Here is a 57,369-nt window from a genome sequence, read left to right as displayed (position 1 = left end):
TCCCCCAGGCAAGATCCCATCTGGGTCGGTCACATTCACAGCAAGATAATGACTTACTGCCTCTGACTGATCTATTCAGACTGCAATTGAATTGATGAAATGTTTGAAAAATGTATTTGGATGACCGTAAGCTTTTTAACTGCCTGGATGCTTCGCAAGTAGCAAAACTTAGGTCAAGTTAAACACGGTATGGTAAACCCAATGAGGTTAACAGTCTGGTTTGGACATGGTTGTGTCTCTTGGCTGGCTCAGGAATTCTGGAAATTGAAGTCCACAAGTCATAGCAATAGCACTTAGACCAGTGGGTCTCAACCTGGGGGCCGGGACCCCTTTGGGGGTTGAACAACATTTTCATAGGGGTCGCCTAAGATCATGGAAAAAGACAAATTTCCCATGGCGTTCAGAAATAAAGATTTTTTTTCTGGTGCCTTGGAACATATTTTTAAAATCCGACCAATCAGGCATTTACAATGGGGGTGTCCCTCTGACCTTCCTGCCAATCATCTTAAAGCTCTTTTGGGAGAATTGGTGCTAGACTTATGGTTGGGGGTCACCACAATATGAGGAACTGTATTAAGGAGTTTCTGCATTAGAAAGGTTGAGAACCACTGACTTAGACTTATATACCTTTCCACAGTGCCTTCACAGCCCTCTCTAAGTGGTTTTACAGAGTCACCTAATGCCCCCAACAATTTTCGTCCTCGTTTTAGCAACCTCGGCAGGATGGAAGGCTGAGTCAACCTGAGCCTGGTGAGATTCAAACTGCCAAATTGCAGGTAGCAGAAATAGCCTGCCATATTGCACTCTAACCACTATGTAATTGTGACTCCCCAATAAAGGACAATTGTTCCCAACAATTTTAGAAGTTGAAGGAATCATAATGGCCATGAACTTCCGGGTAAACCACAAGTGCCTCTGGAGCCTCATTCTTGCTGCTTCTCCACTGTCCATCCTCTCGGGCTTTTGGTTGTGTGGAGCCAGGGGAGGGACTTTTGAAACATTGGAAAAATATTACGGGCACAGCCCCCCCAAATTCAGACACACTCCTTTCAAAGAAAGGCATTGATAACTGACAAGATTCCTAAGAATCTTAATACGTGTGAATGAAAATGTGATCTCTTTTGCACCACACCTTAGCAATACACTGAATTCTTTCCCATCTTTTCTCTTTAAATTCAGCTTCTAGATCAGTGATAGTGAACCTTTTTTTTTGCCTGGGTGCTAAAATGGTGCGCAGACCTGCACCCATAATGCAATATCCCCCTCTCTCCGCATGCCACACCCCACACTGCCTCCCTAGCGCATGTGATCAGACCTCACGGAAACCTCCAGACTTCCAGTAGGCCTGTTGTACCATTTTCACCCTCCCCAGACTTCAGGAAAGCCTCTGTAACCTGTGGATGGCAAAAAAATGGGCCTACCGGAAGTTCATTTCCAAACTTCCGGTAGGTCATTTGGGTGTAGTTTTTACCATCCACAGGCTTTCCTGAAACCTGGGGAGGACGAAAACAGCCTCCTCCTGCCCTCTGGAAGGCTGAAAATCAGCTCGCCAACAAACTCAGACAAGACGGAGTGGCTGTGGGTCTTGCCTCCCAAGGACAATTCCATCTGTCCGTCCATTACCCTGGGGGGGAAACTACTGACCCCCTCAGAGAGGGTGTGCAACTTGGGCGTCCTCCTCGATCCACAGCTGACATTGGAACAACATATTTCAGCTGTGCTGAGGAGGGCGTTTGTCCAGGTTCGCCTGGTGCACCAGTTGCGGCCCCATTTGGACAGGGAGTCATTGCTCACAGTCACTCATGCCCTTATCACCTCGAGGTTCGACTACTGCAATGCTCTCTACATGGGGCTACCTCTGAAAAGTGTTCAGAAACTTCAGATCGTGCAGAACGCAGGCGCGAGAGCCATCGTGGGGCTTCCAAGATTCACCCACGTTTCCTCAACACTCCGTGGCTTGCATTGGCTGCTGATCAGTTTCCTTTCACAATTCAAACTGTTGGTCATGACATTTAAAGCCCTACATGGCATTGGACCAGATTACCTCCGGAACCGCCTGCTACCGCACGAATCCCAGCGACTGATAAGGTCCCACAGAGTTGGCCTTCTCTGGTTCCCATCGACTAAATAATGTTGTTTGGCGGGCCCCAGGGGAAGAGCCTTCTCTGTGGCGGCCCCGGCCCTCTGGAACCAACTCCCCTCGGAGATTAGAATTTCCCCCACCCTCCCTGTCTTTCATAAACTACTCAAGACTCGTTTATACCGCCAGGCATGGGGGAGTTGAGATATTCCTTCCCCCTAGGCCATTACAAGTTATGCATGGTATGTTTGTGTGTATGTTTGGCTTTATAATAAGGGTTTTTAGTTGTTTTATTATTGGATTGTCACATGCTGTTTTTATCATTGTTGTTAGCCGCCCCGAGTCTACGAAGAGGGGCGGCATACAAATCCAATAAATAATAATAATAATAATAATAATAATAATAATAATAATACACATACGTGCTGTAACTGACATGCCTTGGGTGCCCTGAGATATGGCTCTTTGCCACAGGCTCGTCATCACGCTTCTAGATCATCCTCACCTCCCCAAATGCCAGATTATTATTGATTGCTTCTGCATTCTCTCCCACCCAACCCGGTTGGCCCAACCCCAGTTCCTCCTTGCTGCTCTCCATCCCTTTAGATGGTAGCACTATTAGTTATTAAATGTGAGTAACGCCAAGGTACTCTAGTACAGATAGCCTTCGACTTACGACCACAGTGTCACATTTGTCTCGAAGAATTTTGCACTCTATAATGTAATTACACAATTGTATAATTTTGCCTTCACAAGTATATGTAGAATTATAACGTGACATATTTTATTTAGTTGTTTTTGTCCCAGCTTTTTCTATTTACATTTTTTCCCTTTCTTCAACCATATATGCACCCCTGTTGCTGCTGTTTTTGTGTTTTGTTGTTTATTTTGTACAAATAAAAAGTGCACACTATCAACCTACTGTAGTATATCAATGTCATAGTGGATTCTTCTCAGAGCTGCCCCCTTTCAAAATGTGTTCCCCGATTAGGAAAACCTGCTGCCCAACAGATTGATTGTGGAAATAAAATGAAGAAATTTGTGTTTTGGGGTTTTTTAAAATATATTTTATTGGTTTTTGCACATACATAACACAATACAAACAACATACAACAGTGCTCTGTGCATGTGTCCCATCACCCGACTAAACATACATTCCCCACCACCCCAATTGGGGGGGGTTCAATTATTTACGAGTATATATTCTGTTATTTCCTCAGCTCTGGTTTGCATTTATTTACAATTCAAAGAGTGATTTGAGTTTATTTTTCACCTTTTCGTCGCAAATTTTACTTAACATATAATCTTTCACCTTGTCCCATCGTTCCATCAGTTTCTCCAATTTGTTTTCATTAAAGTTGTTTAATCTTATTTCCATGATTTCAAAGTGAATGTGATCCACCATGTACCAGTACCAATTCTGTAGTGTCCATTTTATAGACTCTTTCCAACCCAATACCACTACTGCTTGAGCGCTTTCCAGTGCTGCAGTTTTTATTTCTTTAAAATCTCTCTGTTCTCTTTGTTTAACTAACACCGCTATTTCTTTTGTAATTATCCACTTAATGTTTAACCTCTTGTTTATTTCATTCTGCACTTCCTTCCAGAATTTCTGAACTTCAGCACACTCCCAGAACATATGTCATTAAATACAAATGGAATGGTGTCGCACAAAAAACGTTATAGCATTATGAAGCTGGCAAAGGATAGCAGGGTTGATTTCCTGTTTTTAACAGAAACACATAAAGGGAGGAAAAGATCAGATAAATTAGTTAACAATAGCGATTGGAAATGGATATATGAGTCTCGGGGGAACAGAATGAAAATCTTAACATAAATGGTATTATACACCATCACAACTTGCACACTTCCAAAAGAAAGGGAAAGGTAATTGTTGGCATGGGTGTCAAAGGAAAGGAGTTTTCATGCATATGTTCAAGAAATTTGTGTTTTAAGAAAAAAAGGCCCACATAACCTGTCTTGGCTCCCTCCCAAGCCTTATCACTATCATGGGTGATTTCTCATAGGTCCTGGGGCTGCAGCTTTGTGAGCCATTAATGGCACTGTAGAATAGAATGGGATGGAATTGTAATTAGAATAGAAGTAGTTATATAAAAGTGTCAAATACATTTGTCTCAAATGATTTGGCACTCTAGAACATAATTATGAAATTATATATTTTTGCTTTTGCAAGTACTGTATACAGTATGTGGAATTATAACATGATGAATTTTATTTAGTTGTATTTGTACTGCCTTCTTTATTTACATTTTTTCCTTTTTTCAACCATATATGCACCACGCAGTCTTGGTTCCCTCCCAAGCCTTATCAGTGTCACAAGTGATTTTTCATAGGTACCAGGGGTGGCTGCTTTGTGTGACATTGATGGCACTGTAGAATAGAATGGAATGGAATTGAAATTAGAATAGAATAGAATATATATGGAGGACATACTATATGGAAGTCTATCTATTAAAGTAAATCAATTATTCTATTAATTGGCCTAGAAATGTTTTTTTTTATTGTATCTTTTTATCAAAATGTTGTAAGCTACCCCGAGCCCATGGAGAGGGGCGGCATATAAGTCCAATTAATAAATAATCAATAAATCTATTCACCACAAGGATATATATGGTGCTCCCCAACCAACCTGGTCAGATGGAAAAAGCTACTTGGATACGCAACAAACATTTCTAACCAATGGAAAAAGAAAGATGACCAGTTGTCTAAATCAGTGTTTCCCAACCTTGGCAACTTGAAGATATAATTCCCCAACCAGCAAATGCTGGCTGGGGAATTCTGGTCAGACGGAAAAAGCTACTTGGATACGCAACAAACATTTCTAACCAATGGAAAAAGAAAGATGACCAGTTGTCTAGATCAGTGTTTCCCAACCTTGGCAACTTGAAGATATTTGGACTTCAACTCCCAGAATTCCCCAGCCAGCAAATTTATTATTATTTATTTATTATTTAGATTTGTATGCCGCCCCTCTCCGCAGACTCGGGGCGGCTCACAACAAAATGGAACAATTCAAACAAATCTAAATTATAGTTTAAAATATTTTAAAAACCCATTTACTAAACAAGCATACATACAAACATACCATTCATAAATTGTATATGGTGGCTGGAGAATTCTGGGAGTTGAAGTCCAAATATCTTCAAGTTGCCAAGGTTGGGAAACACTGGTCTAGATTGAACATCCCTACGACTCTAGCTGGGTGACAGAGAATCTTCACCAACATAGCCTGAAACTGTTGTAACAGAATTGGAAAGGAGCTTGAAGGTGTTGAAATAGCCACCTCTGTATGTCTGGCTTTGGGAAAAGGTGTTATGTCTGTTTAAATGGTTGCCTCCTCTAGGTAAATACCTCTCACCTGTGATTACTGTATTTAAGTTCAGTTTCCTGTCTTCACTGTTCTTTGACCTCTTTTTTCTTTCTTACTGTACACACATGATGGCACATTAGATACTAACTTGTTTAGAATGTTTTTATTGCTAGGAAAAGGATTTATTTCTTTGCCTATTTACTTTGGTGTTGAACCAAAAGGTAATGTGTATTTTATGGGTTTGCCTATGATTAAAGGTTGTCAATTTTTTTTTACTTTTGCATTGAGAGCTTGAATTGCTAACATTCTAGTCCAACCCCCTGCTTAGGCAGGAAACCCTACACCACTTCAGACAAATGGTTATCTTATGTATATCTGATATCTTAGAAACTTCCAGTGTTGGAATATTCACAACTTCTGGAGGCAAGTTGTTCCATTGATTAATTGGGGGATGATCTCTGGCTGGCCTGGGACAGGGGTCATTCCTCTATCCTGGTTTTTCTTGATCTCTCAGCAGCTTTTAGTACTATCAACCATGGTATCCTTCTGTGCCGACTGGAGCTTGGGTCAGTCATCGTTGGTTTTGGCAGGAGGTCAGAGGTCGGCTCCTATGTCCCTCCCTTGTGGGGTTCCTCAGCGGACGGTCCTCTCCACCCAATGTTTAATATCTACATGAAACCGCTAGATGAAATCATCCGACAACACGGGGTGAGTTACTTATTTTGAAAATTTTTATTAATTTAAAATATATATACATACACACATTTACAAAAAGTAACAATGAAAAAAGAAAAAAGAAAAACAAAACAAAACATATACAAACATAAGTAATAATAATAATAATAATAATAATAGTTGATTAATTATTTAAATACAATAAACGATATTAACCATGACAATAAACAAACAACATAATATATATCATCTGCATTCTCTTGTGAGGAGGAAAAAATAAACAGTCTTTTCTGATATCAAATTATTTTCTGGTGAAAGATACAATCGGTATATGCTGATGATAATCTCCACCCCGTATCAACTCAGTGAAGCAGTGGAAGTGATGTACCACTGTCTGGATGTTGTTAGGGTCTGGATGGGTGTTAACAGTCTCAAGCTCAACCCTGACAAGATGGAGTGACTGTGGCTTTTGCCTCCCAAGGACAACCCCAAGGAAAACTCCCAAGGACAACCCTGAGAGGGTCCGCAACTTGGGCAACCTCCTTGATCCACAGCTGAGCTTAGAACACCACCTCTCAGCTGTAGCGGTTGGTACGTTTGCACTGGTGCTCCTGGTATATCAGTTGCGACCCTATTTGGATTGGGAGTCACTTCCCACAGTCACTCACACACTCATCAACTCAAGGCTCAAGCCATGCCTTCCGTTGAGGACCTGTATACTGCACGAGTCAAATTGAGGGCTGTGAAACCTCATACCCTGGACACAAATTGTATCCACTGCTACCCTCAAAACAAAGCAAAGAGCACTGCTCTGCACACTAGAACAACTAAACACAAGGACAGGTTTTTTCCCTCTGCTAAACAAATAATTCCTTCAATACTGTCAAACTATTTACTAAGTCTGCACTACTATTAATCTCATTGTTCCCATCACCCATCTCCTCCCACTAGTGACTATATGACTACAACCTCATTGCTTGTATCCTTACTATTTATATTGACTGGTTCCTTATAGGATTTGATTGCTTATTTGTGCCCAGACTATCATTAAGTGTTGTAACTTATGATTCGTGATGAACTTTTCCTTTATGTACACTGAGAGTGTATACCAAGACAAATTCCTTGTGTGTCCAATTACACTTGGCCAATAAAGAATTCAATTGAATTCTACCCTTTCCTATTTATTTATTTATTTATTTATTTATTTATTTATTTATTTATTTATTTATTTACTTACTTACTTACTTACTTACCGTATATACTCGAGTATAAGTCGCTCCGACTATAAGTCGAGGCGCCTACTTTTGCCACAAAAACTGGGAAAATTTATAAACCCCTGTATAAGTCGAGGGTGGAAATTGCAGCGGCTACTGGTAACTTATAAAAATGGAAACCAATAAAATTACATCAATTGAGGCATCAGTAGATTAAATATTTTAGAATATTTATTTCAAAGAAAGCCAGTAAACTAGCTCTGTAAGTTTAAAAGAGGGTAAACAGGTATATATCCCCCAAGGCAGGTATAGGCAAAAAAATTGCAAGTACCTAGGTACTTACCTTAATCCCCTGCTCCTGCTGGTTTGGGTTAGGGTTAGGATACTTGACCTCTCCTTGCCTCAAAGAGATACAATTTCCCTCTATATTTACAATTACTGAACATCCAAAATATACTTAATTCTATGTATATATGCCATATGTGTAAATAAATATTACACACAGGCACACAAAAATATACTGTACATTATCTACTATATAAACTGTATGTGTATATACAGAGAGAGAAAGAGAGAGAGCTCTTGTAAAATTATATATGGTACATTCAACCTCACTGTAATAGGAAAACAAACCCAGAGTCCACTTTCTGCCACACAGTTAACCATAACTAGAACATTACACATGTCTTCAGATGTACCGGTACTTCCCTAGCTTGCACATCACTGTTAGAGCTAGGAAATGTCATGGATTGAGTAAAATGTGGTGATTTTCACTTAACAATGCTTTTGCTTAACAACAAATTTTGAGCTCAATTGTGGTCATAGGTCTCTATCTGTCTGTCTGTCTGTCTGTCTGTCTGTCTGTCTGTCTGTCTTCCTTTCCTGTCTGTCTGCGCCCCCCTCCTGTCCCCTCCCCGGGTAAATTACAGAGTCAATACTGTATTGTTTTTTTATTTAAGGTTACAAAGCAAATGAAGAATCATTTTGAGTATTCTTTAAAATTTCTTCAGTGAGATCCATAGCTAATCTGGCAAAAAAAAATTCACCTGGCAAAAAATTTTATTGTTGACATTAGGCACAGCCAGAGAGATGTCTTAAAAGGCAAACAAACTGTCAAAAAAGTATGTTTTTTAAAAATATAATATTTTGGTTGTTGAATTTAATTCTGCCTTGGCGCGGAGCAGCCCCCGCAGATGGGTGGCTGGCAAGGACCACGCATTCCCATCTTTGTGTCCGCTGGGGTTAAAGGAAAGTTTAGGGACCCCCGCCCCTTGGAGAAATGCCTCGTTGGTGACATTCTGAGCGTTTTTGCCTCCCCACTCCGAAAACCCCACTTCTCGGCAGCTTGCCGAGGCTGAGAGGAGAGTGATTTTAAAAGACACTCTCAGCTTGGGGTTTTCTCCCCGCTGAAATGTTGCTCGCCCGCCGCCCTCAACACCCGCTTTGTCCTCGACCCGGCAGAAGAAAACCGCGTCCTTTCCTGTTTCTCTCTTCCCGAGAGGTGGGGTGAGGGGGTGTTGAGAAGACAAGCAAGAATCCACCCCCCCCACACACACACCTCATCGGCTTTTTCCCCCTCTAGCGCGGCATTGGAGTGTTTGGCTGGCTCCTTTTCTTGCGGGGAGAGGGGGGAAAAGCTGGGGGGGGTGGATTCTTGCTTCTATCTTCTCGCCACCCCCCCCTACACCTCACCGGCTTAGGAATGTCGTTGCCTCCCACAGCCACTTCCCCACGCGCTTCGGATGTGCCTGCCTTTCCTACAGCGAAGACAGGCGGCACCTTCCCGAAGGGCTCAGCTAAGCGGGTGGGGGAAGGGCTGGCCATTTGCCGCCTCTCTCCGCTGTAGGAGGGGCAGGCGCAAGCAAAGCGATGTCCCAAAGCGGTCTCCGGGAAGGGACCGAGGGAAAGGCAATCGTCTGCCTTTCCTTCAGCTCAAAAGAGAAGGCAAATGCCCCGCCTTCCCCCAGCCAGTTAACCGAGCGCTTCAAGTTAACCGGCTGGGGGAAGGCGGGGCATTTGCCTCCTCTTTCGGGCTGAAGGAAAGGCAGACGATTGCCTTTCCCTCGGTCGCTTCCCGCAGACCGCTTTGGGACATCGCTTTGGGATGTCCCATCCTCCCGGTTTAAGAAGCAAGAATTCCCCCCCCCCCCAGCGAAACGGCTTTTTTCTTGTTTAGCGTGGCGTTCGAGTGGTTGGCAGGTTCCTTTGTTTGCACGCAAGAGCCAACCACTCGAACGACGCGCTAAACAAGAAAAAAGCCGTTTCGCTGGGGGGGGGGGGAATTCTTGCTTCTTAAACCGGGAGCAGTTGCCCCCTCTCCCAGAGCGATATCTTTAGCGGTCTCCAGGAAGCGGCTTAGGGAAAGACAGCCGTCTGCCTTTGCTTCAGCTCCAAAGAAGTTCTGGGAGAGGGGGCAACTGCCCGGTTAAGAAGCAAGAATCTACCCCCTAGCCAAACGGCTTTTTTCTTGTTTAGCGTGGCGTTCGAGTGGTTGGCTCTTGCGTGCAAGCAAAGGAACCTGCCAACCACTTGAACGCCGCGCTAAACAAGAAAAAAGCCGTTTGGCTAGGTGGATTCTTGCTTCTTGACCGGGCAGTTGCCGCTTCTTTCTAGCTGAAGCAAAGGCAGACGGCTGTCTTTCCCTCAGCCGCTTGCGCCCTCTTGTGGTGACATGTCAGTCACCCGAGTATAAGTCGAGGTCGGGTTTTTCAGCCCATTTTTGGGCTAAAAAAACCCGACTTATACTCGAGTATATACGGTACTTACTTACTTACTTACTTACTTACTTACTTACTTACTTACTTACTTACTTATTTATTTATTTATTTATATGGTTTTATTTATTTATTTATTTATTTATTTATTTATTTTGTCCAATACACAATGAGAGTTTTAGTGGGTGTATATATACACACACACACATACACATACATACACATAGTAAAATACATGATGAAGGTTATAGAGGAGATCATAGAAACATAGAATCTAGTCTGCCCTTATACTATTTCCTGTATTTTATCTTACAATGGATATATGTTTATCCCAGGCATGTTTAAATTCAGTTACTGTGGATTTACCAACCACGTCTGCTGGAAGTTTGTTCCAAGGATCTACTACTATTTCAGTAAAATAATATTTTCTTATGTTGCTTTTGATCTTTCCCCCAACTAACTTCAGATTGTGCCCCCTTGTTCTTGTGTTCACTTTCCTATTAAAAACACTTCCCTTCTGAACTCTTTAACATATTTAAATGTTTCGATCATGTCCCCCCTTTTCCTTCTGTCCTCCAGACTATACAGATTGAGTTCATTAAGTCTTTCCTGATAGGTTTTATGCTTAAGACCTTCCACCATTCTTGTAGCCCATCTTTGGACCCGTTCAATTTTGTCAATATCTTTTTGTAGGTGAGGTCTCCAGAACTGAACACAGTATTCCAAATATGGTCTCACCAGCACCCTATATAGCGGGATCATAATCTCCCTCTTCCTGCTTGTTATACCTCTAGCTATGCAGCCAAGCATCCTACTTGCTTTTCCTACCGCCCGACCACACTGCTCACCCATTTTCACTACCAATACTCCTAGTAAAATTTATCTATGAAAGAATAGAAAAGAAGATATAGTAATAGAACATATCAATGAAAGAATAGAAGAAGAGATATAGGAATAGAAGAAAGGTATAGGAGATATATCCTAACCCCTCCCATCCCATCCCATCTCTTTTTCCTCTGGTTAAAAAGCTCCAATAAACAAATATAGAGAAGAGGCAATTGTTGGTTTTTCTGTTTTGCAGATTCATGGACAATTTGGAAGAAGGCAGCCCTGATCCCTTCAGCCTCTTTAAAAAGCATCAATGTTCCTAGCTGTCACTTTAAGATTATAATTACATACAAGGAAGTTGGGGGAAAAGCCAACCCAGCGCCACCACTTACAGCAGTGTTTCCCAACCTTGGCAACTTGAAGATATTTGGACTTCAACTCCCAGAATTCCCCAGCCATCATTTGCTTTCAGAGAATCGGGAAATGAAAAAAGAAGAAATGCCTCCCTTTAGACACCAGGGGGCTCTGCTTTTGCTTTTTTTTTGGAAGTTGAAGCCTGCAGCTCCTAAACAGTTTAAAAGATTGGGATGGGATCTTGTAGGTCATCTAGTCGAACCCCCCCCCCCCCCATCCACCCAAGCAGGACATCCTGTACCATTTCTGACAAATGGCAGCCCAATATCTTCCAGAAAAGTACTACAAAATTAATTCTATTTATTTTATTTTATTTTTTATTTTATTTTTATTTATTTATTTATTTATTTTATTTATTTATTTATTTAGTCCAATACATAATACACATTGAAGAGAATAGATATGTAGTAATATAACTAAAGAAACAAAAAGAAGAAAAGATATAAAAGTATAGGTGAACAAATTTGAAAGGAAGAAAAGATAAATGAGATAACGAGAGACAATTGGACAGGGGTCGGAAGGCACACTGGTGCACTTATGCACGCCCCTTACTGACCTCTAAGGAACCTGGAGAGGTCTATGGGGAAAATGTTGGGGGTTAGGGGTTGACACTATTGCTGCAAAAGGGGCCCAAACCAAGTACTGAGTACATATGCATGCCTATATTTTTCAGAGGTCCAACATTGTTCTACATACAATCCTTGTTTTGATTGCATGTAATATTCTAATTTGCTGAGATGGTGGATTTGGGGCTTTCATGAGCTGCTACCCCATAATCATCACAATTATGACAAATCACAGCTTGAACTGTCTTGCCTTGCATGAAATGAGTCTCTTTTATATATATTACATTTCACCTTTTGTTCTGTCTGGGTGCCCCCAGACTTCAACACCAACTGGAAAAAACAGCCAGACACGCTGGTAAAAGCAAAGGCACTTTATAGTTTGAAAAATAAACACAGAGAAAAACCTGTTCTTCCCAACAGGCAGGCTATGAGGCTTCACAGCAGAGTCCTGACGGCCAGACAATACAGCAGACTTCTTGCTGGCACACACACCACTGTAGAGAATAAGACCCACGCCTTTCTCCCCAAGGTTTCAGCCTTCAAGGCCACAAGCCAGAATCAGAGACGCCAAAGATCACAGCCAGGTCCCAGGACTCCCAAAGATAATACTCCACAATACAGGAACGGTGGGTCTGCCTTTTCAGCCTTTCTGGGGAGAACCACACCCAAACCCAGCTGTTGCCTATTTAGGGCTGGAAATACCTGGCTAATTGTCCCCTTCGTTGTGCTGCTCTTCTCTGCCTGAGATCGATGATGGCTTGTGCATTTTCATCTAAGGACTCCAGGCTGCTTGCTGGGGAGAGCTCCACCCCCGGGGACTCAGGCTGTTCTCCCTCTCCCTCGGCCTGATATTCCTCCTCCCCGTCTGCCTGGGCCTCCTCCTCCTCCTCCTGTTCCTCATCCTCCCCCTCTGAGCATGGAGCCGGCAGAGGGTCAGCCGTTCCCTGAGGAGCCTCAGACGGAATCACAACACCTTTTAAGCTGCATTACTGAAATAAATGAACTTTTGCGCGATATACTTTTTCGAGTTACACCTGTATGTTTTCACCTAGCTTCTTTTACCAAAAAATAAAAATTAATTGCGTCTTTACAATGAGATGAGAAGCGAAACAAAGTCCAGCAACCCCTTGAAAAAGCACCTTTGGGACAACCTGGATGACTGAGAATCCCTACAGACAGCGTCCTTATTTTCTTGCAGATGTTTCATTATATAAATTAGGTAACAGCATCAGTGCTAGGAGGGAATGCAATTTGCTGTCAGTTTATATTCTGATGGGTTTGCCCTACAAGTGTTGATGGGGGGGGGTCTTAAGAAATTCTTTTGTTGACATCTTTGGCAGTTTCTAGATTGGGCTGCTGTTGATTTTTTAAACTTTAATCTTGTAGAAAATCAGCACCCACCCATCTCCTAGAAGAATGAAATATTCTAGGAAATAATAAAAAGGCAGAATATTATATTTTCCTGGTTGAGAAAAGGAGAAATGTGTTTTTAAAGCTTCCTGCAGCCTGCCCCCCTTTCAGCTCCAGGATGATGGGATTAAGACATGGCCCTCAGGACCTGAGAGAATTAGCCTTCTATCCATCTCACCACATGGTACCTGGGAAGAATATATCACCCAGTAAGATTCAACCAAGTCTTGGGACTCAAGACAACCTACAAATTTAGCTTTAATACAAGCTCAAATTCAAAGAACAACAGAGGCCATAAAACTCTCTTCTTGTTTGTTTGTTTGTTTATTAGATTTGTATGCCACCCTCTCCGTAGACTCAGGGTGGCTAACAACAGTAAAAAGACAATATGAACAAATCTAATATTAAAAGTAATGTAAAAAACCCCAATTTAAGAAACCAATCATACATACAGGCATACCATGCATAAATTTTATGAGCCTAGGGGGGAGGGAATATCTTAATTCCCCCATGCCTGACGACAGAGGTGGGTTTTAAGGAGCTTACGAAAGGCAAGGAGGGTGGGGGCAACTCTGATATCTGGGGGGAGTTGGTTCCAGAGGGTCGGGGCCGCCACAGAGAAGGCTCTTCCACTGGGTCCCGCCAAACGACATTGTTTAGTCGACGGGACCCAGAGAAGGCCAACTCTGTGGGACCTAACTGGTCACTGGGATTTTTGCGGCAGAAGATGGTCCCGGAGGTATTTTGATCCGGTGCCATGAAGGGCTTTATAGGTCATAACCAACACTTTGAATTGTGACCGGAAACCGATCAGCCACCAATGTAGACTGCGGAGTGTTGGTATGACATGGGCATATTTAGGGAAGCCCATGATAGCTCTCGCAGCTGCATTCTGCACAATCTGAAGTTTCCGAACACTTTTCAGAGGTAGCCCCATGTAGAGAGCGTTACAGTAGTCGAGCCTCGAGGTGATGAGGGCATGAGTGAGCTCTTTTTTGCCCAGGACCACATGTAAAAATAATTTTTATGCAATTTTGGGAAGGATAACCTCACTCTTCTTTGTAACTATCAGCTGTGACAAGTTCTTTGGCAATACGGTTTTATCCCCTTTTTACGAAAGGACCTGGCTACCGAGCAGCACATAGATTACCTTGATCCACCTAAGAGAACAAGTGTCAAGCAGGATAGGAGGCCAACAGGGAAAATCGCAATGAAGTCTAAACTGAAATATTTAAAACACTCAGAAAAAGGAAAGCTAATTCTGTATGCTGCTCCTTGAGTAAGCATGATTCATAAGAAAGATTCCAGACATTTTCTGTTCCTTATTCACGATTGTGTCAGCGCCCCAAATAGCATCTGTGAAATATATCAAGTTCCAGTCCAATTCTCTCACTCAAGGTTTGATTTATTAATAGAGCCATGTTGGTCATGCCATCACAATTCCAATACTAACATCTTCCCATTACCCCACCCAGGTTAAGGTTCATCCTACCCACAAGTTCATCACGAGAACCAATCCGAGTGCAGGGATTTCACCAACTTCCTCTTTTCTTCAGTTGATGCAGAACAAAAGATGACTTTGGCTTGAAGAAAGGAATTTGTTGTGGCTAGTAACTTTCCCTCTCACCCACTATCCCTCCCAATTCCCCTAATGCTGTACAGTGTTCCCTCGATTTTCGCGGATTCGAACTTCGCGAAATCTATACCATGGTTTTAAAAAAAATTAATTAAAAAATACTTTGTGGTTTTTTCCCCATACCACGTTTTTTCCCACCCGATGACGTCATATGTCATTGCCAAACTTTCGTCCATCCTTAATAAATATTTTTTAAAATAAACTTTAATAAACAAATGTGGTGAGTAATAATCCAAATGGTTGCTAAGGGAATGGGAAATTGCAATTTAGGGGTTTAAAGTGTTAAGGGAAGGCTTGTGCTACTGTTCATAGCCAAAAATAGTGTATTTATTTCCGCATCTCTACTTCGCAGAAATTCAACTTTTGCGGGCAGTCTCGGAATGCATCCCTGCGAAAATTGAGGGAACACTGTATTATTGTGGCAGACCAAAGTCCCTAACTCCACATGATGGCTTCGTCCTGACAGGCAGCCCCCCTTCGCAAAGCATCACCTCCTGAAACAATAGAATAAAACATACAGGGGTTAGTACCACTTTTAAACCCTCCCCACCCAGGGGGATACTTTGGTTTGATCGGGTAATTTTAATGGAACTGCTTAATTAAAATTTATCAGCCTCGACATCCGGACTCTTAACCCAGGTAGCCTCCGACAGAGGGTACCCCTTAAAATGAATCAGGTACTGAAATTTACCCCGGAAAATGCAGGAATCCAAAATCTTTTTCACTTATTTATTTTTATGTAATTATTTATTTAGTCCAATACATAATACACATTGAAGAGAATAGATATGTAGTAATATAACTAACGAAACGAATAGAAGAAAAGATATAAAAGTATAGATGGACAAATTTGAAAGGAAGAAAAGATAAATGAGATAAGGAGAGACAATTGGACAGGGGACGGAAGGCACACTGGTGCGCTTATGCACGCCCCTTACTGACCTCTAAGGAACATGGAGAGGTCAATCGTGGATAGTCTAAGGGAAAAATATTGGGGGTTAGGGGTTGACACTACTGAGTCAGGTAATGAGTTCCATGCTTCGACAACTCGGTTGTTCAAGTCATATTTTTTGCAGTCAAGTTTGGAGCGGTTAATATTAAGTTTGAATCTGTTGCATGCTCTTGTGTTGTTGCGATTGAAGCTGAAGTAGTCATTGACAGGTAGAACATTGCAGCATATGATCTTGTGGGCAATACTTAGATCGTGTTTTAGGCAACATAGTTCTAAGCTTTCTAGACCTAGGATTGATAGTCTGCTTTCGTAGGGTATTCTGTTTCGAGTGGAGGAGTGAAGGGCTCTTCTGGTGAAGAAGAGAAGAAGCTACGCAATATTAGATTGACAACTCTTAGTGCCTTTGCGGCAACGTTGTTACAGGTAGGTAAATAAAAAATAATAAAAATAAAGATAAAAATCTTGAAAAGACTTGGGCCCCAGCCAGACCTTCAGATACCCCACCGCATAACTTCCTCCACGTAGACTGTGCACTCAGTACAGGGGTTCAATCAGGTGCAACTCCATCCGGCAAACGGACTATTCATACAGCCGGTAAACAGCTGAAAGGAAAAGGAAACCACACAAAAAACGATGCATCGAGTACAGTATTTGGCACATTGTGCAGCCCACCTGTGGCGGGCTAGGATTCAGAAGAGAAGGATTTAGGGGTAGTGATTTCTGACAGTCTCAAAATGGGTGAGCAGTGTGGTCGGGCGGTAGGAAAAGCAAGTAGGATGCTTGGCTGCATAGCTAGAGGTATAACAAGCAGGAAGAGGGAGATTGTGATCCCCTTATATAGAGCGCTGGTGAGACCACATTTGGAGTACTGTGTTCAGTCCTGGAGACCTCACCTACAAAAAGATATTGACAAAATTGAACAGGTCCAAAGATGGGCTACAAGAATGGTGGAAGGTCTGAAGCATAAAACGTATCAGGAAAGACTTAATGAACTCAATCTGTATAGTCTGGAGGACAGAAGGAAAAGGGGGGACATGATCGAAACATTTAAATATGTCAAAGGGTTAAATAAGGTCTAGGAGGGAAGTGTTTTTAATAGGAAAGTGAACACAAGAACAAGGGGACACAATCTGAAGTTAGTTGGGAGAAAGATCAAAAGCAACTTGAGAAAATATTATTTCACTGAAAGAGTAGTAGATTCTTGGAACAAACTTCCAGCAGATGTGGTTGGTAAATCCACAGTAACTGAATTTAAACATGCCTGGGATAAACATATATCCATTGTAAGATAAAATACAGGAAATAGTATAAGGGCAGACTAGATGGACCATGAGGTCTTTTTCTGCCGTCAGTCTTCTATGTTTCTATGTTTCTATCTGTTTCCAGGGTGATTGAGGTTGGGTAGAGTTGGGATTTTAATCTAACAATTTTTTGTGGAGGGTGGATGGGAACCAATTTAATCCTTTAAAATTTAACTTGACATTTTTCAAATGGTTTTTTATTGCAAAGCAACCAAGAACTTTGGAGCTTTGATAAAAAAGAACACTATTATTATTATTATTATTATTATTATTATTATTATTATTATTATTATTATTATTATTATTAATTTATCTTTATTATTATTAATTTATTTATTATTATTATTATTATTATTATTATTATTATTAATTAATTAATTAATTAAATTTGTATGCCGCCCTTCTCCGTAGACTCTTTTAATCTAGAAATGGGGTTCTCCAACCTTGGCAACTGGCTGGCTGAGGAATTCTGGGAGTTGAAGTCCACAAGTCTTAAAGCTGCCAAGATTGGAGACCCCTGATCTAGAATACAGAAGTTCATTTGGTGACTGTTCAAAGTTGCAAGAGACTTAGGACCATTTTTCAGAGTAATGGCCTTTGCTGCGTCGCCATGGTCATGTATTCAAAATTCAAGATACCGGTTCCTATTCATGATGGTTGCAGTGTGACAAGCCAACTCAATGGGGAAAGCCAGATTCACTTAACAACCGGGTTACTAACTTATCAACTGCTTCACTTAACATTGACTTAACAACTGTGGCAAGAACCCTGGGCTTCAGGGAGGCGTGCTAGGCCCAAAACGGGGCACAGTTTCATAGAAGATTGACAGCAGAAAAAGACATCATTGTCCATCTAGTCTCCACTTATACTACTTCCTGTACTTTATCTTAGGATGGATATATGTTTACCCCAGGCATGTTTAAATTCAGTTACTCTGGATTTACCAACCACGTCTGCTGGAAGTTTGTTCCAAGCATCTACTACTCTTTCAGTAAAATAATTTTTTCTCACGTTGCTTCTGATCTTTCCCCCAACTAACTTCAGATTGTGTCCCCTTGTTCTTGTGTTCACTTTCCTATTAAAAACACTTCCCTCCTGAACTTTATTTAACCCTTTAACATATTTAAATGTTTTGATCATGTCCCGCCTTTCCCTTCTGTCCTCCAGACTATACAGATTGAGTTCGTTAAGTCAATTCATTGTGTACACGCTGTTCTGCTTGACTGGGCTCAGGCAATGCATAGCAGTCCAAGGAAAAGAAATCAAACACACACATGCTCTGCTAATCAGCAAACTTGTATTAGATAAACAAAAAAGGGTTACTCAAAAACAGTTCTTAGTGTGCGAAAACAATGAGAGTGCAAGGCTTAATTCAGCCGCATACAAAAACACAGGAAAAAACAAACAAAGACAACCTGGAATGAGCAAAGATGTTTCTGGAGTCCTTCTGAATCTTTGGAGCAAACACCAAGTCCCAGAGTTTTCACCTCCCACTTGTCTGAAAAAGCTGGGTTGAAAACTCCAACGCCACGGAACAGAAACTTCAGAGCAGGAACCACAAAATAACACAGATAAACAGTCACAGTTTGCCTTGGTCCGTTGTTCCCTTTTATACCTTTAGTCCTCATTAAGGGAACCACACCCAGCCCTCAGTATAAGAACCACACCCAGCCCAGGTGCTCCTATAATGACTTGTAATACTCCTTAAAGCGATCCCTTCATTGCATAGCTCTTTGGCCACGCAGATCAATATATTGATCTGCAGAAGAACCCAGGGACGAAAGACTGTCTGAGGGACTGCATCCAAATCCCCTGGGCTGTCTGCTGAATCCTGCGTCCCAGTGGCCTTGTCCTACTGGCTGTCTGCCACGTCTTCCTGGCTGTCTGCCACATCTTCCTGGCTGTCTGCCACATCTTCCTGGCTGTCAGCCAGGCTTTCACATTCACTTTGTGCCGTGTCTCTCCCATCTGTGGGAGCAACGGCTGGCCCAGGCCCAAACACAACACACGCCTGGGGATGCAGGAGGGTGAGGCGCATAGGGGGCATTAAATTATGGGTGCGGGCACACACGCATGCACACCAGAGATGAAATTCAGCAGGTCTGGAGAACCAGTAGTGGAAATTTCGAGTAGTTCAGAGAACCATCAAATACCAACTCTCACTGGCTCCAGAGTGGGTTAGGAATGGAGACTTTGCAGTATCCTTCCTCTGCCATGCCCATCAAGCCACGGCCACAGAACTGATAGGGACAAATTTTGAATGTCACCTCCGGTGCGTACGCATGCTTTCAGCACCCGAGGGGGCAGAAGGTTTCATCATCATTGTCCTACACCATCCTTCCAAGCAGTCTCCATGTTTCCAGTGTCTTTCTCCCTCTTAGAATGGAATGCAGGTGGACATTTCTTCCAACACTGATTGCAAGCCTGATTGCTTATCTGTACCCTATGACAATCCTGGGCTTTCAGAGGGCGCTTGGGGTTTTACCAGATTCAGTCGTCCACGGCTCGGCAGAGTCTCTTCCCGTGGCCTGGAATAGGGCTGCGATGGAGGCTCTTGACCGAATTGTGCCATTGTGACCTCTCTGTGGCACTAGACCCTGGAGAGCCCCTTGGTGTTCTGTCTAGGTCACTCCGGAAGCTATGACCAACCCAAAAAGATAAGCCAGACACACCGGTGCAATGCAAATGCAGTTTATAAAGTTCAAGAGAAACAAAACTAACAGAAAATGTTCTTACAAAGCAGGAAAACACTGGAACTCCAAATATATCCACGAAGGCAATAGTCCATGCAGCAATACAGGATTTTTGCTGCCAAGACGAGGCTGTAGGTAGTAGACCTACACCTCCCACGGGTCTTCCAAACTGCTGGGCCACAAGCCAGGAACAGAGACGCCAAGAAACAAGACAGGATAACGCAACTCCAAACTGATAACACTCCACATGGCTTCAAGGGCTGGCCTGCCTTATATACCCTTTCCCTGCTAAGGAGGACCACACCCAAGCCCAGCTGTTCCTAATTCACTGCTGATAGTATTTCTTCAATTGCTCCTTTCTTTGATCTGAACGTCTCTGTTGCATGTCAATGACAGCTTGAGCTTTGTTCCCTAGTGACTCCAAGCTACTGGCTGGGGAGAGCCCCTCCCAAGGGCCCTCATGCTGTTCTTCCTCGTCACCTTCCTGACTATACTCTCCCCCGTCCGACTGCTCAGCCCCCTCCTCTTCACTTTCATCCTCATCCGGGCATGGTGCCAGCAAAGACGCAGCTGGACCCTGATCGGCCTCAGGCTGAACCATAACACTTGGTTTACCAAAGAACTCGGGAGTTGAAAGCCCTTCATGGCATCGGACCAGAATACCTCCGGAACCATCTTCTGCCACACAAATCCCAGTGGCCGATAAGGTCACATAGAGTTGGCCTTCTCCAGATCCCGTCGACTAAACAATGTCATCTGGCAGGCCCCAGGGGAAGAGCCTTCTCTGTGGCGGCCCCAGCCCTCTGGAATCAACTTCCCCCAGAGATTAGAACTGCCCCCACCCTCCTTGTCTTTCACAAATTACTTAAGACCCACCTCTGCCGCCAGGCATGGGGAAACTGAGACATCTCCCCCGGGCCTATACAGTTTATGCATGGTATGTTTGTGTGTATGTTTTGTTTTTTAATAAGGGGTTTTTAGTGACTTTTAATTATTAGATTTGTTATACATTGTTTTATTATTGTTGTGAGCTGCCCCGAGCCTACGGAAAGCGGCAGCATACAAATCTAATTAATAATAATAATAACAATAACAACAACAACAATAATAGTAGTAGTAGTAGTAGTAATAATAATAATAATAATAATAATAATAATAATAATAGTTTTATGTATGGCATGTTTGTGTTGTATGGTTTTTAAATGATGGGTTTTTAGATGCTTTTTTTAAATATTAGATTTGTTACATTGTTATATTGTTATTATTATTGTTGTGAGCCGCACCGAGTCTCCGGAACGGGGCGGCATACAAATCTAATAAATTATTATTATTATTATTAAATTAAGTGTTGTACCTCACGATTCTTGACAAATGTTTCTTTTCTTTTATGTACACTGAGAGCATGTGCACCAAAGACAAATTCCTCGTGTGTCCAATCATACTTGGCCAATAAAGAATTATTTTCTATTCCATTTCATTTCATTTCATTCCAGTCTATTCTAGTCTATTTCTATTCAATTCAAGTCTAGTCTAGTCTAGTCATCTAACAACAACAACAACAGAGTTGGAAGGGTTCTTGGAGGTCTTCTAATCCAATTCCCTGCTTAGGCAGGAAACCCTACACTACTTCAGACAGATCGTTATCCAACATCTGCTTAAAAATTTCCAGTGTTGGGGCATTCACAACTTCTGGAGGCAAGCTGTTCCACTGATCAGCCATTCTGACTGTCAGGAAATTTCTCCTTAGTTTTAAGTTACTTCTCTCTTTGTTTAGTTTCTGTTGTGGTTCAGCCTGGGACCCCTCCGGGAATGGCTGATTTGCTGTCGGTGTCCAGCTCAGAGGCTGAGGACCAGGAGGGGGAGACTGATGAAGAAGCTGAATCCCAGGCTGAAGATGAAGGACAGCCAGAGTTCCACCAGGGGGAGCTCTCCCCAGCAAGCAGCCTGGATTCCCTGGGGGAAGATGCTAGTGACTTCATAGATATGCGACAGAGGAGAGCTAACGAGAGAAGAACGCAATTGGCTAGATATTTCCAGCATTAGAGGTCACAGCTGGGTTTGGGTGTGGTGCTCTTGGGAAAGGATAAAAGGCGGCCCCACCCTTCCTGGCTTGTGGAGTTTTATCTTGGAGATTCGTGAGACCTGTCTGTGAACTTTGGTGGCTACAATCCTGGTTTGTGCCTTGGACTCTTGAAACCTTGGGGGGGTGTGCCAGCAAGAAGCTTTTGGAATTGACTGGACATCAGGACCCTGTTGTAAAGTATTGTAACCTGTCTGCTGTGAAGACAGGTTTTCCTTTGTGCTTATTTTTTCCTGCTATAAATTACTTTTGGATTTTACCAGAGTGTCTGGCTGTTTTTTCAGTGGGTGTGGAGGTCTGGGAAAACCCAGACAGAACAGTTTCCACCCATTGCTTCTTGTTCTACCCTCAAGTGCTAGTTTTAAGTTACTTCTCTCTTTGTTTAGTTTCCACCCATTGCTTCTTGTTCTACCCTCAAGTGCTAGTTTTAAGTTACTACTCTCTTTGTTTAGTTTCCACCTATTGCTTCTTGTTCTACCCTCAAGTGCTAGTTTTAAGTTACTTCTCTCTTTCTTTAGTTTCCACCCATTGCTTCTTGTTCTACCCTCAAGTGCTAGTTTTAAGTTACTTCTCTCTTTGTTTAGTTTCCACCCATTGCTTCTTGTTCTACCCTCAAGTGTTAGTTTTAAGTTACTTCTCTCTTTGTTTAGTTTCCACCCATTGCTTCTTGTTCTACCCTCAAGTGCTTTGGAGAATAGGTTGACTCCTTCCTTGTGGTAACCCCTGAGATATTGGAACACTGCTATCATGTCTCCCCTGGTCCTTCTTTTCATTAAATTAGCCATGCCCAGTTCCTGCAACTGTTCTTCATATGTTTTAACCTCCACCCCCCTAATCATCTTTGGGCTCTTCTCTGCACCTATTGTATTGTATTGTACTGTATTGTACTGTATTCTATTCTATTCTATTCTATTCTACACTAGTCTACTCTATTGTACTCTAAACACATTGGCGACTGCCTGGACTAGCCCCTAGAACAGCATTTCAGAAGTTGGTTTGCCATTGCCTCCTTCTTAGGGCTGAGAAAAAGGGCTGGCGGGGGGGGGGCTCTGTGCCAGGTGTTACAGACTCTGAGATGTCTGTCTGTCTGTCTGTCTCTCTCTATCTATCTATCTATCTATTTTGTCCAATACACAATAATATACAATGAAGCTTATAGAGATACAGTATAGTAGAGAAGATATAGGAGATATAGGAGAGACTATAGGACAGGGGACGGAAGGCACTCTAGTGCGCTTATGCACGCCCCTTACTGACCTCTTAGGAATCTGGAGAGGTCAACCGTGGATAGTCTAAGGGTAAAGTGTTGGGGGTTAGGGGATGATACTACAGAGTCCGGTAATGAGTTCCACGCTTCAACAACTCGATTACTAAAGTCGTATTTTTTACAGTCAAGTTTGGAGCGGCTAATATTAAGCTTGAATCTGTTGTGTGCTCTTGTGTTGTTGTGGTTGAAGATGAAGTAGTCTTTGATAGACAGGACATTGCAGCATATGATCTTGTGGGCAATACTTAGATCATGTTTAAGGCGTCGTAGTTCTAAGCTTTCAAGACCTAGGATTGTAAATCTAGTTTCATAGGGAATTCTGTTTCGGGTAGAGGAGTGAAGGGCTCTTCTGGTGAAGTATTTAGACATTTGGACATTTTCGAGAGTATTAACGTCAGAAATGTGGTATGGGTTCCAATTCCAAACAGATGAGCTGTATTCGAGGATGGGTCTGGCGAAAGTTTTGTAAACTCTGGTAAGTAAGTATGTAAGTAAGTAAGTAAGTAAACAAACAAACAAACAAAGTAGTGTGAGATTTCCAAAGCAGACGCTACGTAGGATTAGATTAACAACTCTAATGTCGCGGGTTTTTTTAGCGCCCCCTCCATTTTCCACTTCGAAAGCAGGGGTTTCCCCTTCTCCTCCCCCATTTCTTTTTTTGCAAGCCCTGCGGAATTTTTCTTTCTCGTATTTCCCTCCCTCCTACTACAACCGTTCTAGCTTTCGTTCCTGTTTATAGAAAGTTTGGAATCCTCCCCCAGTGAATGTCCACGGGGCGGAACAGCTTACGTTTCAAACACCACACACCACACTTAGTCTCTCTCTCGCCGGAGTCCTGCGAGCAGAAGGAGAAATCCACGTGCGGGAACGCGATGAGGCTTTTCGGGGCGCCCCTGGAGTTCCTGCTGTTGCTCCTGCTGAGAGGCTCCTCCGGTAAGCGCTTTCTGGGCTGTGTGGGGTTTGCAGACCTTTGTTTGGCTGGCCGGAATTTATTCAGGAATTCTCCCTTCCCCTCCCCGCAGTATTATTGAGCGACCGTGTGAATGCAGGTAAAGAAACTCTGCCTTGAATAGACTCCTTAAAGGAGAATCGCTTGTGATTGTCGTCCTTGGATTCGAGCCTACCGTTCATATATATATGTCTACGGAGAGGGGGCGGCATACAAATTTAATAATTAGTGAACTCAATCTGTATAGTCTGGAGGACAGAAGGAAAATAGGGGGCATGATCGAAACATTTAAATATGTCAAAGGATTAAATAAGGTTCAGGAGGGAAGTGTTTTTAATAGGAAAGTGAACAGGAGAACAAGGGGGCACAATCTGAAGCTAGTTGGGGGAAAGATCAAAAGCAACGTGAGAAAATATTATTTTACTGAAAGAGTAGTAGATCCTTGGAACAAACTTCCAGCAGACGTGGTGGATAAATCCACAGTAACTGAATTTAAACATGCCTGGGATAAACATATAGCCATCCTAAGATAAAATACAGAAAATAGTACAATAAGACCTCACCTATCACTGGTGTTACGTTCCAGACCTGGCCGCGATAGGTGAAATCCGCGATGGGGAATTTATCGACTGATAGTACTTATTTAAGTATTTATATTGTAATTGTTTGGTAGGTTTTCATTGTTTTAAGTGTTTATAAACCCTTCCCACACAGTATTTATTTTAGATACAGTATGTAAATACAGTATTTACAATTTTAGATTTTTTTTTTTTGAAAAACCTGCCAATCGAGTTCCACGGGCTGTTTAAATCTGCGGATCGACTTCCTCAGAAACCCGCGAACCACCGAAGATCCGCGAATGATTTTTCTCATTAATATTTCTTGAAAACCCGCGATGAAGTGAAGCCGCAGTAGGTGAAGCGCGATATAGCGAGGGACTACTGTATAAGGGCAGACTAGATGGATCATGAGGTCTTTTTCTGTCAGTGCTCTATGTTTCTATGTTTCTATATGTCACATGTTTTTTTGCTGAATTTGAAAATTAAGGGACACTAGGATAGATCTATTTCGGCCTTATTTTGGCCTCATCAGGTAGCCATACCCACTGGGACTTGAACCTGCAACCTTTGCCTTGTAAGGCAGAGAATTACCCCCTAGGCTACAGTATCCAATCCCTTCAGCTCTGCACCAGAGAAGGGTTACAATTTTTGTGTCGAATCACCCTGGTGTATTGAAGGAACATCACAGCTCCTTATTTGCCTCTCGGCCCAACCCAGGGCCATTTCCAAGGCAGTTAATTTTATTCATAGCCCACAATTCTATCTGTATGTGTCATATGTTTTTTTTTTTTGCTGAATTTGAAAATTAAGGGAGACTAGGATAGATCTATTTCGGCCTTATTTTGGCCTCATCAGCTAGCCTTACCCACTGGGACTTGAATCTGGAGGCAAGTTGTTAATTGCTCTGAGTCTCAGGAAAATTCTCTTTAGTTCTAGGTGGCTTCTCTCCTTGATTATTTTCTGTCTGTTGCTACTTGGCCTTGGCTTCAAGGCTCATTTATTGGTTGGTTGATTTTCTGTAATTTAATATATTGTGGACTCTTAGCAACCACATCTCCATGACAGCCAAGGATGAGGCAGGGAATGTAGCCTCTAGCCTTGAAAGGCCAGATTAGATTGAAGAGTTGGAAGGGTCATTGTAGGTCATCTAGTCCAAACTCTGCCCCTCCCAAGCAGGGGACCCTACACAATTTCTGACAAATGGCAGTCCAACCTTTCCTTGAAAGCCTCCAGTGATGAAGCTCCCACAACTTCCAAAGGCAAGCTGTTCCATTGTTTGATTGTTTTCATGTTCAGAAAAATTTATCCTGATTTCTATTTATTTATTTTATTTTATTTATTCATTTGTCCAATACACAAATACATAGGAAGAAAAATAGACATGTGATAATATAAAAGAGGGTGAAAGTGAACTTAGAGGAGAGGATATATGAAAGGAAGAGAATATATAAGAGAGGTGAAAGAAAGGAAAGGCAATTGGACAGGGGACGAAAGGCACACCAGTGCACTTATGTACGCCCCTTACTGGCCTCTTAGGAACCTGGAGAGGTCAATCGTGGAGAGTCTAAGGGAGAAATGTTGGGGGTTAGAATCTCTCCTTGTCGAGTTTTTGTCCATTATTCTTTGTCTGGCTTTCAGTTGCCTTGGAAAATAGGTTGCCCATCACCTCTCTGCGACAGCCCCTCAAATATTGGAAGACTGCTATCATGTCTCCCCTGATCCTTCTCTTCACTAGAATAGCCATGCTCAGCTCCTGCAAACACTTTTTATATGTATATAGTCTCCACTCCCCTAATCCTCCTGGTTGCTCTTCTCTGCACTTTTCCTCTCAACATGGTCAAAGCAATGGAAACTGCAGTTTAATGTTTCCAAATGTAAAATAATGCATTTGGGGAAAAGGAATCCTCAATCTGAGTATTGTATTGGCAGTTCTGTGTTAGCAAAAACTTTTTAATATGTTTGTGAGTGACATAGGGGAAGGTTTGGTAGGGAAGGTTTGCCTATTTGCCGATGACTCTAAAGTGTGCAATAGGGTTGATATTCCTGGAGGGGTCTGTAATATGGTAAATGATTTAGCTTTACTAGATAAATGGTCAAAGCAATGGAAACTGCAGTTTAATGTTTCCAAATGTAAAATAATGCACGTGGTGAAAAGGAATCCTCAATCTGAGTATTGCATTGGCAGTTCTGTGTTAGCAAAAACGTCGGAAGAGAAGGATTTAGGGGTAGTGATTTCTGACAGTCTCAAAATGGTTGAGCAGTGTGGTCGGGCGGTAGGAAAAGCAAGTAGGATGCTTGGCTGCATAGCTAGAGGTATAACAAGCAGGAAGAGGGAGATTGTGATCCCCTTATATAGAGCGCTGGTGAGACCACATTTGGAATACTGTGTTCAGTTCTGGAGACCTCACCTACAAAAAGATATGGACAAAATTGAACGGGTCCAAAGACGGGCTACAAGAATGGTGAAAGGTCTTAAGCATAAAATGTATCAGGAAAGACTTAATGAACTCAATCTGTATAGTCTGGAGGACAGAAGGAAAAGGGGGGACATGATCAAAACATTTAAGTATGTTAAAGGGTTAAATAAGGTTCAGGAGGGAAGTGTTTTTAATAGGAAAGTGAACACAAGAACAAGGGGACACAATCTGAACTTAGTTGGGGGAAAGATCAAAGGCAACATGAGAAAATATTATTTTACTGAAAGAGTAGTAGATCCTTGGAACAAACTTCCAGCAGACGTGGTTGGTAAATCCACAGTAACTGAATTTAACCCTGCTGTTCTGTTTGAAAAAACTCCCTAATGTTATGTTCCCGGGTCTATTTGACCCGGACTGCAAATTGATCATTTTAGGTACTTATATTTGGTCTTTTTGAAAGCTTTTTTCACCTGGAAACAAGTTTGAACATTTCTGCACACAATGGAATGAAAACTGAACTGAAAAAATTAATCCTTATTGGTTTATTTTGCACATAAATGTGCAAAATATTTCGGATTTGAAGCATGCGTAAATATAAAGTGAAAATGTTTTCAAGCAGCCAAGGGGGGGGGGGCTTATTTATGATTGTAAACAACCAATAAGAAATATTTCTTTCAGTTCATTTATATTTTTCTTATACAGTATTCAGAAATGTTCAAACTACCAATCCCACACCAACTTTAGTAAAATTGAACACATTTTGCAAGCAAAACTATCCATAAATTGAAAAATATTTCACAAAAACAGGAGGGGGGCATGCATTCTATCAGAAAAATAAACCAATAAGAATTACTTTTTTCATTTCAATTTTCATATCATTGTGTGCAGAAATGTTCAGACTACTTTCCAAGTGAAAAAAAGTATTCAAATTGACCAAACATAAGCACTTCAAATGAAGAGTTTTCGGTCCGGGTCAGGGTGACCCGGAAACAGAAGAAGTGTGACTTTTTGTTTTTCAGCAAGAAAGAAACCCCCCACCCACCCCAAAAAAAATTCTCATAGAGAGAACCCCTGAAATGATGAAAAGTCATGAAATTTCAAGTTTCAGATATGCAGGGAAAATTTTTTACAGGGACTCAAACTTGGCTTCGGGTCACATACGACCCGAACAGAACAGCTTAAACATGCCTGGGATAAACATATATCCATTGTAAGATAAAATACAGGAAATAGTATAAGGGCAGACTAGATGGACCATGAGGTCTTTTTCTGCCGTCAGTCTTCTATGTTTCTATCCTGATTTCTAGGTTGAATCTCTCCTTGTCGAGTTTTTGTCCATTATTCTTTGTCTGGCTTTCAGGTGCCTTGGAAAATAGGTTGCCCATCTCCTCCTTGTGACAGCCCCTCAAATATTGGAAGACTGCTATCATGTCTCCCCTGGTCCTTCTCTTCACTAGAATAGCCATGCTCAGTTCCTGCAAACACTTTTTATTAGTATATAGTCTCCACTCCCCTAATCCTCCTGGTTGCTCTTCTCTGCACTTTTCCTCTCAACATCTTTTTATAGCATATTGACCAAAACTGGATGCAGTACTCTAGGTGTGGTCTTACTAAGGCTTTGTAGAGTGGTAGTCAATGTTCCCTCTAATTTTTTTTCAGTGTGGGCAGAAAAGTATAGTGTCTGAGCGGCAGTCCCCTTGAGACTGGGCGGCAAATAAATAAACAAACAAACAAACAAATAAATAAATAAATAAATAAGAAAGAAAGAAAGAAAAAAATTCCTTCTTTTTTATTAAAAGAAATTAATAATTTAAAAAAGCCAAAACCCATTACTATTAAAACTAAATCAACCAACAAAACCAAAAACATAACGTATTAATAAAAACAGGTGAGGGGTGGGGTTTTTTTCTCTGTTATTATTTAAGTGCTTTTACCATTTGCTTTAAAACAAGAGTCACTTCTCTCTCTGTTTCTCTCTCTTTACTGTCATTCTCTGCCTCAATCATTTTCTCATTTCTCTTTTTTTCTATCATTTCTCTCTATCTCTTCCTTCCACTCTTCTGTCTCTCTCTTGCTTTCTCTGTCTCTCTCTCTCTCTTGCTTTATTCCTCTCTCTCACTCTCTTCCTTCCTCTCTCATCTCTCTCTTTTTCTCCCTTTCTCTCTCTCTCCCCCTCTTGCTCTCTCTCTCTTTCCCTCTCTTGTTTTCTTTCTCTCTCTCTCTTGCTTTCTCTCTCTCTCTCTTGTTTTCTTTCTCACACTCTTTCTCTCTCTCTTGCTATCTCTTTCTCTCCCCTTCTTTCTCTCTCTCTCTCTTTCTCACTTTCTCTCTATCTTGCTGTCTGTTGCTCTCACACTCTCTCGTTCTCTCTCCGTTCTCTCTCCATTCTTCTCACAGCGGAGGCTGGCGAAGGTGATTTTCAATGTCGGGGGCGCGCGGGTGGTTGCACGCGCTCCCCATCCCCCTGTCAGCCCGCCCGGAATATTCAAAATAAGAAAAGCCTTCGCCGGCGAAGGTTTTTCTTATTTTGAATGTTCCGAGCGGGCTGGCAGGGGGATAAGGAGCGCGCGCAAGAGAGAGGGGGGAAGAGAGGGGGGAAGGAGGGGGAGGGAAAGACATAGAGGGAGGGAAGGAGGGAGAGAGAAAGAGCAAAAAAGAGAGGAAGGAAGGAAGAGAGAAAGGAAGAGGGATGGAGAGAGAGAGGGATTGAAAGATGAAGGAAGGGAGAGAGAAAGGGGGAGGGAGAGATAGAAAGGAGGGAGAAGGGGGTAGTTAGGGAGAGGGAAAAGGAAGGGCTTGGAGAAAGGCAGGGGGAAAGAAAGATAGAAAGAAAAGAGGGAGGGAGAGATAGAAAGGAAAGAGGGAGGGAGAGATAGAAAGGAAAGAGGGAGGGAGAGATAGAAAGGAAAGAGGGAGGGAAAGATAGAAAGAAAAGAGGGAGGGAGAGATAGAAAGGAAAGTGGGAGGGAGGAAAGAGGGAGGAAGACATAGAAAGGATAGAATTATGGATGCAAGAACTTGCTCATGTGTGATAGCGCACGCCCACACTTACTTACTTACTTACTTACTTACTTACTTTATTATTTATTTATTTATTTATTTATTTATTTATTTATACTTATATGCCGCCCAGTGCCAAAGGGATTGCCGCTCAGACACTATACTTTTCCGCTCACCCTGAAAAAAAATTAGAGGGAACACTGCCGTACGGTACATTGATTACGGTACGGTACCTGTCAGTATGGCACACACACACACAAACGATGGCACTTATATGGTACAACAGTATACTCCCGCTATTGCAGCTTCCGGCCACCAGAGGAACTACAGTTTACGCACTGTAGTGGAGACTGTAATGGCTGTACTGGATGGTACAAAGCGATGGAAGGGGCCAGCCGGGGACGCCACATTATTACGGTACCGCTATGAACAGCTTTGAATGGTACCCTATGCTTTTCCACCGTACCGTGTGTAAACTTGACTACGCCTTATTTTCAAGGGGTGCCTTTTATTAGCAAATTCTGCAAAACCTCTGACATGCCTTATTTTCGGGGAAACAGGGTATCCCTCTCTTAATGCAATTTAGGATTGCATTGGTCGTCTGGAGAATTCGGGGAATTAAAGTCCACAAGTTTTAAAGTTGCCAAGTTTGAGGACCCCTGTTATATACTTGGGGAAAAGGAATCCTCAATCTGAGTATTGTATTGGCAGTTCTGTGTTAGCAAATACTTCAGAAGAAAAGGATTTAGGGGTAGTGATTTCTGACAGTCTCAAAATGGGTGAACAGTGCAGTCAGGCGGTAGGGAAAGCAAGTAGGATGCTTGGCTGCATAGCTAGAGGTATAACAAGCAGGAAGAGGGAGATTATGATCCCGCTATATAGAATGCTGGTGAGACCACATTTGTAATACTGTGTTCAGTTCTGGAGACCTCACCTACAAAAAGATATTGACAAAATTGAACGGGTCCAAAGACGGGCTACAAGAATGGTGGAAGGTCTTAAGCATAAAACATATCAGGAAAGACTTAATGAACTCAATCTGTATAGTCTGGAGGACAGAAGGAAAAGGGGGGACATGTTCGAAACATTTAAATATATTAAAGGTTTAAATAAGGTTCAGGAGGGAAGTGTTTTTAATAGGAAAGTGAACACAAGAACAAGGGGACACAATCTGAAGTTAGTTGGGGGAAAGATCAAAAGCAACATGAGAAAATATTATTTTACTGAAAGAGTAGTAGATCCTTGGAACAAACTTCCAGCAGACGTGGTAGATAAATCCACAGTAACTGAATTTAAACATGCCTGGGATAAATATATATCCATCCTAAGATAAAATACAGAAAATAGTACAGTATAAGGGCAGACTAGATGGACCATGAGGTCTTTTTCTGTCGTCAGACTTCTATGTTTCTACATTCATTTCAGAGTATTTTCATGGAATTGTTGATTTGATTCATTGCCTTTTAGACTGCCTTTTAAATTCTTTTAATAATAAGCAATCATAGCTTCTTGATTCCTCCCCCTGCCCCAGAAGGAGCATGAATGAACAATTCATAACTGGATACAGGCAATCCTCAACACACCATAGTTCCATTCAGATTTAGTGACCATATTTAACAAGGGCATTGAAAAAAGTAATTTATGGCCATTTTTTCACACTTAAAAACCATTGCAGCATCCCCATGGTTGCTTGATCAATATTCAAAGGCTTGGCAACTCCTTTGACTCTTAACATAACCATGGTTGCAGTGTCCTGGGATCATGCGATCCCATCAAGTCAAGGCAGTTTTGTTTAAAAACTGCAGTATTCACTTAACAATTGCAGTGATTCACTTAATGACGGTGGCAAGAAAGGTCATAAAATGGGTTTAAACTCACTTAACAAATGTCTCCTTTAGCAACAAATATTTGTAAGCGAAATTATAGCCTGTCAGTAATAGCTTTGATTGTTGGACTTGTCATTTGGAAATGGGATCCAATGATTTTGTGACATATTAAATCTCTATAAATAAAAATGTAAATGTTCATTCAAAATCTTAAATTTCCAAAAGTTCTTCACTGATTGCTTTGATCGGCTGGTGAAAAAGCATAGTTTATATCATAAAGAAACTATTTACCAAATTCCATTGAAATCTGAGATGGTAAGGTGGGGGTGATCTTTAAAATTGGTCCGTTTCACACCGGATGACTCAGCATTCATTCTGGTGCTGCCACCTTGTGGAAGGAAAGAAGATCTCAGTAGTTTTGGTGTCACAGTTAATTGTGTATTGAAAACACAAAATGGGCTGAAACTCCACAGAAAGTCCTCCCACCCCATTTTTTTCAAGGCTCAACTCTTTCTTTCTCCCAAAAGGGACACTGAGGGTTTTTCTTAACATGGTACAGAACAAAGACACAAAGACTGTATTTAATATCTACATGAAACCACTGGGTGAGATCATCCAGGGGCATGGGGTGAGGTATCATCAGTATGCAGATGATACCCAGCTCTACATCTCCATCCCTTGTCCAGTCAGCGAAGCAGTGGAAGTGATGTGCCGGTGCCTGGAGGCTGTTGGGGCCTGGATGGGTGTCAACAGACTCAAACTCAACCCTGATAAGAGGGAGTGGCTGTGAGTTTTGCCTCCCAAGGACAATTCTATCTGTCCGTCCATCACCCTGGGGGGGGAGTCATTGACCCCCTCAGAGAGGGTCCACAACTTGGGCGTCCTCCTCGATCCACAGCTCACATTAGAGAAACATCTTTCAGCTGTGGCGAGGGGGGCGTTTGCCCAGGTTCGCCTGGTGCAGCAGTTGCAGCCCTATTTGGACCGGGAGTCACTGCTCACAGTCACTCATGCTCTCATCACCTCGAGGCTCGACTACTGCAATGCTCTCTACATGGGGCTACCTTTGAAAAGTGTTCGGAAACTTCAGATCGTGCAGAATGCAGCTGCGAGAGCAGTCATGGGTTTCCCCAAATATGCCCATGTTACATCAAAACTCCGCAGTCTGCATTGGTTACCGATCAGTTTTGGGTCACAATTCAAAGTGTTGGTTATGACCTATAAAGCCCTTCATGGCACTGGATCAGATTATCTCAGGGACCGCCTTCTGCTGCACCAATCCCAGCGGCCAATTAGGTCCCACAGAGTGGGCCTTCTCCGGGTCCCATCAACTAAACAATGTTGTTTGGCGGGACCCAGGGGAAGAGGCTTCTCTGTGGCGGCCCCGGCCCTTTGGAACCAATTCCCCCCAGAGATTAGAATTGCTCCCACCCTCCTCGCCTTTCGTAAGCTTCTTAAAACCCACCTCTGCCGTCAGGCATGGGGGAACTGAGATATTCTTTCCCCCTAGGCCTTTACAATTTACGCATGGTATGTCTGTATGTATGTTTGGTTTTTATAATAAGGGTTTTTTTAGTTATTTTAGTATTGGATTGGATTGTTACATGTTGTTTTTATCCTTGTTGTTAGCCGCCCCGAGTCTACAGAGAGGGGCGGCATACAAATCCAATAAATAAATAAATTTGCTTTTCCACACAAAGTTGCTTTATTGTACAACATTGAACTCTTATGATGAATGGTTGTGGGAACTGGGTATCTAGGGCTAACATGATAGATGTTTTGTGACATCTGAGGGACTGTCACAGAGAAGAGGGGGATCAATCTTGTAGAAAGTCAGCATCCACCCACCCTCCTAGAGAATGAAATATTTTGGGGGATATTAAAAGAGGCAGGATATTGTATTTCCTCAAAGGAAAAATTGGAATTTCCTGCATAGTAAAACAGGCTCCAACAGATGCAAGAAGTCTTTAGAAATGGATATTTGTTCCTATTTAAGCTGGGCCAATCTATTCATAAATGAAAGGTCTTCAGCTATAGGGCGATGGGATTAAGAAGGACAGGACAGGACATTTTACGACATAATAAGATTAGCCCACCACCATTTAGGAGAATAGAATGGAATTGGAATTGGAATTGGAATTGGAATTGGAATGGAATGGAATAGAATAGAACAGAACAGGATTTTTTTTATTGGCCAAGTAGACACACAAGGAATTTGTTGCATGTGCTCTCAGTGTACATAAAAGAAAAGATACATTTGTCAAGAATCATGAAGTACAAAAATGGTTGTCATAGGGTACAAATAAGCAATCAGGAAACAATATAATAATAATAATAGATTAGATTAGATTAGATTTATTGGATGTATATGCTGCCCCTCTCCGCAGACTCGGGGCGGCTCACAACAATAGTAAAAAAAAAATACATAGTGACAAATCCAATGCCCACCAATCCAATTACAATTTTAAGTTAAGAAATTCATAAAACAATCCCAATATATAAAAAACAAGCACACAATCAATCAGACAGCAAACAACATGGGCAAGGGGGAGATGTTTTAGTTCCCCCATGCCTGGCGGCAGAGGTGGGTTTTAAGGAGTTTACGAAAGGCAAGGAGGGTGGGGGCAATCCTAATCTCAGGGGAGAGCTGGTTCCAGAGGGTTGGAGCCACCACAGAGAAGGCTCTTCCCCTGGGTCCCGCCAGACGACATTGTTCGACCCGAAGAAGGCCGACTCTGTGGGACCTAACTGGTTACTGGGATTCGTGCGGCAGAAGGCGGCACGAATAATAATGATAATAATAATAATAATAATACAATAATAATGAAGTACAACAATGGTTGTCATAGGGTACAAATAAGCAATCAGGAAACAATATAATAATAATAATAATAATAATAATAATAATAATAACAACAACAACAACAACAACAACAATAATAATAATAATAATAATAATACAATAATAATGAAGTACAACAATGGTTGTCATAGGGTACAAATAAGCAATCAGGAAACAATATAATAATAATAATAACAATAACAATAATAATAACAATAATAATAATAATAACAACAACAACAACAACAATAATAATAATAATAATAATAATTTATTAGACTTGTATGCCGCCCCTCTCATACAAGCAACTAGTTACAGTCCCTTGTCGCCTCTCATGCTGCAATTCCTCTAGAGCAGTGTTTCCCAACCTTGGCAACGTGAAGAGATTTGTATTTGTATTTGTATTTATTGGATTTGTATGCCACCCCTCTCCGCAGACTCGGGGCGGCTAACAGCAGTAATAAAACAGCATATAACAATATAACAGTAATCCAATACTAAAAACAGTTAAAAAACCATTATTATAAAAAACCAATCATACATACAGACATACCATGCATAAAATTGTAAAGGCCTAAGGGGAAAGAGTATCTCAATTCCCACATGCCTGGCGGCAGAGGTGGGTTTTAAGCATCTTCCGAAAGGCAAGGAGGGTGGGGGCAATTCTAATCTCTGGGGGGAGTTGGTTCCAGAGGGCCGGGGCCGCCACAGAGAAGGCTTTTCCCCTGGGCCCCGCCAAGCAACATTGTTTAGTTGATGGGACCCGGAGAAGATCCACTCTGTGGGACCTAATTGGCCGCTGGGATTCGTGCAGCAGAAGGCGGTCCCTGAGGTAATCTGGTCCGGTGCCATGAAGGGCTTTATAGGTCATAACCAACACTTTGAATTGTGACCGGAAACTGATCAGCAACCAATGCAGACTGCGGAGTGTTGGTGTAACATGGGCATATTTGGGAAAGCCCATGATAGCTCTCGCTGCTGCATTCTGCACGATCTGAAGTTTCCGAACACTTTTCAAAGGTAGCCCCAGATCTAGACTTCAACTCCCAGAATTCCCCAACCAGCATTCGCTGGCTGGGGAATTCTGGGAGTTGAAGTCCAGATCTCTTCAAGTTGCCAAGGTTGGGAAACACTGCTCTAGAGTCTCAGTCTGCAACCCGTTTCCAAGCCCCCACCCAACTCCACCCTGTACTCGTTTCTCCCTAGGCTCCTCCCCCCACGTCATGCGCGTCAGCTACTCGTCTGCAACTGAGGATTGTCCGGGGCTGCCATTCTTCTCCGCCGAGGCTTACGGGGACGATCAGCTCATGATTCGCTACGACAGCCACACCGAGAAGATGCATCCTCGGGTAGACTGGATAAATACACTGAAGAAGGAAGATCCTAGATTCTTCCAGAGGTACACCTCGATTTTGCAATATGACCAGAGGGAGTTTCAGAAGGACGTGCACATGCTCCAGAAATTCTATAACCAAAGTGGAGGTGAGTGAGCAGTGAGCGGGAAGTGGATGCTATCCTGCAAAAGGAAGGCAATGGAAGGAAAGGCTCCATTTTTCTTACGGACCTTCCTGCCTTCCTCATTAATTGTCTCAATAAGATGGTTGCCAATGTCCTCCCTCCCTCCCTCTCTCCTTGCTGCCCCTTGCCTCCTCTCTCCCCTTTGCGTTGTAAGAAATAATTCCCTTTGTACAGATCCCAGATTCTGTCTTGACCTCAGCTGGTCTCCAAAATCTCTTCCTGTAATCCCTGTCTATCTTGCTTTCTTGTTTTAGCAGTCACAGAATCTGGAGCCCCTGCAGGGAGTGGCTTTCCCCGATCTATTGATTGATTGATTGATTGATTGATTTTGTCCAATACACAATGAGGATTTTAGTGGGTATACACATAGTAAAATACATAATGAAGGTTATAGAGGATATACTCATAGTAAAATATATCTAAATGTTCTGTCGAGCTCTCTGGTAGAATCCTCCCAAAAATGCACATATACAATTTCAGACACACACACGTTTGAAAATTCAAAACAATGTTCTTTATACCGAAAAATGCAAATAAACGAAGCACTCTTTTTGTATAGCAAAGAGCACTGGTCTCCAAACAAACTGGTAATTTGTACAAGTCCCTTATCAGTTCTGTGATACTTAGCTTGCAGTTGTGAGGCAATTCACAGTCCTACTTCTTTCACAAAGTGAAACACACTTTGCTCTGGTTTACTTGCAAAGCGGGGAAAAATCAGCACACAAAGATCAAAGTCAGCAAAGCAGGCATGAAACACAACGATCAGATAATCCTCCACAACGGCCAAACCCACAGGGTGCTATTTATAGCAGCCTCACTAATTACCAAAGCCCCACCCAACCACAGGTGGCCTCATTTTCTTTGATAATAATCTCTCAGTTGTTGTTGCCTATGCATCGCTCTCCGCATGCGTGGCTGTATCATTAACTCTTGTTCCGAATCCAAGGAGGAGCTAGATAATTGATCTCCTTCTGAGCTGTCTGCCACACTCTCCTCCTCCCCTTCATTCATGTCTTCTTGGTCAGAGGAGCCTTCATCATCAGACTCCACCAGGGGCAAAACAGGCCTGCAGCATGTGGATGTCTCCCCCACATCCACAGTCCTTGAGGCAGGAGTTGGGCCACAGCCAACCACAACACTAAGAAAGAATAGAAAAGAAGATATAGTAATAGAACATATCAATGGAAGAATAGAAGATATAGGAATAGAAGAAAGGTATAGGAGATATAGGAGAGCAATAGGACAGGGGACAGAAGGCACTGTAGTGCACTTGTACTCGCCCCTTACTGACCTCTTAGGAATCTGGATAGGTCAACCATAGATAGTCTAAGGGTAAATTGTTGGGGGTTCGGGGATGACGCTATGGAGTCCGGTAATGAGTTCCACGCTTCGACAACTCGGTTACTGAAGTCATATTTTTTACAGTCAAGTTTGGAGCGGTTAATATTAGGTTTAAATCTGTTGTGTGCTCTTGTGTTGTTGTGTTTGAAGCTCCCAAGAGGGAGCTTTTCCTCCTTAACTCTGGGGATGCTTCTTTCAGGGTATCACATCGTCCAGATGATCGTCACTTGTGAAATATGGGAAGACGGGACCAGGAGTGGACACTGGCAGTATGGCTATGATGGGAGGCATTTCCTCAAGTCCAACATAGGGACCTCCAACTGGTTCGCAGCCGACAAGGAAGCCCTGGGGGTCAAGTGGGAATGGCAGAGTGAAATCGCCATCATGCAGCGCTTCCGGGCCTTCCTGGAGAGCACTTGCCCGGACTGGCTGGAGAAGAACAACCACTATGGATCGACCTCATCCTTGAGGAAAGGTACAGAGAAATGGTGAGGGAAAAAAGCGTGAGGGAGCTGCATCTGCTGGCTGAAGCGTAGACATCAGAGAGTTATTGTTAATGGCGAGTATTCTGAGCAGAGACAGGTTACAAGCGGTGTGCCACAAGGGTCTGTTCTGGGTCCTATTCTTTTTAATATGTTTGTGAGTGACATAGGGGAAGGTTTGGTAGGGAAGGTTTGCCTATTTGCCGATGACTCTAAAGTGTGCAATAGGGTTGATATTCCTGGAGATGTCTGTAATATGGTAAATGATTTAGCTTTACTAGATAAATGGTCAAAGCAATGGAAACTGCAGTTGAATGTTTCCAAATGTAAAATAATGCACTTGGGGAAAAGGAAGCCTCCATCTGAGTATTGTATTCGCAGTTCTGTGTTAGCAAAAACTTCAGAAGAAAAGGATTTAGGGGTCGTGATTTCTGAGAGTCTCAAAATGGGTGAGCAGTGTGGTCGGGCAGTACGAAAAGCAAGTAGGATGCTTGGCTGCATAGCTAGAGGTATAACAAGCAGGAAGAGGGAGATTATGATCCCGCTATATAGAGTACTGATGAGATCACATTTGGAATACTGTGTTCAGTTCTGGAGACCGAACCTACAAAAAGATATTGACAAATTGAACGGGTCCAAAGACGGGCTACAAGAATGGTGGAAGGTCTTAAGCATAAAACATATCAGGAAAGACTTAATGAACTCAATCTGTATAGTCTGGAGGACAGAAGGAAAAGGGGGGACATGGTCGAAACATTTAAATAGATTTGAACTGCCACATTGCAGGCAGCCAGCAGGCAGCAGAAGTAGCCTGCAGTACTCCACTCTAATCACTGTGCCACCATGACTCAGGATGCACAGATCATGATGATTTCTGGGGAGGCTCAGTTTTGATCATAACCCCCTTTTTTTCTCCCCAGAGCCTCCAATGGTGAAGATGAGCATCAAGACAGAGCCCGAGGATGGGATGGAAACTCACGTCTGCGAACCTTATGGCTTCTACCCCAGGGAGATTGATGCCTTCTGGATGAGGGACGGGGAGGTCTGGGAGGTGGATACCCACCATGCTACATCTGTGGCCCCCAATTCGGATGGGACCTACCACTACTGGCTCAGCATCCGCATCGACCCCAAAGAGAGGGGCCGCTATCGGTGCCACGTGGAACACGACAGTCTGCCAGTGCCTCTGGAACTGGCCCTGAAGGGTGAGAAAGGCTGCAGGGTGGGAAAGGGTGGCCTTTTTAAAAAATATATATATATTTTTATTGAATTTTTTTAAAAGGACAAACAAAGACACACAACATTGAACACTCAAGGAGCTGCCATTGCTCCGCTTATTTTAGAAGTCTAACTACTACAAAAAATAAAAACCGAACTATAGTCAGATCAATAGAAAAACAGCATACATTTATATTAGATATTTATTAAATTTGACTCTATATGTTAATTAATTACTTTGTCTGTAAAATACTTATTCAAAAATATATAATATAGTAAATAGCATATCTAAATTTATTCTACTGTAAACCTTTTTAAACTATTAAACTCTAACTTATAAAATTTCAAAACTATAGGTTCAAAAAGTTATAAATTCTTGCTCTCGTAGCTGCATTCTGCACGATCTGAAGTTTCTGAACACTTTTCAAAGGTAGCTCCATGTAGAGAGCATTGCAGTAGTCGAGCCTCGAGGTGATGAGGGCATGAGTGACTGTGAGCAGTGACTCCCGGTCCAGATAGGGCCACAACTGGTGCACCAGGCAAACCTGGGCAAATGTCCCCCTCGCCACAGCTGAAATATGTTTCTCTAATGTGAGCTATGGATCGAGGAGGACGCCCAAATTGCGGACCCTCTCTGAGGGGGTCAATGACTCCCCCCCCCAGGGTGATGGATGGACAGATAGAATTGTCCTTGTGAGGCAAAACCCACAGCCACTCCGTCTTATCAGGATTGAGTTTGAGTCTGTTGACACCCATCCAGACCCCAACAGCATCCAGGCACCAGCACATCACTTCCACTGCTTCGCTGACTGGACAAGGGGTGGAGATGTACAGCTGGGTATCATCTGCATACTGATGATACCTCACCCCATGCCCTTGGATGATCTCACCCAGCGGTTTCATGTAGATATTAAATAGCAGGGGGGAGAGGACTGACCCCTGAGGTACCCCACAAGGGAGCAACCTAGAGGTCAACCTCTGACCCCCCACTAACACTGACTGCGACCGACCTGAGAAGTAGGAGTAGAACCACTGAAGAACAGTGGCTCCCACTCCCAACCCCTCCAGCTGGCGCAGAAGGACACCATGGTCAATGGTATTGAAAGCCACCGAGAGGTCAAGAAGCACCAGGACAGAGGATAAACCCCTGTCCCGGGCCCGCCAGAGATCATCCTTCAGCGCGACCAAAGCAGTTTCCGTGCTGTAGCCGGGCCTGAATCCTGACTGTTGATGGCTTCTTCCAAGGACCGCTGGAGCTGGAGCGCCACCACCTTCTTAACAACCTTCCCCATAAAGGGAAGGTTGGAGACTGGGCGATAGTTGTTGACAATGGCTGGGTCCAGGGAAGGCTTCTTGAGGAGGGGGCGCACAAGTGCCTCCTTGTAGGGTTCCAGAAAGGACCCCCTCCCCAAAGTAGCGTTGACAATCTCCTGGACCCAGCTCTGTGTCATCTCCCTGCCTGCCGAAACCAGCCAGGAGGGCCACGGATCCAGCAAACAGGTGGCGGAACTCACAGCTCCAATGGCCACTTCATCAGGTGTCACCAGATCAAACTCTTCCCAGACAGGTGGACAAGTATGGGCTCCAGTCACGTCAACTGACTCATTGTCAGTCGACTCTGTTTTCCAATTGGAGTCGAGGTCCGCCCGGATCTGAGCGATTTTATCAGCGAAAAACGTATTAAAATCCTCGGCACTACTCTGTAAGGGCTCCCCAACTCCCCCCTGGTTAAGAAGGGAGTGGGTCACCCTAAACAGAGTGGCCGGGCGGGATTCCGCTGATGCAATCAAGGCGGCATGATACACGCATCTTGCCGCCTTGAGCGCCACTTTTGATCTCTCCTCCAACTAACTTAATAACAGTCTTAATAAAAGCTCTTACAAGTGTTCGGTCGGATTCAAACTTACTCTTCCTCCATCGCTTCTCTAGATGTCTCTTCTGGCGTTTCAACTCCCGGAGCTCCTCGTTGAACCATGGAGCTCTACGGGGTCTAGTACCACGGAGAGGTCGCAATGGCGCAATCCAGTTAAGAGCCCCCGCTGCAGCCTTGTTCCAGGCCTCAGCAAGGGACTCCACTGAACTGTGGATGAGTGTATCTGGAATAACCCCAAGTGCCTTCTGAAAGCCCTCTGGGTTCATCAGGCGTCTGGGGAGGAACAACATAATTGGTTCCGCCTCCCTGCGGGGAAGGATTGGAGCCAGGAAGTCAAGCTGTAGTAGAAAATGGTCTGACCATGACAAAGGCAATGCTTCTAAGCCCCTTAGTCTCAGACCATTACTCAATTGCTCAGAGAGGAATACCATGTCGGGTGCCTGTCCCCTCTCGTGAGTCGGACCCTGTATTACTTGAGTCAGGTCCATGGCTGTCATGGTGGCCATGAACTCCTGTGCCAGTCCAGAGGTTTCGCAGAGTGATGGCAGGTTAAAGTCCCCCAAGACAATAAGTCTGGGGAACTCCACCGCCAACCCGGCTACCTCCTCGAGTAGCACAGGCAGGGCTTGTGACACATAGCTGGGAGGCAGGTACGTGAGAAATAAGCCCACCTGAACCCCTAAGTCCAACTTCACCAAGAGGGACTCGCAACCCGCAATCTCTGGAGCAACGAGTCTACGTAGGCAAAGGTTCTCCCTGGCTATAATAACCACTCCTCCCACCTTTCCCTGGGGTCGAGGTTGATGCAATATCTGAAACCCGGCTGGACAAATTTCAGAGAGAGGAATTCCTCCCTCCAGGCCCAGCCAGGTTTCAGTTACACATGCCAGGTCGGCCTCCTCATCCAGGATCAAATCCCAGATGAGGAGAGCTTTATTTACCACTGACCTGGCATTGAGTAGCAGCAACCTGAGCCCAGGGCCAAAATTACACTCATCACCAGTGCCCAGGGTTGAGCTCACGGAGGCAGAACAAGGGATTGTTATTAAGCAGCAATCCCTTGTTCCCTGGAACGGCGAATTCCGTGGCTCCCACCATATCTGCCTCTCCCCAGCAACACCTGGATATTCCGACCCTCTGCCACCCCAGAGATCGGTGCTCCCCCCCCTCCTTCCTCTCCAGCGTCAGGTTGGCCAAATATATCATTCATACTATTTTCATTTATCTCACCCACACCGTAGTCCCACCTTCCATATCCATCCCACCCACCCCCATTCATCCCGTAATCATCCACCCAATGCATATAGGCATTCCAATAATCATACACATCCATCAGTTAAAAAGACCCCCCAATAAATTAGCTAAAAACAGTTAAAAACTATTAAAAAACAAAAACAATAAACAATAAGAAATAACTATAGTAATAGGAAACATAGGAAAAAGTAATCAATCAACAGTTCTTAATAGCAGCAGGCAGATGGCGCTAGGCTCTGAATCAATTAAGTTCCAGAAAAGTCTAGTATGAGACCTTGAATGAGAGTCCAGGTCCCCAAATGTCCAGGTTTCTGGGTAAAAATGACCACTGCAATGCTGGTTGCTGCCACCAACCAGCACCCCCAGTTCATGTCCATGTGATTGGCTATTGTCTCCTGGGACTTCTCTGTCTTTGTATCACTCCTGACTCCCTATCAATCCCTCCGGTCACTCCCCAATGTCCGCTGTTACTCTCAGGAGGCATCTCTAGTTTTCCACACTTGCCACCTCTCCAGTCGCTGTAGTGTTGCTCAGCGTCTTTAAGGCTTTTCTAAGGCACCAGCAGACCCCTCCCACGCACACACAGAGAGGTCTCTCAGGCACCGCCCCCAGGGATGGCTGGTCTCACTTGCCACTTCTCCAGTCGCTGTGGTGTTGCTCAGCGTCTTTAAGGCTATTTATCTTTTTAAAAAAATTCATATTAGTGATCCGCGGGATTTAAAATTACTAATTTACCTAGGTATGCCCATGTTTCGCCATCACTCCGCAGTCTGCATTGGCTGCCGATCAATTTCCGGTCACAATTCAAAGTGTTGGTTATGACCTTTAAAGCCCTTCATGGCATCGGACCAGAATATCTCCGAGACCGGCTTCTGCCACACGAATCCCAGCGACCGATTCGGTCCCACAGAGTGGGCCTTCTCCGGGTCCCGTCAACTAAACAATGTTGGTTGGCGGGCCCCAGGGGAAGAGCCTTCTCTGTGGCGGCCCCGACTCTCTGGAACCAACTCCCCCCAGAGATTAGAACTGCCCCTACTCTCCCTGCCTTCCGTAAACTCCTTAAAACCCACCTTTGCCGTCAGGCATGGGGGAACTGAAACATTTCCCCCGGGCATGTACAATTTATGCATGGTATGTTTGTGTGTGTGTTTGTTAGTAAATGGGGTTCTTTTTAAACTTTTTTAAATATTTAAATTTATTTGGGTTTGTTACGATTTGTTGTATTTTGTTGTGGGCCACCCCGAGTCCGCGGAGAGGGGCGGCATACAAATCTAAATAATAAATAAATAAATAAAAATAAATAATTTAGTGGTCCCCGAGGTAAGTGACTGCTGGTGTAGATGTGGAATGTGTGGAATAAAAAATTGAGCATCTCCTATGATGTAAAGACATCTGACATTTCTTAACTTGGTAGATCTCTTTATTTTTCTCACTGTTGGGGATCTTTTTGCCAAATAAGCAGATATTTGGTGGTTCCCATTGAGTGATTTCCTCTTTTTCTCAATCCAGGTCCACAATCCAGGTTCAACTGGTATATCATCGGTGGTGTTGTGGCTGGCATTATCGTAGCATGTGCAGTTGTTGGGATCTTGGTATTTCGCAGTAAGTATCCTTTTCTGGGTGGTTGAAAGAAGATGGGGCGATTCCTCCCATGTGTCTCCCTTGAGGGAGCTAGCTAACTTGTTTGCTTACTTGCTGCTTGCGTGTTTGTTTATTCATGTATTTATTACCTACCTTTATTATTTTCAAAAATAACTCAAGGCAGTAAGCATATCCAACACAACTTCCTCCTATTTTCACACCCACACCTCAACAACCCTGTGAGGTGGGTTGGGCTGACACAAAATCATATGCTGCAACGTCCTGCCTGTCAATGACTACTTCAGCTTCAACCGCAACAACACAAGAGCACGCAACAGATTCAAACTTAATATTAATCGCTCCAAGCTTGACTGTAAAAAATATGACTTCAGCAATCGAGTTGTCGAAGCGTGGAACTCATTACCGGACTCAGTAGTGTCAACCCCTGACCCCCAACATTTCTCCCTTAGACTATCCACGATTGACCTCTCCAGGTTCCTAAGTGTTCAGTAAGGGGCGTACATAAGTGCACTAGCCTGCCTTTCGTCCCCTGTCCAATTGTCTCTCCTTATCTCATATATCATATATCTTTTCTTCCTTCATATATCTTCTCCTCTATTTTTATATCTTCTCTTTATATATAATACTTCATGACTATTCTCTTCAATATGTATTGTGTATTGGACAAAATAAATAAATAAAATAAAATAAATAGCTGGCTTTTATGGCCAAGGTAAACAACTCATGTTTGGTCGTCTGCTTTTTGCCTGGTGTCTTAACCACTGGACCAAACTGCCTCCTCCTCTTCTCCTTCCTCCTCCTCCATTTCTCCTTCTTCCTCCACCTCCTTCCTTCCTCCTTCCTCCGCCTCCTCCCTCCTCCTCTTCTTCTGTTTCTCCTCATTCTTCCTTCTTCCTCCTTTTTCTCCTCCTTACTCCTTGTTGTCCTTTTCTCCTCCTACCTCTACCTCCTCTTCTTCTCTTTCTCCTCCTCCCTCCTCCTCCTCTTCTTCTTCCTTCCTCCTTGTCCTTTCCTCCTCCCTCTTCCTCCTCTTCTTCTCTTTCTCTTCATTCTCCTCCACCTCCTCTTCTTTTTTTTCCTTTTTTTCTTTTTCTCCTCCTCCCTCCCTTGCCTGTTTTTCCTACCCTCTTGTGGAGCATCTGAGATCTCAGCCCCTTGCTGGAACTCCAGCCTTAATTCAGTTGAGTCAGAGGTTCAGACAGCCCAGTCTCCTTCTGAGTTGGGAAGGGGCACCACAGATCTTCCTCTTTCAAAGGCTTTGGTCAAAGAGAAGGGTTTCGGTGAAAACATTCTTCCACTCCCAGTTGTTGCTTCTGCTGCTGTTTTCCCCATTTAACTTCCACCCAGGGGAATGATCCATTGATCACTGATCAATCAAGGGTTCCATTTGTATCAAAGCAAATATCCTGGGAGTCTTCATCCTAAGCAATAAGTGCTTGGATGATATTTGGTTGGCCTGTTTCCATGCATTGAGTGAGATTGACATGCTTTCAGTGATGTCTTTCAGTCGTTCCAAGAAGTGTGCTATTCTCTACAGCTGTTCCTCTTTTTGGAACTACGACAATACCCCCGTCACCAAGGTTTCGGTTATTCCCAAACCTTTCTTCCCTTGGAGAGTATTAACCCCTATATTTTCCCCCAGGCCTTGGGAGCCTCTTTTCAGGCACCAGCTTTTGTTATATGTATTAGAGTTTGTTGCATCAAAATCAATTCCAGAAGCACACACAAATGACTGATTCAGCTGGATTGATTAACTTATTTATAAACATAGTAATATCACATATATATTTACAATACTATTAGCAGAGTTTTCCAATGTTTGTCTTTTTATATTGTTGTTAGCCGCCCTGAGTCTTCGGAGAGGGGCGGCATACAAATCTAATAAATAATAATAATAATAATAATAATAATAATAATAATAATGTAGCAACAGTTAAAAGTAAAACACAAGCAGCTTTTAGATTAGATTAGATTAGATTTATTGGATTTATATGCCGCCCCTCTCCGCAGACTCGGGGCGGCTCACAACAATGGTGAAGAACAGTACATAGTAACAAATCTAATATTTAAAAATCTAGATTACAGTTTTAGATTAAAAAGTCCAAAAAAGAAACCCCAATATATAAAAAACAACACACAATCGAATCATATACAAAAACTACATGGGCAAGGGGGAGATGTTTCAATTCCCCCATGCCTGATGGCAGAGGTGGGTTTTAAGAAATTTACAAAAGGCAAAGAGGGTGGGGGCAAGCCTGATCTCTGGGGGGAGCTGGTTCCAGAGGGTCGGAGCCACCACAGAGAAGGCTCTTCTCCTGGGTCCCACCAGACGACATTGTTTAATCGACGGCACCCGAAGAAGGCCAACTCTGTGGGACCTAACCGGTCACTGGGATTCGTGCGGCAGAAGGCGGTCTCGCAGATATCCTGGTCCGATGCCATGAAGGGCTTTATAGGTCATCACCAACTTAGTTCAGAGTTCAGAGAATGCAGAGAGCAGAGTGGACCTGCAGTCATGCCCAGCCTTGTTTAAGTTTTCAGTTTCAATTCTCTGCACAGACTCAAATATACTTCACTCCCATTGGCTGACTTAGTTGCTATGCCTTATTCATTGGCTGACCTTGTTACCACTGGCTATTTCAGTCACGAATATTCTAACAATAAGCATCTTTTGAAATGGGGTTCAGGACAATTTGCGGCAAACTCGCCATGGCCAACTTACCGTGGAACAACTCACCATGGCCAACTTCCTGTGGGACGAGTAAAATGGAAAAAATTGAGGAATAGAATCATTAAAGAAAGGATTTCGAGGGAGGGACAAAATGAAAGGTGAATGGCAAAAACTAAAATGCTTTTAAAATGATTTTAAGTAATGAAATTCAATTGTTGAATTGTCCTGTCGCCAGTTGGCTGTGGCAAGTTATCCCGTATGTGAGTTGGCCAAGGTGAATTGACTCTGGCAAGATGACCATAGCGAGTTGGCTGTAATAAGTTGTCCCATTCCGTTCAAAATGAGCTCATTAAAGTTTATGCCTTCCTGTCATTGATTGGCTTCTGTTGTGATTTTCTCCACTAACAAGCTTTCTTCTTGTGGTTGTCTCTCTTTATACAACCTAGGATTCAAGAAAGGAGATGATGAACCAAGGAATGACCCTCGTGAGTAGAATTATTACCAAATATTTTTAATGTTTTGCATCTGAGAATCAAGTCAGGCTGTGAGTTGAGAGCAAACCCTAGCAAAGATGTCAGTGAGAATGATGGTCAGGTGGAGTAGGGGGACAGTCCAGATTCAAAATTTTCTCAGAGGGACATCTATTAATGTAAATGGACTTAATAATCCTAATAAAAGAAGATTGATATTCACAAAATTAAAAAAAAATTAAAAATGGACGTGATTGCTTTGCAAGAATTACATATATGCAAACGAAATGTAGACCTATTAGTAAATAAGAAACTAGGAATTCTCTATACATCTTTAGCAGGGGAAAAAAAAGGTGGTGGTGGCAATATATGTGAAAGAAACAATGAATGCAAAAGAAATATACAAGGATAAGGAAGGCAGAATTTTAATAATAGAATTAGAAAAGAATCAGAAATTGCTAACATTAATAGTAATATATGCACCGAATGAAAATCAATTAGAATTTTATAAAAAACTACATGAAAAAAAATCATTGAATTAGATTTAGAAAACATAATTCTACTAGGCGATTTCAATGTGGTAGCAGATAAGAAATTAGATTATAAAGGAAACAGAAATATAAAAAAAAGAAAAACCTCCCTAAAACCTTTTGGGATATAGTTAAGGAGCTAAATTTGAAGGACTCTTGGAGAGAAAAACATGAAAAATAGAAACAATATACAGTGGTACCTCATTATACGAACCCCTCATCATACGAACTTTTCGAGATACAAACCCAGGGTTCAGAATTTTTTTGCCTCTTCTTACGAACTTTTTTCACCTTACGAACCGGCCGCTGGGATGCCCCACCTCCAGACTTGAGTCCCTCCCATTTTTTCCCATCCTGTCCTGCACCTTTCTCCCCTCTTGATCTCCATGGGTTCCTCCCGTTTTTTCCCACCCTGTCCTGCACCTTTCTCCCCTCTTGATCTCCATGGGTTCCTCCCGGTTTTTCCCACCCTGTCCTGCACCTTTCTCCCCTCTTGATCTCCATGGGTTCCTCCCGGTTTTTCCCACCCTGTCCTGCACCTTTCTCCCCTCTTGATCTCCATGGGTTCCTCCCGGTTTTTCCCACCCTGTCCTGCACCTTTCTCCCCTCTTGATCTCCATGGGTTCCTCCCGGTTTTTCCCACCCTGTCCTGCACCTTTCTCCCCTCTTGATCTCCATGGGTTCCTCCCGGTTTTTCCCACCCTGTCCTGCACCTTTCTCCCCTCTTGATCTCCATGGGTTCCTCCTGGTTTTTCCCACCCTGTCCTGCACCTTTCTCCCCTCTTGATCTCCATGGGTTCCTCCCGGTTTTTCCCACCCTGTCCTGCACCTTTCTCCCCTCTTGATCTCCATGGGCTCCTCCCGTTTCCCCCCCCCCTGTCCTGCACCTTTCTCCCCTCTTGATCTCCATGGGTTCTTCCCATTTTTCCCCACCCTGTCCTGCACCTTTCGGGAGGAACCCATGAAGATCAAGAGGGGAGAAAGGTGCAGGACAGGGTGGGAAAAAACGGGAGGGTCCCATGGAGATCAAGAGAGGAGAAAGGTGCAGGATAGGGTGGGAAAAAACAGGAGGGACCCATGGAGATCAAGAGGGGAGAAAGGTGCAGGACAGGGTGGGAAAAAATGGGAGGCCTTAATGTTTTGGATTTTCCTAATCGGCTTGCACGCATTATTGGCTTTTCCATTGATTCCTATGGGAAACATTGTTTCATCTTATGAACTTTTCATCTTACGAACCTCGTCCTGGAACCAATTAAGTTCGTAAGACGAGGTATTACTGTACATATTATTCAAATCCACCCCAGAGTTGGTCGCGTATAGACATGGTTTGGGCAACACCGCAGATAAACAATGAAATTGTAAAAATTGAAATACAGTGGTACCTCAAGATACGAGCTGCTCTACATGCGAGCATTTCCAGATACGAGCTAGGAAGGAAGAGACATTTCTGTTCAAGTTCCGAGCTCAAATTCGGGATACGAGCCGAGCGTCCACTAGGTGGCGCTAGAATCCTTGTTTTTGGTTATCTCGGAGGGGAAAACAAAGTCTAAAGCAATTTGTTCCAGATACGAGTTTGCTCAAGATACAAGCTCCCTTCTGGAACCAATTATGCTCGTATCTAGGGGTACTACTGTAGAAGCAAACACTTGGGCAGACCACAACCCAATATCATTAACTTGGAGAAAGGGAAATAACAAAAAACAAATAAAATGAATTATGGACAGAAAAATAATAAAGAAAAAGCAGTACACTGAAATGCTAGAGAAAGAATTACAAATATTTTTTGAAATAAATAAAACAGACAAAATTTCACCACAAACACTTTGGGACACGACAAAAGCTTACATCAGAGGTTTAACAACATCATATATGGCAATGAAACATAAACAAAAAATAAGATTAAACAGGAGAAATTAGAACAAGAATTAAAACAAATAGAAACAGAGCTGCAATTAAATCCAAAAAGTAAAAAAATTAAGGAGAAAAAAGATCAAATTAGACATGTTTATTAGATTTTTATTGCACCTTTATAAGTAACATCTCCAACAAACATTCCTCATCCTATTTTCTCCACAACAACAACCCTGTGAGGTGGATTGGGCTGAAAGAGAGTGACAGGCCTCAGAAAGCTTTCATTCAACTCGCCTGGTGCCTTCACTACTAGACCAAGCTACCTATAGATTGAACCTCTTCCAACCAACTGCTCTGCAGTGACTATTTGGCTCCACGTCTGTCATTTTAGACCAGGGATAGGGAACTGTGGCCCCTTTATGATTTGTAGACTTCCACTCCCAGAATTCCCATGCTGGTTCAGAAAGGGCTGAAGAGCTCTTTTTGGTAACCTTATAAGATGTAACAGGCCCGCTAAATGTTGGAAAGGTAATCAGATACAGTGATACCTTGTCTTACAAACTTAATTGGTTCCGGGACAAGGTTCTTAAGGTGAAAAGTTTGTAAGACGAAACAATGTTTCCCATAGGAATCAATGGAAACGCGATTAATGCGTTCAAGCCCAAAATTCACCCCTTTTGCAGCGCCTGTTTTTGCGCTGCTGGGATTCCCCTGAGGCTCCCTTCCATGGGAAACCCCACCTCAAGACTTCTGTTTTTTTGTAATGCTGCAGGGGAATCCCAGCAGGGAAATCCCAGCATCGCAAAAACGAGCACTTCTCTGGCAACGGAATTCCGGAGGTGGGGTTTCCCAGCGAAGGGAGCATCAGTGAAATCGCAGCATCGCAAAAACACCAAAGTCCTCGAAACCCCACCTCCAGACCTCTGTGTTTTTGCGATGCTGCGATTTCACTGAGGCTCCCCTCGCTGGGAAACCCCACCTCTGGACTTCCGTTGCCAGCGAAGCACCCGTTTTTGGCTGCTGGGATTCCCCTGCAGCATCACAAAAACACGGAAGTCCGGAGGTGGGGTTTCCCAGCAAGGGGAGCCTCAGGGGAATCCCAGCAGTGCAAAAACAGGTGCTTCGCTGGCAACGGAAGTCTGGAGGTGGGGCATCCCAGCAGCGGCAGTGGGTTTGTAAGGTGAAAATTGTTTGTAAGAAGAGGCAAAAAAATCTTAAACCCTGGGTTTCTATCTCGAAAAGTTTGAATGACAAGGCGTTTGTAAGACGAGGTATCACTGTACTGGGCTTGGATTATCATATGTGGTAGACATGTCCAAAGGCAAAAAGAATTGAGCAAAAATACATACATGGTAATGTGAGTGCTCCTTGTCTACCTCAGGTCACGTCAGATTTTGAAGAGGATGAGCCAGGCCTCTCTGGATACCCTGGACCAGAGCCACACTACAGCAGTGCCCCCAAATGTTGCAGCCCCCTCTGGCATGCACACAAAGCAAACTGACAAACACCATAAACACATGACCAGACCACAGACTCGCAGCCAAACAAAAATTGTTATGGGAATGATTACATGTACATGTCAAGTGATATACAAACATCCAATAACGTAACTCTAAGATATGACACAACTTCCAAGTCCTTCCTATCTCCATATGGCACGTAACCAGTTTCCACTGAGCAAATGTCTCTCATGGCCAATTTCCTGGGATCCTTTGTTGTTTAACACAGCTATCTCCTGTTTACCACAAAGCAAGGGCTTTTATCACAGCCTTCGTCCTGTTTACCCCAGGCAATGTAAATTGCATCCTTTGATCACACAGTTCTTTTCCTGTCGACACATTCTTGTTATCCGAGGAGAGTGGCTTGAACCGTTTTATGGCCAGTCACTTCCTTAAGCAGATTTCACCAGAAATGCAGACTCACTATGTGACCTACGTGCAGTCCTGTCCTGGCTAATGGAATCAGAGTGTATAAGGCATTTATGTTAGAAGTCCAGATATAGTGTAATCCTATCCTAACATGCTATGGCAGCTACACCCAGACACACATTACAAAACAGCTAAGTAGCCTGCAAGCTCCAACTACTCAGGATATCACCCCCAATCCACAAACATCAACTAATCAGCATACATCAATTACATCAATGACCCCAGGTGTTACCCCACTGACTCGCCTGGATGTTTCAACACAGCTTGCAGCTGCTGAGCCAGCACTCCACACCCACCCACCAGTATTTATAGAGGGAAGGCAGCTCAGGACTCGCTGTGTTCGCCCTAGCACAAGGAGAAAAGCACCAGCCTGAAGATGACAAGTGGGACCTCATTGAAACATTGCCAGAAATCTCTGAAACTTACATGGGAAGAAACCCAAAAATGCCAAGAATATATATATATTTGGATATATTCGGTTCATATTCAGAACCTAAATATGCCAAGACCTTCATACCTGTACCCATGAAAATCTATGCAAATATGTCTGTGTGTGTGTGTGTGTGAGAGAGAGAGAGAGAGAGAGAGAGAGAGAGAGAGAGAGTGAGTGTTTTTCTGTTGGATCAGCCTGGTATATTGAATGAGCATCACAATTCCTTTTTGCCTCTAGGCCCAACCCAGGGCCATTTCAAGGCAGTTAATTTATTCATAGCCGACAAACTATATTCTGTATGTATCACATGTTTTTGCTGAATTTTTAAAATTAAGAGAGACTAGGATAGCACTATTTCAGCCTTGTTCTGGCCTCATCAGATAGCAAAAATATGTAATGACCTTGCAGGTCATCTAGTCCAACCCCCTGCCCAAGCAGGGACCCTACACGTGCCTCTACCTAGGATCAAACTCACAATCACCTCATTGTGAGGCAAGAGCTCCACCTCTAGGCTTGGTTGAAGCTCTCCAAGATGATTTCATTCACATTAGCCTTCTCTTAATCTTTTTGTTTTCCCCTACAGGTACATGTTCACTTATGACCAGTTCTTGAGTAATTGTTTGAAGATAGAATTGACCTCCTCAGGGATACTTAAAACTTACTTCCAAAATGGTGATGGCTGTCCACCTCCCCCACCACTTTGTAGCATTTATGGGGGTTTGCAACTTCCTGCAGTCACAGGACCATGTTTGACGATGTTTTTGTCAAATGCCAGCATTTACTTGCATTTTTCAGTTTGTATAACTGTTGTGGTTGGCTCGGGTCCAGCTCCTGCCCCAAGGACTGTGGATGTGGGGGAGACATCCACATGCTGCAGGCCTGTTTTGCCCCAGTGGAATCTGATGATGAAGGCTCCTCTGACTAAGAAGACATGAGTGACAGGGAGGAGGAGAGTGTGGCAGACAGCTCAGAAGGAGATCAATTATCTAGCTCCTCCTTGGATTCAGAACAAGAGTTAATGATACAGCCACGCATGCGGAGAGCGATGCATAGGCAGCAACAACTGAGAGATTATTATCAAAGAAAATGAGGCCACCTGTGGTTGGTGGGGCTGTGGTAATTAGTGAGGCTGCTATAAAGAGCAGCCTGTGGGTTTGGCCATTGTGGAGGATTATCGTTTGTTGTGTTTCATGACTGCTTTACTGACTTTGACTTTTTGTGTGCTGATTTTTCCCTGCTTTGAAACTAAACCAGAGCAAAGTGTGTTTCACTTTGTGAAAGAAGGACTTTGAATTGCCTCACAGCTGCAAGCTAAGTATCACAGAACTGATAAGTGACTTGTATAAATTACCACTTTGTTTGGAGACGAGTGCTCTTTGCTATACCAAAGGAGGGCTTAGGTTAAGTGAATTTTCATTATAAAGAACATTGTTTTGAATTTTCAAACGTGTGTGTGTCTGAAATTTGTACCTGTGAATTTTTGGGAGGATTCTACCAGAGAGCCCGACAGAACATATAACAAGTTGTAAAAATTGCGTTGGTCAACACTAGGACGACCTGTTTTTACGATCATCATGACAATGAACAGTAGTCTCAATTATGATCATAAATTGAAAACTCCCTCTCCCTCCCACTGGGGGGTTTTCGGCAGTCTCTGAGCTTCCTGTCAGAGAACCACACTCCTTACTAGCACAGATGATGTTACCTAGTCAGGTAATGAAATATCTTCAGGAAAACAAGCAAGTATAGACAACACCTACGACTCTTTATTTCAAACCTGAGATGCAAATATTCTCCTTTATTGGTACATTTTATTTTATTCCACCATCTGAATGAAACCCATGTTTGTTTTGAGCTGGGGGACAACTGATCCTGAGAAGAAAGCCAAGATCCATCCGAATTGGTCAGAGTCACAGTCCAATTTGAAGTCACCATGCATGACCTTGACCTGCCAAGATGGACCTCGGCATCCTGGGTTGTCTTCACCCAGGAACAAAACTAGATTTATTGCACCTAGATTGCAGCTCTGACACTTCGACGGGCATTGCTTGACCTTTCTGCAGTGTTGATTGACCTTTGTCCTGTGTTTTCTCCACAGTCCAAAGTGAAGTGAGATTTGAGCAGCAGTGGGTTGCTCCCAGTTAGGCCTAGTTCAGGGAACCGTAGCAGCGAGAGTCTCCATCTACCCTCCCGGGATGCTTCTGCACATATGCAAACCTGTAGCAATGGGATTTAGAACCCACGACTGGATAGGAGCACAGGAAAGATTCCCACGTGGCTCTTTGTTCATTTCAAGATGTTGACTTCCTACCGTGTTTCCCCGAAAGTAAGACAGTGTCTTACTTTCTTTTTATCCCCAAAAGCCCCACTATGTCTTACTTTCGGGGTATGTCTTATATTGGAAAAAATTTGAAAGGGTCGCGTTCCCGAAGGTGGCATCTCCCCAGAGTCCAGAAGGGCAGCCGCGGGACAGGAGCCTCGTGAGCCCTTTTCCAAGTTCAACTTCAGGGCTCCAGGGCAGCCTCCTCAAGGGCGACAGCCGCCCTCGTTCTCCTCCTCTTCCTCCTCCTCCATCACCGCCACCACGCCGCGCTGCTCACCCAGAGCGAGGGGAGGAGGATCTGAAGAGAGCGCCAATGGGAAGGAAGTGCCCCGACCTCGTCTCGGGCAACAAGGGGTGGAAAGGGGGGGGTCCTTTCAAGGGCTCCGAGAGCCTGTCCCCTGCTTCTCCCCCAGGAGGGACTGTTATTTCCCTCAAAAGCCCCGTGGAAGCGAAGGCGACAAGCGGTTTCGAGGCTCCCTCACTTATCTCGCACCCCCCCAACACCATCACCACAGTCCCTTCTCTTCCCCTCTTCGAGACGCGGGCAAAGGATGGGTGGGGACTTTCCTACCTCTGGCCGGCCGGCTTCCCTTGCAGGGCCGTTTCTGAGGAGCCCGCCGGGTTCATAACGGTGGCAACCCGCAGCCGCCAAGGCAGGGCTCTCGCCCATCTCGACTGCCGCGGAGAGGCTGCGCCGTGACCCCTCGATGCCGCCTCTTTCCTCCCTGCGGCTAACTCGGCTCCACCGGCAAGTTTCACTGGCTCTCGAGGAGGCGAAAGCGAAGGCAGGGGCAGGTCGCTCGCTGCAGCAAGCCCCGCCGTCTCCGGCCGACAGCTCCCTCTAACGAGCCGAAGCTTAGCAGTCTGGCTTCGTCCCTCCGTCAGCCAAACTCCCCGGCGGGCTGGGCCTCAGCAGGCCGCCTCCCTCACAGCTCCCCTCCCCGGTCCCGGAAGAAGGCAGCGAAAGCGCACCCTTCTTCCCGCTTAAAAAAGGAAGGCAGCTAGATGAGAGGGAGGTGGCAATACCCCCGTGTTTCCCCGAAAGTAAGACATATGTCTTACTTTCGGGGTACAGCTTATATTAGCCGACCCCCCTGAAACCTCCGATACGTCTTACAATCGGGGGTGTCTTACTATCGGTAGCTATGCAAGAGCTGTTCGGAGTCCAATTGAATGGATGAAATGTTTGCAAATATATTCAGATGTTTATAAGCTTTTTAACTGCTGGGATATTTAGCAAGTAGCAAAGGATAAGCTGAGTTCAACAGAGTGGTAAACCAAACAAAAGATATTGACAAAATCGAACGGGTCCAAAGACGGGCTACAAGAATGGTGGAAGGTCTTAAGCATAAAATGTATCAGGAAAGACTTAATGAACTCAATCTGTGTAGTCTGGAGGACAGAAGGAAAAGAGGGGGACATGATCGAAACATTTAAATATGTTAAAGGGTTAAATAAGGTCCAGGAGGGAAGTGTTTTTAATAGGAAAGTGAACACAAGAACAAGGGGACACAATCTGAAGTTAGTTGGGGGAAAGATCAGAAGCAACATGAGAAAATATTATTTTACTGAAAAAGTATTAGATCCTTGGAACAAACTTCCAGCAGACGTGGTTGGTAAATCCACAGTAACTGAATTTAAACATGCCTGGGATAAACATATATCCATCCTAAGATAAATTACAAAAAATAGTATAATGGCAGACTAGATGGATCATGAGATCTTTTTCTGCCGTCAGTCTTCTGTGTTTCTATGTTTCTATGTTTAGGGAGTGGTCCCTCCTCCCCAGTCAATGTTCCCTCTAATTTTTTTTTTGGTGTGGGCGGAAAAGTATAGTGTCTAAGCGGAGGCGGCACAGAAGTCGAAATAAATAAATAAATAAATATTTCTCATTTCTCTTTTTTCTCCCCTTTTTGCTTTCATTTCTTTCTCTATCCCTTCCTCTCCTTTTCTCTCTCTCTCTCTTGTTTTCTTTCTCACTCACTCTCTTTCTCTCTCTTTTGCTAACTCTCCTTCTCTCTCACTCTCTCTCTTGCTCTGTCTCTTGCTTTCTGTCTCTCTTGCTTTCTCTCTCTCTTGTTCTCTCTCCCCATTCTTCTCTCTCACGCTACCTCTCCTTTTCTCTCTCTTGCTTTCTCTCACACTCTTTCTCTCTCTCTCTTGCTTTCTCTCTCTCTCTCGTACACCATGCCAGAAACAGAGAGAGAAACAGAGAGCGGAGAGGGAGCAGAAGGCGGTTTGCCAGTCCGTGGCCCCTGGATGAGCGGTACCGCATGGCCCCAGCGCCAGACTCCATCATCACTTCCACCCGCATCTGGCTCTCAGAGCTAAGAGGCAGCAGCCACATCCACCCCTTCATCCTCCACGCTGTCCACGGCGCCCAGCACCCGGTACTGCGCTGCCTCCGCCTCCTGGTAGCGCGCCCGATCTCTACCTGCAGGAACAGGTGGTGGGGCGCCGCGAACGGCCGTGCTTGAAGGCCGCCACTCACCGTTGTTGTTGTTGTTATTGTCGCTGCGCAAAGCCATGCAGTCCCAGGTCACTTTCTTCTCCGGCCAGCAAAGTTGGCTGCCTAAAAAGCAGCATGCTTTTTAAAGACCTGCTTTTCAAACGTGCCGCTTTCCTGGGCAGCCGGCTTTGCTGGCCGGCGCAGGGCACTGCTCACCTTAGCGATCTTAGACAAGAAGAAGCGAGCGATCCGGGACTGCATGGCTTTGCGCCACTTCAAAAGTTTCTGCGCCGGGGGTTCCTAATGGCTGTGCGGGCGCGTGCCCGCACAGCTTAGAGGTAACAGTTTCCCCAGTCCCTACATCTTTCTTTTCAGGTATTGGGCACACATACACACCTTCAGACACAGGGACCTTCATTTGACACTAGCCTCATCTGTACCTCTATAACTGTCTTGTTTGGTTCTGCAACCCAATCACACAGACAGAAACTTCAGAGGATAATTAGAACTGCAGAGAAAACAATTGCCACCAACCTGCCTTCCTTTGAGGACCTGTACAGGCAGTCCCCGACTTACGACAGGGATCTGTTCCCACGGCCCATCGTAAGCTGAGTTTGGTGTAAGTCGGAATATTCCGATTTACCTGAATATTCTGACTTACCCGGTGGCGG

The 57,369-nt window shown here is 43.6% G+C and overlaps 1 protein-coding gene across 2 annotated transcripts; it reads left to right on the top strand.

Moving 5' to 3' along the window:
- The first annotated feature begins 23,933 nt into the window (after positions 1-23,933).
- Positions 23,934-53,372, top strand: LOC139158325 (class I histocompatibility antigen, F10 alpha chain-like). Of its 2 annotated transcripts, none has more exons than XM_070735627.1 (7): positions 23,934-24,094; positions 35,962-36,237; positions 37,814-38,089; positions 39,017-39,301; positions 43,951-44,043; positions 47,161-47,199; positions 50,947-51,895. In XM_070735627.1, the coding sequence occupies exons 1-7, from the start codon at positions 24,034-24,036 to the stop codon at positions 50,961-50,963; spliced, it is 1,047 nt and encodes a 348-aa protein (XP_070591728.1). In that variant the 5' UTR covers positions 23,934-24,033; the 3' UTR covers positions 50,964-51,895. The 2 variants fall into 2 exon arrangements, with proteins under 2 accessions (XP_070591728.1, XP_070591727.1); XM_070735626.1 differs by lacking the exon at positions 50,947-51,895 and adding an exon at positions 52,510-53,372 and having other exon boundaries at positions 23,936-24,094.
- Positions 53,373-57,369: the final 3,997 nt, after the last annotated feature.

Source organism: Erythrolamprus reginae, chromosome 2 (genome assembly GCF_031021105.1).
Source record: "Erythrolamprus reginae isolate rEryReg1 chromosome 2, rEryReg1.hap1, whole genome shotgun sequence".
Taxonomy (NCBI): domain Eukaryota; kingdom Metazoa; phylum Chordata; class Lepidosauria; order Squamata; family Dipsadidae; genus Erythrolamprus; species Erythrolamprus reginae.
This window is presented reverse-complemented; position numbering and strand designations above follow the sequence as displayed.

Bases quoted from the DNA above. Each gene is read 5' to 3' on its own strand.
- LOC139158325 (XM_070735626.1), top strand. From the start codon at position 24,034: ATGAGGCTTTTCGGGGCGCCCCTGGAGTTCCTGCTGTTGCTCCTGCTG. The intron at 38,090-39,016 runs GTACAGAGAAAT...TTTTCTCCCCAG, and splicing joins GACCTCATCCTTGAGGAAAG to AGCCTCCAATGGTGAAGATG. The intron at 47,200-52,509 runs GTGAGTAGAATT...TTTCCCCTACAG, and splicing joins TGAACCAAGGAATGACCCTC to GTACATGTTCACTTATGACC.